The sequence below is a fragment of the Aplidium turbinatum genome, chromosome 18 (assembly GCF_918807975.1).
Source record: "Aplidium turbinatum chromosome 18, kaAplTurb1.1, whole genome shotgun sequence".
NCBI lineage: Eukaryota > Metazoa > Chordata > Ascidiacea > Aplousobranchia > Polyclinidae > Aplidium > Aplidium turbinatum.
The window spans coordinates 17,360,620-17,432,708 of record NC_137489.1 but is presented as its reverse complement, the minus strand read 5'-3'; the positions used below and the strand labels follow the sequence as shown (position 1 = coordinate 17,432,708).

The window sequence follows — 72,089 nt, the reverse complement described above, 5'->3', positions numbered from 1 at the left end:
AAATCAATTTATAATAAATTGGTAAAATATTATATATAAATTTGAAGACTTTTTCTGTTTGTATTATGAAAATATTTAGCTTAGTGCTGCAAAATGTTGTTAATCAACAATTTTTGCCATGCTGTTAGGCACCGCAAGTGACAGTTGTCTATAATCAAAGAAAGACGGTTTTATAGACGCTTACAAAAAGGATGAAAAACTAACTCATTGCTTTTTTAGAGGGAAGACTGTTAATGAATTACGATAAAAACGTTTTTTCCGTGATTTCCACAAGCGTTTGTTTCATGGTATAGGCCGACTTGGTTTATTTTTCCTGTTATTGGAGCCTATTTTTCGCTGATATGTTTGCAGGTCACTATCGTTGCCTGTATTGCGATGTGTCAAACATTTCCTTCTACACTGAAACTGTTAATTGCAAGATATCTTTTGTAAAGCGAAATGACAACACCACTCTTGCTTGGCGATGAATATTCTGATGAAACCGCTCGCCTCGCTATAAGTGCGCAAAACAAGTGGCCTCGTTTATCAGACATTGTTAAAGAAGTCAAAAATGTAGTTAAAAGAGCTTTGGCCTGGCAGTAGCATTGTTCGACTAATTTTGTTACTGCGGTATTCTAAGATAAATATGAACAACATGTAACGCTGGATACTGGGTACGAAATGCGTTCATTTTTAGCATAAGAGTCAACCTACTTAAAATCTTATTTAGTGCGGCCCGCCACAGCTCTCCTAAGTGCCAAAGTGGCCCGCATGAAAAAAGGGTTGGTGACCCCTGGTGTATACGCATAACTTTTAAAAAGAAAGTGAAATGATTTATGGAGCTGTTTAAAATATATACAGTAGTCCCAGCTTAATAAGCCCACTTCGGGACTGGATGATTTTAGGCTTATCAAGCGGGTGGGCCTATTAAGTGGAAGACGAGTTTTTTTTCCATTTTTACACGCATAGTTGACTACGGATGATAAAATTATGGCCAAAAGTTGTTACATCTGTTAACTGTAGGCTACACTACAGTACACAGCTATCGGTTCTTCTCGAAAATTGCGTTTTCTGCAAGTTGTGTCAGCAACGAGCGGTGTTTTGTACAATCCAGTGAAATGAGATCCAGGACGGTTTGTGACGAAATAGTTAAATTAAGAACTGAGTTTGCAGCGTAATGAAGAGTGAAATCGTCGAAAGCAAGACGAAATATAATAAAATATGACGCCTTTTTACACAAATTCAAGCAAATGTATTCGAAAAATGGGCTTATTAAGTGGGACTTGGGCTTATAAAGCCTTTTTTTTTTATCACAGGAATTTAACCAAATTAAGCGGGTAAGCCCATTAACCGTGGGCTTACAATAAGCGGAGATTACTGTGTTTCAAAATATTGATTTTGCTACGCTTCGATATTTTGTTATTTTGAATTAATTTTTTTTGTGATGAATTTCCTTTTGTTTCATTTCGACCAAACAAATTGCTGCACACATCCATTATTGATTTATTGCATAGTACCGTAGCCTACAGCGTTACTGTTGTTGTGTAGAAGCAAGCTAGTTCTTGAAAAATCACAAAACCTTATACATAATTATCACTTCGATTATAAGATTAGCTACCATCACTTACCATTTTCCATGACAATCAAGATACAATGGCCGGTTGAAAAAGAAAGGAAGGAAAAGTGTTGTGTGTGCAGTGGCGTACGCAGGATTTTCTTAAACAGGGGGCCATTCGAAGCTTTTTCGAACCAAAACGAATTGAAAATTTGTTCATTTGCCAATAATAACCAGTACCGGTAGTCTAGGCTAAGTCATATTGTGTAAGATTAGCCTATCATAGGGCTACCAAACGTCCTCTTTTAAGAGGATTTGTCCTATTTTTTTAAGAAAAATTAGTTGTCTTCCGAGGACACTAAAAAATGCTCAAATGTCAGCTTTTTTGACAGTTTGGATTTTCACGCTTATATTTTCAACGGAATTATATTGCTTTATTGACGTATCAGCGACGGCTTGTAGGCTATTTGTTTTCTAAACATTTTGTATACCAATGTAACATGCTGATTTAGCCTTGTGTTGCAAGGAAAGGAACAGCTTTTTAGTTCACGCCGTTTTTAGCATCTTAACGGTTATGTGCAGCCTACTGTTTTAATCATATTTCTTGCAAACAATTTAACAATTTCGTTAAGGCTGACCATTCCTTGTTGAAAAAAGTTAAGGCTTGGCTACCTGGAGGTCATGCCTGATTTGTCACATTTTGCAGATTTTTACGATCATTGCTGTCTGATCTGACTGAAACTGTTTTAAAATTAGCTCTTTTTTTCACTTTTTACTGACTTTTAAAAATATAAAATCATTAGTTGTCTCAAGGAAGCACTAGAAATTAGAAAAAATAAGTTAAACGTTCAGTTCTGTTTCCTTGCTTTTTTTGGTAACTTTTGCTGCGTAAGCCTATATTGTAATGATCTAATTCTAAAAGCATGTAAAAGATTCTTCAAGCATAAAATTCTACTTGCTGGCAAAATGCGTCTTCTTTTTAGGCGATGAAAATATGGCAGGCCTAGTCTATCATGCTTAGCTTGCATTAACTATAACTTTTTATTTTGCAGCAACTAGTTTACTCATTTGGATAGATTTTGTTTTGAAAACAAAAAAATGTGATATAACACGCTTGACATCACATAATATAATGCTTTACATAGATGACGCAGTTGACTTACTCAACCCAATGAACCACGCGTATGGGTACGTCCAGTGGCGTCCACAGGGTTTTTCTTACTGGGAGAGAGGAACGTTCGATATAACGTGACATATTTTTATCAAGAGTAGACTATGCTACTTTACAGTCTGATCAAAGTTTAAAGTAGCCGAGGCTTTCTGTTGGTAAAATATAAACTCTCAAGTCTCACGGTCTTTGCGCATGTCACTGTACTTTTGGATTGAATTATTAGATATGTGAATACCGGCAGGGCTAGATTTCAGCCGGAACGGTCCGGAGCGCCACTCCGGAAGCTCGATCAAATAGTTGACTTGTCCGGAACGGCGTTCCGGAAGCTCAAATATTTTATAGCCTACTCTTATTGCCCTGTTCAGTAAAAGTATATCTATAATTGTTGATGAGTCGAACACGTTAAATCACGTATCCACTCTGATAATAATCATCGTACCAGTCTTGACGGAAGCGAACCTGTGAATGTATTTGTAGATTTTGTTGAGCTCGCTAGTCTTACGGCGAATGGCATCTTTGATTCCCTGAAGAGCTGCCTAAAATCACATGGCATCAGTGCTGTGTTAAGGGGAGGGCCAATGGGGGCCCGGCCCCCGGACCCACCATCTCAGGGGGCCTACAAATAACAGACAATTGCGTTTCAGTGAAGTTGTTTTTAATTTTCTAAAGTTTACTGCGTGTACTTGTCCATTATAAAGATGATTTAGGTCTTATTATACTAAAACATCTCAAATTTGGGCTCTTACTACACTGAAACATCTCTAAAAACGCCATTACTATCTTAAAAGAAAGTTAAAATGTAGTGATTACCCCCCCACCAATTGAAGTGGGGGGTAACTAATGCAAAATTACCCTCCCACTAATGTAGAGATAAAAATTTAATTTTTAATATTTTTTTCTACTATTGTGTTTTATTTTCATTTTTTATTTTGTTGCACAACTTTTTAGTTTTTTGCTTGGAAACTCCGAATGCAAGACAAAGCAAATATGCAATATAGACCTGCATAATGATGTAGGAATTGTTCAGGAGCTAAGTAGTTTGCAAAATCAGTCTGGCAAGTTCAAAATTGCCCTGCAGGAAGCATCCCACCATAGTTTGCACACTTTGTGCCAAACAAGGTGGCTGACACGTGTAGGCCTACTGGCCTCACCCACCGCTTCAATGGCGAAGAAATTAAAACTCACCAAAAGTTAGTATCTGGCACAGTCAGCGACAGTGCTGTTACAGCGTTGGAACGATATGGCTTCGACGTGAAAATTTTGGGCTAAGATTCAAGTCACTTCCATCAGAAATTTGGGCCGATTAAGTATGTGTGCGATGTTCGAAACAAGTTAATGGGACTTAATATTATTGTCAAAGAGTTTTATGCCAGTGTGGAAAAACTTGTAAAATTGCTATTGGTCAATGGCCCTTCTTCTGCAGAAGCTGAAAGATCGTTTAGCTCGCTACGCCGCTTAAAAACATGGCTCCGAAGCACAATGACTGCTTCAAGACTCAATTTCATTGCCATGTGCCATGCACATTATAAGTGTATTTGGATGAAATAGTGTTGATGAAATCTGCAAAGAATTTGTTTTACAAAGCACAAAGTTTTAAAGTCTTTGGCAACTTTTGAGTGTTCTGCTTAGAATAGAAGCAGAGTGCACTCAGTGTTTTGTTTGAGTTGAGGTGTTCGTTTTAATCGTTTATAATGTTATTTCTTTGTAGTTTTTGTGAAATTTTGGCACAAGGTATTACCTGGGTGTTATGGGATTTTTTGTTTAGTGCTATTTCTTAGACGGCGCAGATGGTAAGCCTTCCTGTAGTATGGATCAAGATGTCTCCTTATTTTCAATTCTTGTAAAAGTTAATGCATTTTAGCTTCTTTTTTTTCTGAGTTAAATGTAGGCCAAGACCCTAGATGCTGAAACGTTTCATTTCACTGTGGATGTTATGGCACCGGTTGTCGTGCTGTATTCATGTAATTGTAAATTAAGTTATAGATTATAGCTTTGACCTTAACGCTTTTGGCCTTTTAAAGCTAACCTTTTAGCGTCTGAAGTGCAAAATTTGGAGGACTTGAGCCAAGGAAGAATACAGAGAGGGATTTTGTGTACGTCCCCTCTTCCAGTCAAAATTGTCTCAAAACCTCAAAAACATGTAGCAAATGTTAAAAGGCTTTTGCTGGTGATTTCAGATTCGTTAAAAAAAGTTTTCGATTTTATATCGTGCTGAAAGGTAAAAATCTTGCGCCTTCGGCGCGAAACATGCAGCATAAGACGCTGTACAAGAAACTAAAGCTCTCAGTAATGCAAACGGGGTCTGGGGAGCGACCTTCCAGAAGTATATGTGATGCGATAATCCAATAAGCCTCTGTCGATGTCAAAACATCGTTCCCGCCCCTGCTTAAATTACCCCCCCCCCCCCCCCCCCACTCTCAGGAAGTGTCCGGAGCCCCTGGTGCAAACCATAGATTGGAACTATCGGTTCGAGATGTTGTAAAACCAGGCAGTAATGTGAATCGATTTCGATCTTTTATGGACAAGCGCTATATATAGCCTTTACCACGCTTCTCCTAACAATAGCAGAAAATTGGGTGAATGTGCAGCGGCTGTTGAAGTGCAGTTGTTAAAAATCGGAAGGGTATACTGGACGTGGACACACGTTGGGTAGTCTCGAGTTTCCGCACAGTTAATGCCGTCTGGAATGATTTTCCAGCACTTGTTGAACATTTCAAAAAGGGAGCTAGTAGCGACACACAAGACTTTCGGGAACATGTGAAATATCAAGGACTCTTGTCGAAGATAACATCCACGGATTTCTTGTTGGACTTGGCTTTGAAGTACGATTCCTTGCAAGAGTTATCCGAAGCAGCCTAAGCCTCGAACTGCAAAACAGAGCAGGTAGGCTACCACTTGGGATGTGGATAACAAAATTAATAATCTTGCAAAATTATTTGAAACACGTATAGGAACGAACCCGGGCGACATTATCGCATTGCCAAGGATGCTGAAGAAAACTTAGAGTTTAAAGGTGTGGAATTGCATTTAAACAATAGCAGAAATAGGCCGCCAATCAATCCTCGCATCTTCTATCATCACTTAGGAAATTCCATCCAAGATCGCTTGTTGAATTCAACAGACTTGTCATTTATTAACAGCTGTAAAATACTTGATTCAGCTACTCGGCCAAAGAACACAGTAATCACACACGGAGAAAACGAAAGCATTGAAGTGACAAAGAGATTGCGCTTAGATGAACGCGAAGCTGTGACAGGACTTCGTGAATATATGACTACGAAAAAAAGATCCCAGAGTCTTCAAATTTTGATAACGTCACTAAAATCCCTTCCAGTTTCATCGAGCGAGTGTGAACGCGGATTTTCACAAATGAACGTCATACTGACATCTGACCGTGCTTCTCTACACCCTATGTAACTTTTTAAGTTTACTTTTTATACGAATGGTCGGTCCTCCACTGAGAAAGTTTTAACCAACGATGTTGGATCCTGATTGCGCTAGGGACGTAACTAGGATTGAGACCCGAAGTCGCCAGAGGTTTTATGGTTTTGAATACGATAAATATCTTACAAATTGTAGACTATAACTTGTATTTTTTTTTGTGTTATTGTTTCATTAAAATACGAATATTTGCATTGAACAACACTATACCATCTATAGACCATGATACTTACTTTAGCCACGTTTTAAACACGTACATCAAGTGTGTTGTTTCAAAGTCTTATGAGGGCATATTTCTGAATCTCTTCTACGGCAATTTGCGCGTCACCATCGTAATAACAAAGCCAAGTCATCATCGTAATAAACTGGACCTTTGTTAAGATTAGTTGAGTAACCCTGGCATAACTGGTCTCTAGTGAAGTTAAAAAACAAGATACCTGCTGGTTGCTGATAAACCGCAGTGTATCCACTAGCTGTGACGTAGACATTTACGTCACAATAACGCAATTGGCCTTGTTATCTCGGAGTTGACGCTTAGCGCATTAGGGAAGTAAAAAATTAACGTTCCGGAAGCTAATCTTCTGGAAATCCACCACTGATACCGGTATGAAAAGCATGATAGGATAGGTCTAAACGGATAAGCAAAAACTGTAACACTTTGAATAACAGGCAATGTCCTTAGGTTAAAGCATAACTCGAATCTCTTTGTGAAGGTTTAAATATTGAACGCAAACTATTACGGTACAGTACTGTAGTCTGTACTATAAACAAAAAGCTCTTTATTTTTTGTGATTCATATGTATTTTATTTGGTTTTGCAAATGTTTATGCTGGTGTGGAAGAAGTCCGTGGTCTGAAGAGGTAGAGAACCGCTACAAGCAAAACTTCACAATTGCCGTCAACAAAGTCGTAAAAATCCTTTTATAGCCATGAAAACAGTGCTGTGAAAAGATAGCAGACAAAACCTATTAAGGCTGGTTCCTATAGAAATCTAGGTTTGGTTTGATTTAGTTAAATGCAAAGTCTGGGTCTCAAAAATACAAAATATTCTGTTGACCACAAGATGCACAAAGAACGACCAATACAAAGCAAAATTTGTCAATTTTTTTTTGGGAAAAGATTTTCTGCTTCCGAAACGCCTTCTAGACTATTTGCTAATTTAAATTTCAAAAAAAAATATTATAGAGCCGTTACTAATCGCTTTACAATGTTTTTCAGAACTTTAGTGCTTCCAGTCTTCATGGCACACAGCAATTCCAGAGCTTTCGACAAAAAAATGTCGCCGTTTCAGGTCATCGATGTCGACCGTTTGTGTCGGTTCGTTTCGTGTGTTTCGATTTCAACGATGAGAAAAAAGTGCAACGGTGCCTTCGACGTCGCTTTACAAGTAAGCAGGAGCTCCGAGAGGGGGGAAGTCGGTCAACTTTCTCCCCTAGCATAACATTGTAAATGAAAAACGAGTAATTTTTTGTGTTTTCACTTTTGAGAAGGCCCATTTTTACTACTGTACTAAAACAAAAATGTACCAACTTTCTAATGATGTAAATCAGGGGTCACCAACCGTTTTTGCATGCGGGTCCCTTTGGCACATAGGAGAGCTGTGGCGGGCCGCACTAATAAAATTTTAGGTAGGCTGACTCTTATGCTAGAAAAGAACGCATTTTGTACCCAGTATCCAGCGTTCATGTTGTTAATATTAGTCTTAGAATACCGCAGCAACACAATTAGTCGAACAAAGCTGCTGCCAGGCCAAGCTCCTTTTAATAACACTTTTGACTTCTTTGACAATGCCTAATAAACGAGGCCACTTGTTTTGCGCACTTATAGCGAGGCGAGCGGTTTCATCAGAATATTCATCGCCAAGCAAGAGTGGTGTTGTCACTTCGCTTCACAAAAGATATCTTGCAATTAACAGTTTCAGTAAACAAGGAAATGTTTGACACATCGCAATACAGGCAACAATAGTGACCTGCAAACATATCAATGAAAAATAGGCTACAATAACAGGGAGAAAAAAACCAGGCACCATGAAACAAACGCTTGTGGAAATCATCAAAAAAACGTTTTTATCGTAACTCATGAACAGTGTTCCCTATAAAAAAGCAATTAGTTGGTTTTTCATCCTTTTTGTGAGAGTCTATAAGGCCGTCTTTCCTTGATTATTAGACAAATGTCACTTGTGGTGCTTATAAGCATGGCAAGAATTGTTGTTTAACAACATTTTGCAGTCTACTAAGCTAAATATTTTCACAATACAACCTGAAAAAGTCGTAAAATTTACATAATAATATTATTCCAATTTATTATAAATTGGGTTGGCACACCGACCTATTTTGCCAACAAAAACTTGCATAAAGGGAACACTCCTCGTGATGTCGTGAAGCCCAATAACGGTGAAACGCACACTAGTGTTTACATGACATTTACAAACTTAAAATAAGCAACCCTATGCTCACAGACATTTTCGAAATTCGAAAACAGACGTTTTAGGTTTTAATCAACCACCGGAACAGTGTGGCTGGACATTGCATTGGAATAACTTTAAACGACCCCTACATGGAACGGTTATAGATGAATTGTTCGTAAACTGTTGTTCGTAAAACAATTGTTCCTAAACAGTTGTTCGTAAAATTAATTCTTCGTAAAACAATTCTTCGTAAATCATTTCTTCGTATACATCAAGTGTTCGTATAGTGAATTGTTCGTAAACAGGTGATAAGTCCATTGTTTGTAAACAGTTTTTCAGTTGTTACTCAGGGGCGCCGGAAGCGGGGGGTAGGGGGGCATCATGGAGGAACAGGGGGCAATGGTGCTCTTTTAAAGTCATGTAAGCCACTGCACATTTTGCAATATAACAATTTCTGCTATTCGCTTTTAGCTTAATTACAACACAGGCCAACAAAAACATTTTGACACAAATAAAGGTGAGAGTCATTTTAACGTATTTCAAGGCCCCTGATTCCGAAAATGCATTTAGTTTTATCGAATTGACTCTAGTTTTCGTTTTCGTGATTCAATTCAATTCAATTTATTTTTCTTTGTCAGAACGCAAAAAGAAATGATATTGTAAAAAAGAAATACAGTAACAAAACCAACAAAAGGAAAAGGTGGCAAAATCTTAATGGTTTAAGACGTGCATAAAAAGATCTAATATTGCGGTATTTGCATCGATAAGTATAGTTAAGCACGGCCACCAAACTTGATACTGTAAAACAAGTAGCCTAAATGAATTAGTTAAGAATCAGTCGCATCCTCGTTGCTGAAACAATTGAAGCGCCAATTCTTAAAGCAATGAGAACACGACTGAATCTAACAACATCACAAAAACAAACTAACACACACATATTGTAATTAGGTAATGGACTATCAAAACATGGATTATTTACAGATTTTATACAGAAATAAAGTGTTCGCAGCAACGATATTAAGTAGCCTATAGATTGCAAAACAAATACATAATATGGCAGCTCATTATCAAGATAAAATAGTTAAAAAAGCTTTGTTTTTTAAAGTAATTTCTTGCACATGTAAAAGCATAAGAAGCATGATGGTATATATAGCAGCGTGTTTTTGGTATTGCCAATAAGAGTTGAATCATCTTTTATAGCATCAGTGAGGGATGGAGTGTTTTTGGTATCGCTAATGAGAGGTGGAGACTCTTTGGTAGTGCCGATGAAGGATGTAGTAGTGTCTGAGTTGTTTCAAGTATCTTTTCCAACCAACCTAAACAATAATCTTACAAAAAGTCAATCAAAGTCAATTGACTCTAGTATTTTTGCCCATGTGCGTTAAGTGCACTATAATCTTTGTAATAAAGCTGGCCACCATACAAAAGTTTTGGCTTTCCCTTTTCGCTGCCATTCTGAATCAAGGACTCTACAGTACACTCTGTCTGCTCGTCTACAGCACATCACATCTAGCACATCTCTAGCATATACGCTACCCTAATTAACTGTTCGTAAAGAATTGTAACTGTTTTACGAACAATTAGTAGCCTATTACGGTCAATTGCATGCACGAAGAAATGATTTACGAAGAATTGTGTTACGAAGAATTAATTTTACGAACAATTGTTTACGAACAATTGTTTTACGAACAACTGTTTACGAAAAAAACGTCGGACACCACCTAGAATTACAATCTGATTGGTTAGTCGGTGGAATCGTATGCAAAGCAAAAATATGCTTCCCGGAAAGTATTTTTTGCCTTCATGTTGTTTAACTCCTCAAAAAAAGTATTTTTGGTTATACTTGTACGCTGATACCTTCCGCGGGCCGCACACAACAGCGTGGTGGGCCGCATGCGGCCCGCGGGCCGCCAGTTGGTGACCTCTGATGTAAATAAATAAAATAAATGCTCTTTCATTTTCTCCTAATATAGGCTACCGTACAGTAGATTGTACATAAATATGATATTTTTTAACTTACCCAATTGTAGGCTAAATAAACTAGCAGTTGCCAACAATTAGTGGAGAACGTGGTTTTAGCACATTCAAACTCATGAAAAATTGTTTGCGCTTCACCATGACTCAAAACCGATTGAACAGCATGTGCATGTCTGGCGTTAAAAATCTATATTATTTGATGCTATGATCCGTAACTTTAGGCCAACATTGCAAAAGATCCGGAAAAGAATAAATTGCATGCATGCTTTGTTGAGCTATTTTCGTTGCCTGTAGCCTAGGCCTGTGGTTCTCAACTGCTGGTCCACCATCCGCTTTTCGCTTCGTCATTTTCCTTACGCATGCATAATTTTATGCCATTTTTAATGTAATGTTCTTCTGTGAAGCTAGACTTTTATCTGTAGCAGTCGTGTCGTTCAACTGATCGTACACTCAGTAGCAAATCTAGGGAGGGCACTTGATCACGTGCCCCACCCAAAATCGAGACAAAATAATGCAATTTTTTCCTATTTAAAAAAAAATAAATTTCGCTTGCTTTGTCGTTCAATCATTTTATTGACCTTACCAGAGGCATAGCAATCGCCTGTTTTCAGCAGTAGCCTAGAAATAAAAGGTGTGAATTTTTGTGCCTCTCCAAAACTGAAAACGTTATACAAAATTCAAAGTAGAACACATTTCTCACCGAAGTACAGTAGTCAACAGTTTAATTAACCTATTCCAATGTTTATAGAAGTATGAAGTAAAATACGCCATGTGCAGGCCAACCAACTAGACCTATGTGGTAAAGTGGTGACACCGCAGAGGGATGTAGGCTACAAAACTTTCCAGAATAATTATATAAGACCAGGCATGACTTTCGTCAATGGTGTATACTATTAAAATCATGTGCCATAAAAAATTGATTTGAAATTTAATTTCATGTGTAAACCAAACTTTGTGACATAGCTTTTACAGAAATCTAGATTTTAATTGGATGCATTAAGTCAAATAGGAAGTGTGAATCTTATGCGAAAAGACAGAATATTGGTGTAAATATAGCCTACACAAAAAGCGACCTAAACAAAGCAAAATTTGGATTTTGAAAATTTACATTGTTTATTTTGCTAAGAATTTTTGTGTCATTTAAATTGTGGTGCCCTACATGTTTTTTTTCTGGACCCGCTATTATCATTATCATTTATTTCAATCTTAGTAGCCTAGTAGGCTATTTTTATAGATATTTACACCACCTATTTTATACAAGCAACTTTAAAATAAATTTTGTCCCAGCACACACTAAAATATTTGCCTAGGCCACACTGAATATTTGAGTATAGTTTTGCCAGTCTATAAGTTTTGCATAAGTTGTCATTTTATTTCCTAGCGCTCTCCTTATAAAATTAACGTGCCTTCAATACTGTGGTTACCGGTCTGCAAAAAGATTTTTAAATTTTTACTGTCCGGCAGTGTCAAAGGTTAAGAACCACTGGCCTAGGCTATTGTGTTTTTTTACAATTTTTTCTAGACAAAATAGTTAGCAACAATGGTATTTCTGCTGCAAGTAGGTTATCTCTCTACCAAAGCTATAGTCTACTAAGTAGGTTGTCATCGAGTAAATTATGAAGATATTCATATCGAGAGAAGTGTTTTATCCATGTCAATACGTTGTTTGTTTGTTTGTCGTATCCAGGCTTTCACCCGGTGGTTGAAGATTTAGATTAAGTGGACGGGAAGGCAAGGAAGCCAATCTTCGTGTCCACCTTCAGGCATGCCTTAAAGTGTCCTGCCACAGACACAGCCGCATGCTCTTGAGCGGTGTCGAACCGGCGCCTTCTCGATTGCCGTTCCAGTGTTTTCACCACTCGGCTATGCAGCCGACACTTAACAATACGTTGTTAAGATGTTGAAAGGAAATCAATTTTACGCCAATAAAACTAGGCTAAGTTAATTCATACGAACATGCAACGCATAATAATCTTTTATTTTTGCTAAAAAATATTTTGTTCGGGCCCATTTTTCGTATTGATTCCCGACCAGTCCTGATTTTTCTCGGAGGCCCTGCAAGTAAGTGAACATTAATCTGTAAACGTGACACAGCCTACATTTTATATCAAACAAAAAATACTTTGATACTTTTGCTCAATTGTTTTCATAATTACCACTTTCTATATAACCAACAATGCGCAATAAGTAGGCTACTTGCAGTCGAGGATCCAAGGAGGCACTTGGTCGAGTGCCTTTTCAAAACCGAAAAAAAATCGCATTTTTTTCTAGAGTTTACAAAATGTTGCTGCTCGATAAATCGCATTTCCTTGCTATGACCGACGGCATGGGGTATTTACGTTTCCAAAAGTGGATCTAAAGAGTTGACATTATTCGTGTTTCTTGTAGCGGACAGCAGGTAAATGAACTTGTCCGCCCATACCTAGCTGTAATACTAGTCTACAGCGACATTTCAGGCGCAACAATGCGGCAGAAATGATCCGAAAACCAGGTCTGGGCTTTATTTCATATATGATTTTATCGTGACCACATAACTTAAAAGATTGCTATTGTCTTTCTACAACAGAACATAATTCAAATCATAAGTTCAACCCAGGAAACTGCACACTGAACGTTGACTGACGGAGCCAGAAGTAGTATCACTAGTGTAACAAAATCATATTGTAGTGAGCTGCACCAACATTTTGCCATACTGGGCGCGGCAAAAACAGACCGTGCTCTGATAGCGGCAAAAAATCCTTTTACTGATTGCACCAAAATCACATCGTACTCTGTCATGGTCTACTTTCTACATCAAAAATAATACTCTCTGTGTTGAATTGAAGGCCAGAAAGCGATATACATAGTCGCTGAGGCATCCAGCATCTGTAGCCTATAATGTTGAAAAGATGAAAAACTGCTTATATGTGATAGAAACTGCCGGTTGCAAGAATGCGTTTAGCCCATGGGCAAAACGCCCGTTTAGCCCAGAATCCTGAAGCACAACTGCACAATTACTTGAATACCTAAGTAGCGTTACATATATGCAAAAAAACGACAAATTCACACGGTAACAAACGTTGAAAAGACCTAAGCAGAAACGCAGGGCGCCACATTTCTCTTAAACATTAAGAAAATAGCACAATTCAAAGTAAACAAATTGCTCACTCAACTAGTTAGCAATTAAATTAAACAATGAATTAATTAATTTGCAATAGAAATGCTTGCGTTGCTTTGAGAAAAAAAGTCTTCTAAAATTTGATTACAAAATTTTGTCGTTTCATTTTCAGTGCCTGTGTAAGGTATCTTTTGTAGAGTTGTGGCCAGGAAAATCCCAAGATCTTAGCCATGTTTTCCAAACTTGGTCTTGGGATATTTGCTTGGAAATCACAAAAATTCTGAACTAAAGTTTTGACGGCCACAAGTTTTCCTCTTCCTTTGCCAACGCCTTGATTTTAGGGATGTTTTGATTAAAAGGGTCATATTTCTCGTTGATGCAACGTCAAAATAATCTTTTCACGTTATGCATACCCTGTTATGTTCTTGCAATTTATGGGACCTCTTGGGTAACAATGGCTAAACATTCGGTTCTACTGTATTTCAAACGCTTGGCCTTGTAGTTGTAGGCATACATCTGAGAATCCAGATGTAGCTAAATGATTTACTTGCTGCTGTTTTGAGTCTGAATAACTTTGGAGCCGCTTACAGTTGTTCAATCGATTAAATACAAAAAACAGTTATTGATAGTTTAGAGCGCATTTTTACATTGATAATAAATTGTAAAACACAGTTGTTGTTATTTCTTATTCATTTCAGGCAATGAAGTCGGATTTGGGAGATATACAAAGATTCCAAAGCGATACTGGAATGGAAATATTTAATATCAAGAAAAATTTAATTCCAATCAAAGGTGCGAGGGAGTTACAGATTAACGGCAAAAGAAAATCAAATATTCCAACCCTTCCAAATGCTAATTATGCAATTAGATATGGGGCTTGGTTGTCATCAGACACTTCAACTATTCGAAAGGTGTACGGTACATATGCTCGTTGCGCCATTCACGCTTCTATATTTTACGCAATTCGTGTAGGATTGACAAACAACTTGGCTTTACCTTTGGAAAAGTCTGTTACCAACATTTCAAACATTGCAGACAATGTGCTTCATTCTGGAGTAACTGCAGCTGTGCAACATTCTCCTTGTATAGTTGAAGCTGCAAGAGCTTACATAAAACACGTCTTGAAGAATGAAGAATACATAGGAGTGCACTGGAGATTCGACTGGGACTGGAAATCACGTTGTACGACTGGAAAACCTTCAGATGACGTAAAAAAATTCTGCAAAGCTTTTCCTCAAATAAAACCTTTGGATTTAGCGAATGGATTAAATAATAGTCTCGGAGATGAAGAACAGTTTTTAAAACAACTTGGAAGAAATGTCTTTGTTTATATTGCAGCACCACCTTCAATTAACAATTTCAAAGAAAGCACATATGAAGTATTAAAAACTGTTAATGAACGTTTGAGGAAACCTTCCCACAGTTGAGAATCTTTCATTAACAAAAACTACAAAATCTGTTGGGAACAAGAAGGTTGGAAGCAGCCCAGCGAGATATTGTCAATGATAGAAAAGAGAATTATGATGCAAAGCACTTGGTTTTTTTATTCTTTCTTTTCAAGTTGGTCAAGTAATTTAATGCTACATCGCTTCGAAAAGCTCAATAATGGTGAGATTAGAAAGAAATATTCTGCTTCTGTTCATGATGTTACACTTGATGCAATGAAGAAGCGAACAACTAAACCAAACTATCGAAAACTTCCATAAACCAATAAAATAAAAAGTGGTGAGACATGGCGACGGAACTATTTCAAAGGGTGAAGCGTCCTGCAGGAGAGCAATTAGATTTTAAATTGAAGGACTAGCCTACTGTTTCCTTACGATGTGTGCACAGTTACGTCTTGTTTTAGGAAGCTTGCAATGGAGTTTTCCTATCACCATCATCGTTTGTTTCCAACATTGCTTGTGATTTAAATAAAAGTCCATTGTGACTAGACCGAAATTAAACGTCGTTTTCCAGTTTAACTTACAAACAAATAATGTTAGTTACCTTAAGTGCCGTCCAAACGACATCTGACACTGAATAAAAATTAAGAGGCTTGGCCTTTCCTTATCAAAGGAAAGTTATTCTCTTGCTGGTCATTTTCTCACTTTACTTTGTAGCTTATGGGCCTATAGCAAAGCTCTCAAACACGCGGACCGTATGCGGCCCACGATGCATGTTTGAACTTTCAAATACGTAATTAGCAATTAGCCTATAGTAACTGTACAAGTGCCACATAACTTTTCTTTACATTTAGAAACATCAATATCATTCTAAAATTCTCAAAAAATGTGAAACTGCTTTTCAAAGTTCATACGACTCTAAACACTACTGTCGAGCAATTTTATTGAGTGCTGGTGCGAAAAACTTATAGCCTACTGCTACAGTTCAAGGATATATTTTTTCGCATCGTTAAAAATCGGTTGCAAAAGTTTTGCTCTCCAGGTCAAAGCACTATCTTGTCCCCCCTCTGAAATCGATTAGCGGGCCCCTATGCTTAGTGATGGCTTTTAATAATAGGCCAAGAAATCTTTTGGTTAAGGCTGCAAATTCTATCAATGTAGGAAAAAATCACATTTATCATTTTAGCAAAGAATAAACAACTCTAAGATTTTTTATAAATACAACAGTAGCTATATTTGCCGACAATGCAGTAGCGCAGTGCCTTTCAACTCGTGGGATGGTATACATTTGTGGGGATGACAAAAATGTAATGCGGATGACAAACGTGGTGCGGATGAAACTTGTTCATGATTTCTACTTTGCGTTATGTGCAATGATTCAGATAATTCGACGATTGAGATAGGCTAAGCAAATAAGCCAAATAGTTGAAAACAACAGCCGTGTGTGTGATTCCATCGTGCCAATTCAGTCTTTTCATCTGATTGACTTCGTTAATCGTTTTGGGATTGGCAGTTCCACGATTTGGGCTAGTTTTCGTTCAAAAACGGGCAAAAAATTCAGCAGTGGCGGGTATTTGGGCTAGTTTTGCTTTTTGATTGCGATTTTATGGTTTATAACTTAGAAGTGTGCTACTCGGTCAAGCTTACGCACGAGCGTTTGGCAGATTTGCAACACGTTTACGTGGCGAATGGGGTTTTTAACCGTGGAAAACACGCTGAATTTTGGGTTGGAGCTCTTGATGCATTTTAAATAGACCTAGCGATATAAGCTCCCGTGCAAATTCTCAGTGGTGTATTGTGTATAGATGTGGTCATTTTGTGGGCACATTTTTCTGCATATTTGAACCCTCGCATTTTGTGGCACATTTTTTTTTGTATATTTGAACCCTCGCATTTTGTGGGCACATTTTTTCTGTATATTTGAGCGGGAGATTTTACGTTGTTTTCAGAACTAAAAGTAGTGTTAATTTGATGTTGCTTTTACGTTTCATTTAAATCAGGAAGTTTCAACTAAGATATTGAACAGCTCAAACCTATTCACTTTTCTGCAGGAAATGCGCAAGTAATGTTTAAAATACGCAAGTAATGTAATGTAAATTCTATTCTTAAAAATTTTGTTTGGTTGTCCGTTCCAGCCTTACAAAATTCAACTTCGAGTGTTTTACTTTGGTAATTTTACAGCTATAAACACAAAAAGTCGTTTATCTAGAATTGTCACAGTTTCTTTCTGTCTCTTACCAGGAAAGAGACTTGGAAAGGTTCAATGACGTAGTTTAATGGGATATTACCGAAAAGCAGTCAATTAAATGTCGAATAGTTCTACTATTGAAATTCCTTCTTCGTTTGAACCTTCTTCGCCACTCCACTGTTAAAAGATTGAGAACCACTGCTATAGCGCACTAAGTGTAGTCTTCTCTCGTATTGTCGCTATATGTCAGGGCATCCGTTGGTTAGCCACTGCCTGGTGTCGTCATCGATGGAAATTAGGCCTTCCATACCATGGGGTGGTCTATATAGCCGGCAATCCTTGATAATGTGGGCTGCCGTCTGCATTTCGCCACACTCACAAGCAGCACTCTCTGCCAAGCCCCAACGCAACATGTCTGCACCATAGCGTCCAACACCAGTGAGCAAACGGTTACGCCTTGTTGAGGCAAGTCTAGAGAGGCCATGTCCCAACTGGTTTTCGGACGGGGATCTGAATACTTGGCGAAGTGGAGACGTGCTGCTTGACCATTGTTCACACCACGCCGCGTGGCACCACTGTTTGCTAGGGCTTCCACCAAAGGCTGCCAGAAGGTCTTGTGCAGCGCGTACAAGTGGCTTTCTTGATTTTAACCGCTGCTTTGGTGGATATCTCAACGTGGTTGCGTGTAGCAGATGGCCGGGGTTTAGGGCTTTACGGCTCAGGGAAAGAACAGCACGTTGGCGCCGTAGTGCAGCTGGCTCAATGTTTGCAAGGACAGGCAAACAGTCAGTTGGAGTTGGGCGGAGGCAACCTGTGACAGTTCGCAGGGAGTTGTTGATTGGCACATCGACAAGGTCAGTATGGGCACTTCTGCACCAAGTAGCAGCACAGTATTAAGCAGAGGCGTAGAGTAAGGCTAAACCACTTGTTCTCAGCACTGAGGGGCTAGCACCCCACCTTGTACCAGCAAGACGTTTCATGAAAGCAGTACGAGCTGTCACTTTTCCGCGTAAGTGTTCTAGGTGTTTGCGGTATGTAAGGGACCGATCAAGTCGAACTCGAAGGTATGTGGGTGTGGCTTCGAAAGGAAGTGTTCGGCCGTTATTTTGGATGTTAATTTTCCTGTTTGAGTCTCTATTACATAGGTGGAAGACAGAAGTCACCGTCTTCGTTTCACTCAACTTGAGGCGCCATTGGTGCAGATAGGAAGATAGAATGTCCATATCCTTAGTCAAGGTGTTCTGCACTGTTTCCCATTTGCGGTGAGAATAAAGAATAGCCAGGTCATCTGCGTATGCGTATTTATTAGAGGAAGTATTTGGAAGGTCATAAATGTAGATGTTGAACCGGGCGCGGACATTTTGCCGAAAGACATTTTGCCGAAACCCATTTTGCCGAAAGGGCAAATTGCCGAAAGGACTAATTGCCGAACGGACTAATTGCCGAAAGGACTAATTGCCGAACGGACTAATTGCCGAAAGGACTAATTGCCGAATGGACAAATTGCCGAACGGACTAATTGCCGAAAGGACTAATTGCCGAACGGACTAATTGCCGAAAGGACTAATTGCCGAATGGACAAATTGCCGAAACAATTTGGAAAAAAATTACTTTGAAGTGACACAAAGTCTCGTTACTATGCAAGCAGTGCTTTTGAAATAGAATTATTTTGCTGCTGTTGTTTGCTTAAAAATTACTTTGAAGCAACACCAAGTCTAGTTACTATGCAAGCAGTGCCTTTGAGCTGGTAATTATTTTGAAGTGACACCAAGTCGCAAGTCTCATTGTTATGCAAGCAGTGCCTTTGAACTGGTAATTAGTTTGAAGTGACACCAAGTCTCGTTACCATGCAAGCAGTGGCTTTGAAGTAGTAATTACTTTGCTACTGTTGTTTGCCTAAAAATTGCTTTATATACAGTCCCCACAGTTTTGGAAATCAGTATTAGTTTAAGTGACACCAAGTCCCATCTATAAGTATATATGCAGTCTCCACAGGTTTTGGAGATCAGTATAAGACGTTTGCTTATATAACACTTCTATCGGATACTTACGCGCTGTCGCACATAATTTGTGAGTGAAATCTGTTTGTGAATGACATTTATGTGTCATTAGGTTATGATAATACATTATAATGCATTTGTATAATTTCGGCAATTTGTCCATTCGGCATTTAGTCCTTTCGGCAATTAGTCCTTTCGGCAAAATGAGTTTCGGCAAAATGTCCGGGTACCATGTTGAACAACATTGGGAACAGAACAGATCCCTGCGAAACTCCATTTCTTAAACGTCTCTGTCGGCTTTTCTTTCCGTCGCTGGTTTTAAGAATGAAGCTGCGGTTGGAGATGAGTTTTACAATAAACTTAACCATGTGTCTATCTGGGATTATCTGCAGCAGTTTGTAAGTGAGACCCCTGTGCCAAACAGTATCATATGCCGCAGTAAGGTCGAGGAAGACCGCTCCCGACTTCAAGTTGGCCTCAAACCCATCTTCGATGTTTTGTGTCAGCAAGGTTACTTGGTCGACTGTTGATCTTCCTTTCCTAAATCCCGCCTGTTCTTGTGGGAGTTTGGGGTCAATAACGGGTTCCATTCGTCGGTGTAAGACGCGCTCCAGTAGTTTGAATGGCACGCACAATAGGGAGATGGGGCGATAGCTCTTTGGGTCAGTTACCGGTTTGTTTGGTTTTGGGACTGCAACAATCAATGCTTTCCGCCAGAGTTTAGGGATCTTTAGGATTCGCATGCAATGAGAATAAAAATTTCGTAGCCAATTAATCGTTTCCTTTCCTAAGTTTTGTATGAATTCTGTTAATCTAGAATTGTCGTTTATCTAGAATTGTCACAGTTTCTTTCTGTCTCTTACCAGGAAAGAGACTTGGGAAGGTTCAATGACGTATTTTAATGGGATATTACCGAAAAGCAGTCAATTAAATGTCGAATAGTTCTACTATTGAAATTCCTCCTTCGTTTGAACCTTCTTCGCCACTCCACTGTTAAAAGGTTGAGAACCACTGCTATAGCGCACTAAGTGTAGTGATTCTAGTGAAGGAGAGGGCAAGAAGAAAAGTACCACTTCTGTTTTTTTTTGGAAAACTAAGTATTCATTGGAAGGTTATAGGTTTGAATCCCGCTGGAGATACCAATTTTTCTTTGCTTGTTTCTTAATCTTGCAGCAGTCATTCACAAGAGCACTGGTAGCGCTTTTATCTCCACGATTTCTTGTCTGTATATTATGCTGTTAGCAGCTAATTTACCTAAGTCCGGTGATTGTTTAATAAACTTAATACCAGTATCACTAAATTTGTGTATAAAAGTAGGCTATGCATCCCCCCCAATGTTCAAAATTGTCTAAAATTTGATAAAATTTTGATTTAATCCTCCCAATCCTCAACTAACTTCGGCACCACTGGCCATAAAAAATTGATTTGAAATTTAATTTCATGTGTAAACCAAACTTTGTGACATAGCTTTTACAGAAATCTAGATTTTAATCGGATGCATTAAGTCAAATACAAAGTGCGAATCTTATGCGAAAAGACAGAATATTGGTGTAAATATAGCCTACACAAAAAGCGACCTAAACAAAGCAAAATTTGGATTTCGGAAATTTACATTGTTTATTTCGCTAAGAATTTTTGTGTCATTTAAATTGTGGTGCCCTACATGTTTTTTTTTCTGGACCCGCTATTATCATTATCATTTATTTCAATCTTAGTAGCCTAGTAGGCTATTTTTATAGATATTTACACCACCTATTTTATACAAGCAACTTTAAAATAAATTTTGTCCCAGCACACACTAAAATATTTGCCTAGGCCACACTGAATATTTGAGTATAGTTTTGCCAGTCTATAAGTTTTGCATAAGTTGTCATTTTATTTCCCAGCGCTCCCCTTATAAAATTAACGTGCCTTCAATACTGCGTTACCGGTCTGCAAAAAGATTTTTAAATTTTTACTGTCCGGCAGTGTCAAAGGTTAAGAACCACTGGCCTAGGCTATTGTGTTTTTTTACAATTTTTTCTTGACAAAATAGTTAGCAACAATGGTATTTCTGCTGCAAGTAGGTTATCTCTCTACCAAAGCTATAGCCTACTAAGTAGGTTGTCATCGAGTAAATTATGAAGATATTCATATCGAGAGAAGTGTTTTATCCATGTCAATACGTTGTTTGTTTGTTTGTCGTATCCAGGCTTTCACCCGGTGGTTGAAGATTTAGATTAAGTGGACGGGAAGGCAAGGAAGCCAATCTTCGTGTCCACCTTCAGGCATGCCTTAAAGTGTCCTGCCACAGACACAGCCGCATGCTCTTGAGCGGTGTCGAACCGGTGCCTTCTCAATTGCCGTTCCAGTGTTCTCACCACTCGGCTATGCAGCCGATACTTAACAATACGTTGTTAAGATGTTGAAAGGAAATCAATTTTACGCCAATAAAACTAGGCTAAGTTAATTCATACGAACATGCAACGCATAATAATCTTTTATTTTAGCTAAAAAATATTTTGTTCGGGCCCATTTTTTGTATTGATTCCCGACCAGTCCTGATTTCTCTCGGAGGCCCTGCAAGTAAGTGAACATTAATCTGTAAACGTGACACAGCCTACATTTTATATCAAACAAAAATACTTTGGTACTTTTGCTCAATTGTGTTCATTATTACCACTTTCTATATAACCAACAATGCGCAATAAGTAGGCTACTTGCAGTCGAGGATCCAGAGAGGCACTTGGTCGAGTGCCTTTTCAAAACCGAAAGAAAATCGCATTTTTTTTCTAGAGTTTACAAAATGTTGCTGCTCGATAAATCGCATTTCCTTGCTATGACCGACGGCATGGGGTATTTACGTTTCCAAAAGTGGATCTAAAGAGTTGACATTGTTCATGTTTCTTGTAGCGGACAGCAAGTAAATGAACTTGTCCGCCCATACCTAGCTGTAATACTAGTCTACAGCGACATTTCAGGCGCAACAATGCGGCAGAAATGATCCGAAAACCAGGTCTGGGCTTTATTTCATATATGATTTTATCGTGACCACATAACTTAAAAGATTGCTATCGTCTTTCCACAACAGAACATAATTCAAATCATAAGTTCAACCCAGGAAACTGCACACTGAACGTTGACTGACGGAGCCAGAAGTAGTATCACTAGTGTACCAAAATCATATTGTAGTGAGCTGCACCAACATTTTGCCATACTGGGCGCGGCAAAAACAGACTGTGCTCTGATAGCGGCAAAAAATCCTTTTACTGATTGCACCAAAATCACATCGTACTCTGTCATGGCCTACTTTCTACATCAAAAATAATACTCTCTGTGTTGAATTGAAGGCCAGAAAGCGATATACATAGTCGCTGAGGCATCCAGCATCTGTAGGCTATAACGTTGAAGAGATGAAAAACTGCTTATATGTGATAGAAACTGCCTGTTGCAAGAATGCGTTTAGCTCATGGGCAATGGGCATGCAAATTCTGGAGAGACACGCAAATTCCAAATCACGCCTCAGAATCCTGAAGCACAACTGCACAATTACTTGAATACCTAAGTAGCGTTACATATATGCAAAAAAACGACAAATTCACACGGTAACAAACGTTGAAAAGACCTAAGCAGAAACGCAGGGCGCTACATTTCTCTTAAACATTAAGAAAATAGCACAATTCAAAGTAAAAAAATTGCTCACTCAACTAGTTAGCAATTAAATTAAATAGCAAGTAGCATAGCAAATAGCATAGCAATTAAATAGCATGCGAAACAATGAATTAATTAATTTGCAATAGAAATGCTTGCGTTGCTTTGAGAAAAAAAGTCTTCTAAAATTTGATTACAAAATTTTGTCGTTTCATTTTCAGTGCCTGTGTAAGGTATCTTTTGTAGAGTTGTGGCCAGGAAAATCCCAAGATCTTAGCCATGTTTTCCAAACTTGGTCTTGGGATATTTGCTTGGAAATCACAAAAATTCTGAACTAAAGTTTTGACGGCCACAAGTTTTCCTCTTCCTTTGCCAACGCCTTGTTTTTAGGGATGTTTTGATTAAAAGGGTCATATTTCTCGTTGATGCAACGTCAATATAATCTTTTCACGTAATGCATACCCTGTTATGGTCTTGCAATTTATGGGACCTCTTGGGTAACAATAGCTAAACATTCGGTTCTACTGTATTTTACACGCTTGGCCTTGTAGGCATACATCTGAGAATTCAGATTTAGCCAAATGATTTACTTGCTGCTGCTTTGAGTCTGAATAACTTTGGAACCGCTTACAGTTGTTCAATCGATTAAATACAAAAAACAGTTATTGATAGTTTAGAGCGCATTTTGACATTGATAATAAATTGTAAAACACAGTTGTTGTTATTTCTTATTCATTTCAGGCAATGAAGTCGGATTTGGGAGATATACAAAGATTTCAAAGCGATACTGGAATGGAAATATTTAATATCAAGAAAAATTTAATTCCAATCAAAGGTGCGAGGGAGTTACAGATTAACGGCAAAAGAAAATCAAATATTCCAACGCTTCCAAATGCTAATTATTTTATTGGATATGCAGCATGGTTGTCTTCTGACACTTCAACTATTCGAAAGGTGTACGACACGTCTGCTCGTTGCGCCCTTCACGCTTCTATATTTTACACAATTCGAGTGGGATTGAAAGACAGGCTAGCAGTGCCTTTGAAAAAGTCTGTTACCAACATTCCAAACATTGCAGACAATGTGCTTCATTCTGGAGTAACTGCAGCTGTGCAACATTCTCCTTGTATAGTTGAAGCTGCAAGAGCTTACATAAAACACGTCTTGAAGGATGAAGAATACATAGGAGTGCACTGGAGATTCGACTGGGACTGGAAATCACGTTGTACGACTGGAAAACCTTCAGATGACATAAAAAAATTCTGCAAAGCTTTTCCTCAAATAAAACCTTTGGATTTAGCGAATGGATTAAATAATAGTCTCGGAGATGAAGAACAGTTTTTAAAACAGCTTGGAAGGAATGTCTTTGTTTATATTGCAGCACCACCTTCAATTAACAATTTCAAAGAAAGCACATATGAAGTATTAAAAACTGTTAACGAACATTTGAAGAAACCTTCCCCCAGTTTAGAATCTTTCATTAACAAAAACTACAAAATCTGTTGGGAACAAGAAGGTTGGAAGCAGCCCAGAGAGATACTCTCCATGATAGAAAAGAGAATTATGGTGCAAAGCACTTGGTTTTTTTATTCTTTCTATTCAAGTTGGTCAAGCAATTTAATGCTACATCGCTTCGAAAAGCACGATAATGGTGAGATTCGAAAGAAATATTCTGCTTCTGTTATTGATGTTACATTTGATGCAATGAAGAAGCGAACAACTAAACCAAACTTTGAAAAACTAAAGAAGACTTCTATAAACGAATAAAACCAAGTGGTGAGACATGGCGACGGAACTGTTTCAAAGGGTGAAGCGTCCTGCAAGAGAGCAATTGGATTTTAAATTGAAGGACTTTTTTTCCTTACGATGTGTGCACAGCTACGTCTTGTATTAGGAAGCTTGTAATTGGGTTTTCCTATCACCATCATCTTTTGTTTACAACATTGCTTGTGATTCAAATAAAAGTGAGTTAACTTAAGTGCCTTCCAAACGACATACGACACTGAATAAAAATTAAGAGGCTTGGCCTTTCCTTATCAAAGGAAAGTTATTCTCTTGCTGGTCATTTTCTACTTTACTCTGTAGCTGATAGGCCAATAGAAAAGCTCTCAAACACGCAGGTCGTATGCGGCCCTTGATGCATGTTTGAACTTTCAAATATTTAGCAATTAGCTTACAGTAACTGTACCAGTGCCGTATAATTTTTCTTTACCTTTAGAAACATCAATATCATTCTAAAATTCTCAAAAAATGTGAAACTGCTTTGCAAGCTTCATACGACTTTAAACACTACTGTCGAGCGATTATATTGCGTATTAGTGCGAGAAACTCATACTGCTACAGTTCAAGGATATATTTTTCGCATCGTTTCAAAATCGGTTGCAAAACTTTTGCTCTCCAGGTCAAAGCATTATTTTGACCCCCTTCCGAAATCGTCTAGTGGGCTCCTATGTTTAGTGAAGGCTTTCAATAATAGGACAAGAAATCTTTTGGAGTCTGCAAACTCTATCAATGTAGGAAAAAAATCACATTTATCATGTTAGCAAAGAATAAACAACTCTAAGATTTTTTATAAAAAAAATAGTAGCTATATTTGCTGACAATGCAGTAGCGCAGTGCTTTTCAACCCGTGGGATGGTATACACTTGTGCGGATGAAAAAACTGTAGCCCTAATGTGGATGACAAACGTGGTGCGGATGAAACTTGTCCATGATTTTTACTTTGCGTTATGTGCAATGATTCAGGTAATTCGATGATTGAGATAAGCAAATAATTGAAAACAACAGCCATGTGTCTGATTCCATCGTGCCAATTCAGTCTTTTCATGTGAATGCCTTCGTTAATCGTTGTAGGATTGGCAGTTCCACATTTGGGCTGTTTGTCATTCAAAAACGGGCGAAAAGTTCACCAGGATCGGGTATTTGAACTCATTTTACTTTTTGGTTACGGTTTTATGGTTAATAACTTAGAAGTGTGCTACTCGGTCGAGCTTACATTAGAAAAGAGCGTTTGGCAGATTTGCAGCACGTTAACGTTGGCGAATGGTGTCCGCCCCGATAGCTCAGTTGGTTAGCGCGTCACTTCTGAAACGAAAAAGCTTCAACATCAAGCGCCGCTGGTTCGAATCTCGGGGCGTGCGCTTAAGCAACGCACGTTAAAGGCATACTAAAGGAAAATTTCAAACCGGAATTAAGCATTAAAATGAGTAAACTGAACATTCAAGAATACATTTCAAAAACAATTACCCAAAAAAATTTGTTTTCAATGGCGCTGGCAAGGCCCAAAGTCCAGTGTTTCATTTATTTTCATTTTTTTCAAAATGACCAAAACGTGCAAACACAGCTCAAGAATACGTCATAAAGTCCAGCAATAACAAAAGCCACGTTACCAATCTGATGTTTTGAGCAAACTGTCTGCTGTTTTGATGTTAAAATGTGCTGTTTTGATGTAAATACATACATAGCCTACAGTCAAATCGCCCGCAGTAACAATTATTGCGTGATCGGTTGATTGCTAGACTTTATGACGTAGACTTTATGACGTTCTTTACAGTCGCACGCTTCGTTGCTCAGGCCAATCTCGTTTTGAAAGCTCTGACAAAAGCACGCCCACAATGGTGGTCAGACCGCAATGGGGCAAAATTTTATTGAAAATTGTTTTATGGTAGCATGTTAAACACAAAGAACGTGGAAAATCGCCAAGTCAGGTTTTTCCTTTAATACCCCTTTAAAGTCATACTAAAGGAAAAACCTGACTTGGCGATTTTCCACGTTCTTTGTGTTCAACATGCTACCATAAAACGATTATGTAAAAAACTTGGCCCCATTGCGATCTGATCACCATTTCGCGCGTGCTTTTGTCTTCGATCCAAAACGGGAATGGGCTTGAGCTTGAGCAGCGAAGCGTGCGATTGCACAGTCTACGTCACCAGCGACTAGCAATCAGCTGATCGGGCAAGAGTTTTTACAGCGTGAGTTTCAAATGGCAGATCTTGTTCTTCAAACAGTGAATCAACCTCTTTTACATAGATTCAACGTATTCAGGCCTTCAATCAATGTAAAATGAAAATGTAAAAAAAAAATAAGTTTTTGAAGGCAAATTCCACGAAGGCATGTGAAACGATTTCAGCTAGGCAATTCAGAAGGCGCGGAGTAATCAGCATTTTTTACATGGATTCAACGTGTCCAGGCCTTGAATCAATGTGAAAATTCTTGGAACGCAACACGTCTGAACTTTCCAACCCAACGCGCGAAAAGACTTTTGATAATGCTACTGCTAGTCGCTGGTGACGTAATTCTCGAGCAGTTTTTCCACTTCTTGGTCATTTTGCAAAAAATAAATGAAACACTGGACTTTGCGCCTTGCCAGGGTAGACACTTTTACGTATTGCACTGCCCGAAAAGGTAACCGCAACCATGCGTGACATACGACATCGTTGACGTTGGTAGCGCTATCATGCGTGACATGACTCAACACGTGATTAACTGGTCGTCTTTATCGAAAGATTTTGATACAAAGAAATTTAACTGCATGCAGTGGCGGCTCGTGCCATGGGGCTGCAGGGCTGCAGCCCCCCCTGAAAGAAAGAGAAAAAAGGGAAGATATGTTTTCCTCTGTGTTTGTCCGACCCGATTACTTTTTTCACTTATGGATTGCGGATTGAAAATTAAAATATTTAAAAATTTGTTTGGAAACATGGCTTTGGGACAACATTCTTTGCAGCCCCAGATTTTGGATTTCAAGTGCTCTGATTGGCTAAAAAATATCCTTGAAGCTCCACCTCTTTTGGTATTTTACAGAATACATAACAGCAATTTTTGAATCTGTTGGGGCTGCATGGAAAACAGCCCCCCCCCCCCTAACCGAATAATTCTACAGACTTTTTAAAGTTAAGTTTTGTTTCGCAGAGTAGCGATGAGACATGACTGCAAATGTGATAGCTGTAGGATTAGGGTATTCAACAGGTTATAGGATGTACCGGTACTAGGGCAAGAAAACAACAGTGCTAGGACAAGAAACAATAGTGCTAGGACAAGAAACAATAACTTACACTGGATCTCGAACCTCAATCGTCTTAGGCTACTGTGTGACTGTGATGTGCAGTCTGACCATAAAAAGAGCTCAACACCTGCTCTCCTGGGCCACATCGAAACCTGCTTTTGCCTGAGGATGGGTTTGTTTGTTTTTTGTTTGTTTGTGTTTATCCTGCATTGCGGGAAAGCGGACTTGAGCGCTATGCATCGGTGTACGCCTTCCGACATACACCTGACCCACGCTGCAGCCGACGGCAATGTCTGTTTTCCGGTTGTCTACTTTACTTATGACTTAAATTTGGTACTACCCATTACTCGAAATCGATCACTAGGTAGAGGCAATTATCGTTAAGTTTCTTGCCCAGAGAAACAACAGCAAGTGCGGGTGGCCGGAGTCGAACATGCAGGCTCTCGACTGCGAGCCCAACGCGCTAACCACTCGGCCACGGCTGTGGCAGTGGCAGTGGCTATTGGCTATTTGGCTATTGGCAGTGGCTATTTGACCGGCTCCGGTCTTTGAATCTGAAACACTATTTGACCGGTCATGACGTCACTACATAAGCGCTTTTTCTTTTTCTCTTTCAAAGCAACAGATGGGAAGCGCCGATATAAGTTCTAACTTCAACACGTATTCTTTAACTCAGTCCGTGGCGCGTGCGATACGTCTCCGGCTGCCAATCTAAAGGGGATGAGTTCGATACTATACGGAAGCACTCTTTTTTTCATTTTTTTTTTTTATCTAAATTTTGACCCAAAGCGCATTTTTGTGGTCAATTTTTAATTTGAGTAGCCTACAGCCCATTTTTTATGTCTTTTTAAATGTGAGTAATAATGTTAGAGTTTTTTTAATTTGCTGGAATTTGAGAATTTCTCTTGGTAATTTTCCGATCGTCATAAGTGAACGTGTGTTGCCGAACGACCCTACATTTTTCTCTCAAGTTAGTTATATACAATACTTCTTTAAAAAATGGTTTTACCATTATCATTTCTTTTAAAAGAAGTATTGTATATAACTAACTTGAGAACTATACTTGAGAACTATTAACTAACTTGGACTGTAGGCTACTCAAATTAAAATTTGACCACATAAATGCGCTTCGGGTCAAAATTTAGATGAAAAAAAATGAAAAAAAAGAGTGCTTCCGGATAGTATTGTACTCATCCGCTCTAGATTGGCAGCCGGAGACGTATCGCACGCGCCACGGACTGAGTTGAAGAATACGTGTTGAAGTTAGAACTTATATCGGCGCATCTCGTCTGTTGCTTTGAAAGAGAAAAAGAAAAAAGCGCTTATGTAGTGACGTCATGACCGGTCAAATAGTGTTTCAGATTCAAAGACCGGAGCCGGTCAAATAGCCACTGCCTTTCTTTTATGTCCGGTTTTCTTTATCCATTCTATTATTGTTATTACAAAGTGGCTATTTTTACACACTTGTTGCCATAGTTACAATCAGGTGTTGCCAGAGTTAGGATTAAAGTTAGGTAGGGTTAATTAAGGTAAGGATTAGAGTTAGGAATAAGGTTAGGGTTTTGATCTTTGCCCAGTTTTGATCTTTGCATGTGACTCCATGCTGCTGAGGGTTGGTATAGTATTTTCTAGGGCAAGGAACGATAATTGTTTCCACTCAGTGATCCGTCAGGAGTGATAGATAGTTAAGTTAGGTGCTTCACTAGTGTCTGCCCTCTAGGTCTAGTACCGGTATGCTGCAGAAGTGCATCTACATGAATGATTTATCTTCTGAATTAAACGGTCTTTCTGTTGGCTGCTGCATTGGCAACTCCTGTCTTCAATCATTTAATGTATGCTGAAGGCTTGTGTTGTTTTGCATCAAGTGTCAAGGGACTCCAGAAACTCATCAATGTTTGTCAAATGTATGTAGTTTCTCATGACATTATATTTAATTGCAACAAAACTGTTGGTGTTTTATATAAAGCCTAGATGTTGAAATTTGGCTATAATCCGATCATATATGATACGGTATTTAAATAAAAATCGTATCTGCTTTGAGACCCTTGAAATATATTGGAGTAATAATTAACGCTTCTACCTGATGATAAAGACATGAAACGACAATTACGGTCATTGTATTGTTCTGAAAACATGTTAAAAGCAAGGTTTTCCAAACGTTTGATTGCTGTTAAAAATGTGTTGTTTCGTTCCTATTGTATGCCTTTATATGCCTGTCAACTATGGTGTAACTATCTTCTATCCAGTAGTAATCGCTTACGTGTTGGATACAATAATTGTTACAGAATGTTGTTTAATCTGCAGAGACGATGCAGCATCACCTCTGCATTCGTTGATAACAATATCACCATTTTTCAAGCTTTCATTTGTAAAAAATTATATCAGTTTGTAACCCGCTGTAACTTGTCTTCCAACCAATGGATATATGAACTAATGCGAACAGACTGTTACACTCAATCTTTGTATTTGGTACATTATGACTCAGCTCTTCGGAGTTGAGTATCTGCTTTGTTTCTACTTTCATCTTGAGTCTGATGCAAATAAATAAAAAAAAAATATCATATATATATGGATACTCTTATTTTGACTCTGAATGTACCTTCATTTAAAAAAATTGACAATGATTTCATTTGTCTTAACAGGTTTATGCTATAATAATTTACACTTTAATTGGAACATTTTGCAATTTATATACAATGGATAATTCTGTAATGTCATTGAAAAAAATTAGGTTTTCCCAGTTGTCTCTGCAAGAAAAACTTAGCATCAAAGCACAAGGAAGACCCACTCCAAACCTTGACATTTCCCAATCATCCACCAGTAGAGGTAACCCTTATGCAAGGAAGTTTAACAAAAATGTGTATGATAATCATGACTGGCTGTGTGGCTGCAACAGTGAAAATGCTTTCTTTTGCTTTCCCTGTTTACTGTTTGGTGGAGATCAAGAACATTCCTGGACCAAAGTAGGTGTGAAAGACCTGAAACATCTCAGTAGAAAGACAGAGAAGCATAGTAGATCAACTTTCCACATGAACAATACTTTGAGTCTTTCAGTGCTTGGCAGAGTTAATATTGCTACACTTATAGATTCTGGATATCAACTCTCCATTACTAAACATAATGAAGAAGTAACGAAGAACAGAACAGTATTGTCAAAGATTATAGATTGTATAAAATTTTGTGGCAGATTTGAATTGCCATTAAGGGGACATGATGAAAGTCAAGACTCAAAAAATCCTGGTGTGTTCATGGGGTTAATTGATTTTGCTTCCAATCTTGACTCACGCTTCCAAAATCATTTTAATTCTGCAAAGGTATTCAAAGGTACATCCAAAACTATTCAAAATGAGCTTTTGGAAACGATTCTTGAGCTTTGCAAAAGCAAAATTAAAGAAGAAATATCACAGTCTGAATTTGTAGCAATCATGTGTGATGAAACTACTGACATCTCAGAGAAGACACAGATGGTGATTGTACTACGGTATGAAAGTCATGGGAAGCCTGTTGAAAGATTTTGGGTTTTTTTTGATCCTGCTAACCAGACAGCAGAAGCTCTGTCTTCAATCCTATTTCAGGAACTTAAAGTTTTGCTTGGGAGCAATACATCCAAACTTGTAGCACAAACTTATGATGGTGCTGCTGCTATGAGTGGTGCAAGAAATGGTGTGCAATCAAGAATCAAGCAAGTATATAGCAATGCACACTTTGTCCATTGTTATGCACACCAGCTAAACTTGGTTATACAAAAAGCCACTTCGCAGAATACCAGTGTCAGAGTCTTTTTTAACAGTCTTTCGGGAATCCCAAGTTTTTTCTCCAAATCTCCTCAAAGAATGGCTGCTTTGGACCAAGTTGCTCAAAGGCGTATTCCTCGCCCATCAGCAACACGATGGAATTTTAAAAGCAGGACGGTGAATGCTGTATCGGAGGTAAAAGACGCACTTATAGAATGCTGCTCAACTTTGGAACAAAGCAACTCTTCGGTGACTGGCTTTGCTGCTGCTGGTATAAAACGAATGCTCATAGATCCAAAATTTGTGTTTTGGTTAGATTTCTTTTCGAAAATCATGCCTCATGTTGACATACTGTTTGCTCAGCTGCAGTCTGTGGAGCTTGAGTCATTCAAAGTGCAGTGCTCTCTGGATAATTTTCTGTCAGCAATACAAAGAATAAGGGAAGGCATTGCTGCAGACAATGAGTCACCTTCACCCACACGGAGAATGCCTGAATCCCAAATCATTGATGCTAAAGAAGCATGTGATGTTGTCTTAATGCAGTGTCAAGAAAGGTTCAAGTTCACCAATCATCTTGAAGCAAGCACTTTATTTAATTTGAAAAATGCTTCACAATATGCAAGACAGTTTCCAGAAAAAGCTGTAGAAAAATGTTGTGAAGCATACCCTATGTTAATCAAAGACAAGCTCAAACCGGAGCTGTCTGTTCTCTATTCTAGAAATGACATGCATTCAGTGAGTGGACTTGTGCAGCTGCTTTCGTTGCTAAACCTGGAAGGAATGCAATTAACTTTTTCTGAAGTAATAAAGCTAGCTAAAATTCTACTTACCACTCCAATGTCAACAGCAGAACCAGAACGTTGCTTTTCATCACTGAAAAGGATTAAAACCTTTTCCCGCAGCACCATGTGTACTGAAAGACTTTCTGCATTAGCCATGGTGTCAATAGAAAATCGCTTAATAACTGAAACCAAAGATTTCAACGAGAGGGTAATTGACCATTTTGCCATGGCAAAAAGTCGCCGAATGGAATTCATCTATAAATAAAGGTCCGCTGTCCTTTATATGTGATGCTCAGTAATGTGTAGCAAAGAGTAAATGTGGCACCTATGGCTTGAGCGAGATCAATGGTTATAATTACAATATGTGTGTGTGTATTTGTTTGTTTTTGTAATGTTAGGTTCAGTCGTGTTCTCATTGCTTTAAGAATTGGCGCTCCAATTGTTTCTGGAATGAGGAGGCGACTGATTCTTAACTAATTCATCTACTTGTTTTAAAGTGTCAGGTTTGGTGGCCGTGCTTAACTATATTTATCGATGCATATACCGCAATATTAGATCCTTTCATGCACGTCTTAAACCATTAAGGTTTTGCCACCTTTTCCTTTTGTTGGTTTTGTTACTGTATTTCTTTTTTACAATATCATTTCTTTTGCATTCTGTCAAAGAAAAATAATTTGAATTGAACTGAATTATACTTGCCATCCAGTGGGCATTTATACTTGTGATAGAATTTGAGATTTTGTCTTTGTCCTTCTGTATTGTGATACATGCAGGGTTGCTAGCTGGCTTCAGCTGGCAAAAGATAATTTTTGTAGGAAAGAATAAAAAATGTTAACTTCCAAGCATTTTTAGTTCTGGAACAGTGGGTGCATACATGCAGGGTGCTCCAAAAAAGATGTAGCTACGGTTATACTACATGTATACTGCAATATACTGTGTGTGTGCGACTGTGTGTGTGCGAAGATTATGTACTTTGTAATGAGATCGTTTTTAACTGCAAAAAGTCGTTTGCTATGTATTTTCTAACTAATCACTTAAAGTTAAATTTAAATCCAATTTCACGGCTCAACGGAAGTCAAATCAAATCTGTAGATAGCGTCAGATACTTGGGTGTATTTCTTGACACGGCAATGTGTGATGACAAGGATATAAACCGACAAGTACGATCATTATACTGTTTTACCAATAAATTAAAATTTTACAAGAGCTCCAGTGAAGTTAAAAATGTTCTCTTCCGTTCATATTGTACCCCAATGTATGCATGTCACCATGGGAAAATTATCACCAACGTGAATTAATCGCTTGCGTGTTGCATTCAATAATGCATTTAGAATTATTCACCATTTGCCCAAACATTATAGCGTAGGCTACGTGAACATCAAGTCTTGTGTAACATTGTATGTCCTATAACATTTGATGCATTACAACGGAAAAGGGCCTTTTTTTTGTTGGGTAATGTGAATCATCGTCAAACTCTATTGTTGATTCCCTGATAAGGTATGACTGCTATCGTAACTCAAACTACCTCCTTCATTATAATACCACTATGTAGGCTATGCCGTTACCTAGCCTTGATGGCTGCTATGGCACAGCAGTGATATCAACATTCATCGATTGATAAAGTTTAAATTTCTTTTTATAGTTGGGTGTTTGAACAGATTAAGTATGATATTTCATTTTGAATATTGATTTTTGTTTCGCATGTTTAATTTGTGTGATATGGATCGCATGATCTGAAATGGACGATTGATTAATAAATTTATTGCTTACTTCAGCGTCATTCCTGTGAATGTACTTCTGTTTGTCTTTTGTTTCTGTGTATTTTTTTGTGTGGATCGTATGTGGACAATCGTGTCCGATGCCGGCGATCGACAATAAATATTTGCAGACAACAAACTGAGCGAACTATTGAGAAAACGACGAAGTGCATAGAACATAGTTTGATTTGTATTTAGCACTGATTTTGAATATAAAAATTTGAAATATTAGTATTTTTCAAGCTCTACAGCAGCATTTTTGACTGTTATTCCACTCCCAAATTTCTTTTGAAAATGCTCTCAAAATGCACCAAATTAAATGTAATTGTAAAAAATTTTCTGGGGGAGGCCCCCCAGACCCCCCGCCGTGGGTGTCGCCTTCGGCGACACGCCCGCAAGGTTCGCCTGATATCGCCCTCCAACAATTTTTGGATATGCTGCCTTGCAGCCCCCCCAATTCAGGAGGCCACCAGCCGCCACTGACTGCATGCATCGCCACAACCAACGTTGCCTAATGGTTAGGGCAGAGGAGTAATAATTTCGATTGCATGGGTTCGATTCCCACCCTCTGCTAATACTATTTTTTCTTCTTCAACTGAACTGAGTGCAAGAAGAATCGTAGTGACCGCAAACAATGGTGTTTATGAGAAAAGTTGTGACTAAAACACCAGTAATGTCATTTACGATACGCATGGTTGCGGTTGCCTTTTCGGGCAGTGCAATACGTAAAAGTGCCTACCCCTTGCCAGGGTAGGCACTTTAACATGCAGATATCCAATCCAGCACGAACCAATCAGAAGCTACGCTTTTCATGACGTCATTAAGATTGCGTTTGGGAAGAATAAAGGAAAAACGCAAATTCTAGCTAAATTAAATCATCGCTTTGCTATCGGTTGGCTTGGCGCATTGGGTTAGGGTGGTAGTAGTCGTTACAATGACGTGGGTTTGATTCCCACCTCTGCTATAGCTCTTTTTTCTTCTGTAATTACCAAACGAAGTTCAAAGTATAGTAATAATTAATTCTCTGGCTGAATGCTGGAATGGTCACAATTGGACAGCTAACGTAGCATCTCATTGGTTCGTGGTTGAATTGGACAGAAGTCCATGGATTAGATATCTGCATGTTAAAGTGCCTTCCCCTTGCCAGCGCCATTGAAAACAATTTTTTTTCATTAATTTTTTATGAAATGTATTCTTGAGTGTTCAGTTTACGCATTTTAATGCTTAATTCCCGTTTGAAAATTTCATTTAGTATGCCTTTAAGGACTGCTCTCCATTCTGCGGCATCCAATGGATGGAATAATTCCCCAGCAACATGACTTCAATAAGTCAATCTCGGTGACGGAACCCTGCGTCAGTGATTCAAAGCCTCTACAAGTAGCCTATGCAAAACTGCTGGGATTAAGCTCTTCAAGCGCTGACTTTTGGGTCGAAGCTCTTGATGCATTTTAAATAGACCTAAAGATCTAAGTTCCTGTGCAAAATCTCAGTAGCCTAGTGTATTGCGTATAACTTAGATGTGATCATTGTGTGAGCACATTTTTTTGTACATTTGACCCCTCGCATATTGTGAACACATTTTTCTGTATATTTGAGTGGGAGATTTTATGTTGTTTTCTGAACTAAAAGTAGTGTTGATTTTACGTTTCCTTTAAATCAGAAAATTTCAAATAAGATATTGAACAGCTCAAACCTATCCATTTTTCTGCAGGAAATGCGCAAGTAATGTAAACTTTACTCTTAAAACTTTTGTTTGGTTGTCCGACTGTCCGTTCCAGCCTTACAAAAGTCAACTTCGAGTGTTTTTCCTTGGTAATTTTACAGTTATAAACACAAAAAGTCGTTTATCTAGAAAACGGCGGATAACTTATTAGGTTCAGCCAAACACGGCAGAGCTGACTTGATGACTAACATTATAGTCTTTCGCTGCTTCCTGTCTGTTGTTAAATATAGTTGTTCTGGTTTATATTTGTAGGCTACTATTTTTCGCAAGACAAAATAAACGGTTTCTCTCTCTCTCTATATACCAAATAAATGTCAATAACTCAATCATGGCTTTGGGGTGAGAGATGAAAGAATGACGCATTTGCCATCATTTAGTAGCCTACAACTAGTAAGCTACACTTTTGCAAGCTATGACTGATCAATATATCCTTCATGGCAGTCATGTAATTTCTCTAACCTATTAGCTTTGCAAGCAGTTAGCTCAGAAAACTGAGTTCTGTGCATTCACAGAAACCAAGCGTTTTGAATCTACTGTATGTCTTGGCAAATTAGATCTTAACTGCTCATCTACAACACCCTAGGATCCTGATGGATTAAACGTAACTTTCCCACTGCAACCCAGTCTTGACAGCGCGGCTGATGACATCTAAATAACTGCATAGACTTTGTTCAGTTATGACACGCAAGTATAACAGTGATTGATGTTAGAAGTAGCACACGCACATCAAGCGTACGATGAACACCAAATGTTTGCAATCGTCACTGTACACCAGAGATGTTCACAGGATCAGAATTCAGATCCTGTACAATCAGGGCCGGATGTTGATTTTAGCAGAAAAACAAGATCAGGACAGGATTCAAAAGTTCTTACACCAGATGAAAGGCTGAAAACAGCGAATAAAATTATTGACAAACTTCCAACAATATATTCTTCACATATCTCCACGACATGATGTCGGCTGCATAGCCGAGTGGTGAGAGCGGTGGAACGGCAATCGAAAGGCCGCCGGTTCGACACCGCTCAAGAGCATGCGGCTGTGTCTTTGGCAGGACACTTAAAGGCATGCCTGAAGGTGGACATGTACGACAAACAAAAAAACAAGTAAGCTATAGTGTTGGTGAGCACCGGAGTTTTAAACTCCTAAATGACATTGACATGAATTCTATATCACATTACCATGTAATTTAAAATTTAGTCACTTTTTGTTTTTCAAAGGATTAAGAATTGTGTATTAGGGTTGCCAGGTAGCCTAATATTCTGACAAAAAAACGATACATTGTCACAATAAATTGGATCTTTCAAACTTTCAAAACCATCGGATCAGAACGATCAAGATCTTGGAAAAGATAAATCTGAGCATCTCTGCTGTTCATCTGCTTCATCCAAACGCCTTCAAGGTCAACACAAACCGGCTAGAAATTTGATCCTTTTTACATTGAGTCAACGTCTGCGGACGTTTTGAATTGCTTTTGTCAGGTCTGCAAGCTATGCAGCAACAAGAAAATCGCAAACAGATATTGTGCAAAACCACGAATCTACGCAGTTCGACCATCGCACTTGCCAGCAACGAAAGTTCACTATTCTCTCCGCCTGTGACGTCACATATGATAACATCCTTCCAGTAATCCGTGCCTGTAGGATAAATACTTAAGTACTGTTTATACTAAACTGATATTGCCAAGATACCCAGACAGCATAATCCATCGTTTTTACATTACATGTCTGAAAACGTTAAATCAATGTAAAAATTACGGATTTTGCTGTCTGGGTACTTTAGCAAAACATGAAGATGTATTATTGCTAGGCACAAGAAGCAAAAGTGTTTGCGCCCGTACCCAATTTCAACTGAGCACGTCATAAGGTTTGCGTTTTGTCACTTCTACCTTATTCTAGACCTCTGCAATGTATGGCATAATTTGTTTCTTGCTGTGACAGTCAGAAATAAAAACAAACTGAACTACATAGGATCAGTTGCAATATTTTGCGCCTTTTCAATGTCAACAAATGTGGACTCAACGACAATAACTATAGAGAACTTGTATGTAATGAAGAAACACAAAAAATTAATATCGACTGAAAGCAAGATACCGGTAAGGCATTTCTCACATTATCTTTGTGTTCGTTGTTGTAGACTTGTGTATAACTTGGGGATTTGAACTTTGTGGACATTTTATGGTTTTCATGTTAACTGCCCTACCCAATCCAATGCTAGTTTTAGCCATGCATGTCGGTTCCATCTAAATCAGGGTCGAACATCTTACTGCAGGTGCATCAAGCAAAATACACCATATACCGCACTTTAAACTATTGATATTCCGTATCATAAATGGCGAAAAAACTAAACAAAACTCTGTACAAACAAATTTCTATACCTGGAAGAGCAAGTGTGGACCTGTCATGACGGGATCAAACCCATTGCCTGCAGAGCAGCAGTAGCAGCCTGGCACTTGGCTTGCTTTTTGTTTATGGAGGAAGTGTCGGGTTGGTAACTCGCGTCGTTTATAGTCACCTGGAAATGCAACATCTATTGAAAGGGGAAAGCATGCGGAGAGCCAAGTGCTTTCGTGTTGGAAAACCTTTTGTAATTGCTGCAGAACAATCTTCATAATTAGCAATATCCGTCCTTTTTGCATTGATTTAACGTCTGCAGACGTCTCAACGTAAAAAAAGATGGATTTTTCACCTTGGGTTACTATTTGCGTCACACCAAGGTGTGCGACCAGCAGCCTGCGTAAAGTTACAACACTCAACATACAAGAGACTCTCATGTCTTTTGTATTCACGCAGCCTTCAGATTGCGTAAGTGAGCGTAAGTAAGTGCGCGGAGACCAAGCTTAACTTAAACAAAAAAATTAAGAGTTCTGTTAATATTAACTTTCAGAATCAGATGGTTCAGGTTTGTTTAAGTTAAAAAGTCTGAAACAAAAGAAAGCAGTCGAAAATAATATTTGAAGATATAAACAACTTAGGAGCTAACACTAAACAAATTCTTACCATTGTAGAAAGAAAACAAATGAACCTAGTGAGTACTCAGCCTGGGCTGACTGGCTGAAAAAAAGCTTTGGCTGACTGCCTGGAAGAACGCTCCTTTCTACATAGCTCAGTGCATGCCATACGCTACAATCTGCCTAAACGACGTTTGGCTTGATACCGAAGTACTTACCTTGAACAGGAAGCTTCTGCTGTGGTCAGGTCCATCATGCTGGACCAGGGTGAAGTCGGGTGGTTTCCACCTGCGCTTGCTGCAGATTTCCATCAGGGCACTCACTGGGTGCTTCCCCGATAGGTCCCGGAGTACCACGTGACCACCAGTTTTCCGGGCTGGCGGTGCTGGAGCAGCTGGCATCTCCATTATGCTGCTGAGGCCTAAACAAAGGAAGGTGTGATCAGTTGGAAGGACAGCTTAATAGTCATCATTACTCTTCATCAAACGTACAAGCAATGACAGACACGTATCCACAAAAGACACCGAAACTTCGTCACTACACCAACGTCTTGTGCGCCATGTTGGTGTGCAATTGCATCTTTTTAGGAAAAATATACATAAAAATATAGAAAAATATGCAGGCATCAGTACACGGCGTGCAACTGTCTGCAGTAGTCAGTATCTTAAACACAACAGTAGAGGCAACAACAAAAAATGGCTTCAACAAGCAAATGGCAGTCTTTAGAATAAATCACTAAACAATAAACATGGGATGCTTAAGGACCAGGGTGTTGTCTATGTTGCTTCGGTTGTTTCATTTTAGAAGTGTTGCTCAGAGCGACAAAAACATTTTGTATATCGTTTAGCACACATGTGGGCATCGTCACCTTTTCTATCTGTCTTCACTTGAACTCTGAGCGGCTCCAGCATCCCAGCGTTTGTCTTTCCAAGTGACTCCCCCTCTTTCCATCCCATCTTCTTGAGGAGACTCTTCCCGATCCCCACCACCTGCTTCTCGGAGTTGAAAGAATTCTGAGCAATAATTAACGGAAATGATCAAAATAAAAGTCATGAACTGAAATGATTTGGATGGCGACTACTCACTGATGGGTGTGGAACAACAATAATAAAGATTTTCACCATTTTGAAGCAGCTAACCCTTCAATAGCAAACCAATGCGACGGCATCAACAAAAACACAATTAACATCTAATCTAGCGTTGCATTGTTGTAACGTTTGAAAGTAACTTAAATGACAGAGATTTCGTCACCGGTTAAGTTAGGTTTATACAAATGCAGCGCAATTGTATGTTGAAAGGATCGGTCGTGGCTCCATTATGTGTTTACGTTGTTTGCAGACAAGATCATATGACAAGAGAAATGAATAAGCTTTCAAATAAGAAGTGATGCTGAAGGGGTGTACACTATCACGCCTTACAAAATGAAAGTCTAGCAAAGACATCTTCAGCCAAGTTTATCGTGTATTTTTCTGCTTATTCTTTCTCTTTTCGCATTGTTTTGACAAAAAACAATCGGGCAAAATTGTGGGTCGTATAATAAAATCATACATAAAGTACTAGAGAGAAGACAAGTGCTAGCCAAGTGGTGGTTGGTATGCAGGTCCCTGCAAAAGAATTAACTTGGGCAACATTGGTTTGGACTTTTGTGCTTTAATGGGGAAGTAGTCAAGATGACTCAGCATAAAAGTGGAGTAAATGAATGCTGAGTTATCATCATACTAAACAAAATATTGGAAACCTTTGTCAGAATTAAGGTGAAAATTTATGACTATTTCACGTCCATTAAAACAACCAGGCTCATCTAAAATTTATATTTTGTAAATTAAACCATCTGTAGATCAAGTTCAGACAAAATAATGAAATGATGATGAATTAATTTCACGGTCTTCCCCATGAAGCACAAGAGGAAAACCAATGTTACCAGGAAGAAGATGACGTTTCTTCATACGACGACAATTCTTCTTGGATGCTGCAAAAAATATGGATTGCCACAAGAGAAGGAGACCTAGGTAGGAAACATGATTTGCATTGCAATGGAGATCGCCTGCTTGGTTTTCGGCGGCTCCTCCAGGAGAAAACAATAAGGAACGCCCAAAACCAAGCAGTGACTCCATCAAAGGGCTGGCCACAACGCCTTCCCACAGCTGAAAAAAAAAACACTTATTTTGTAGTCTTCATTTTTCTCAAATCGATTTCACGTTTGGCGACATCGATGTAAGAAAAATCAATTCTACAAATATTAACGTATGGAATATGTCACATAGTACTTTCAAACAGCATTTTATTACTTTCGGGTCGATAAAATATATTTAAATTTCCGTTGAGCTATTAAAAAAAATCAACTGTACACAATATTTGTTAACGACTGAAACATTTAGAAGCAAATAGTTGTAAAAAAGCTTAGAACTAAACCGAAGCAATGTCACTCAAAAGGCGACACAAAGTAACTTTAACTAAATGATCCACCAAACCTTCTCTGTGAAGAAATGCTTTTCTAAGACGTGTAGCGCAAACTAATCCGTAAACAAGTTTGGCTTGGCCACTGATTGATAAAATTTGAGTACCATCATTATTTGGAAAACAAGATTTGACAAATAACTGAAAAGATCTGATCGCTGTTATAAAACATTAAGAGTTATTTTCAGAAAATTGGAATTAAAATGCGAAATTCAAGATAAATCTGTTGTCTAACAGTTACGTCACAGTAAAATTTAATTTCACAAGTTTCCGAGAGTGTCTTGACTGAAAGGAAAACAAGACGAACTTACATTGGAAGCCCATGGTTGATGTCCTCTCTCCAGCTCACTCCTCTTTAGGGGCTGGAGACCCGTCGAGCCAGTGAAACGACCCGGGATCTGCTTCGCGCAAGTCCACGAATCCAACTGAGCGACAATGTATGCGACATATTGAAAGATTCTTTATACAAAAGTATATCAAAAGCAGTATGTTGTTATAAAACATCGGTGTTCAACAGCAAAAAAAGATGTTTTTGCAAAATGATGTTTGGAAATACTGATATCAAAAAGACAAGCTTTGTCGTTTAGGAAGTTATCAACTAACAGCGGTGTGTGTCTAAATCCACGTGTTTACTGTTTATCACAACACTTTTCCAACGTCCGTTATTGTCCAATGCACGACTGTACGTACAATTGTACGTACATCCACAGCCGTCTTCACAAAACCAAGGTCAGAGTAAAACTAGCAACTTTAGGTGAGAAATTAAAACAAACACCACAAGCCGGCACCTTCTGTTGGGTTTCAAACATGTTTTTGATCGCTTTCACGTCACTCGGGTTGCTTTGAAGCTCCCTAGCGGCGGTCACTCGCTGGGCAATCACCTCCTTGATGGTGAGTGTGTTGTCTTCTTGAGGAGGATCAGGAAAGACCTGGAAAGCAGCGAAGATGCAATCACTGGGCTCATCTCAATCTGAGAAGTCGGAAGATAGCGATCACTAGGGCAAGTTTTTTATGACCTAAAAAATCGAAAAATACGACTTATTTTTTGAAATACATGACAACATATGACTTTACTTTTTTTTAGCATCGAATTCACGCTGATCTCCGTAATTAACAACTCACACACAAGTTTTTACATGTATTGTAAACAACACATATTCAAACAACGAACAAAACACTTATTTCACTTCAAAATCACTGTAAGAGTTCAAGTGTCTAACTGTCTAATGCATCTAACTAATAAGCAATTAACTACAAATTCATTTAGCATACAATTTTTACGTCTGGAATATTTATATTAGGACAAAGCATTAATTTGATGATAGATTTCAAAGGGGGAAATGATGTGTCAACTGTCAAGATGATGTCACAATGCAAATTAACATGAAGCAGTAAGCGCTATTAGGGTACAGGAAACAATAAAATTGTTGCTTCCAGTGCCTCGTAAAATTCCACATGCGAACTCTCACTGCCTCCCTCATCCACAAATTATTAAATTTCTATGGCTATGGGAGTTGCTTGAATTAAATCATATTTTATGACCCTACACAAAAAATATGACTTTTATGACTTTATTACTTCCTAAATAGAGCTCATAACAACGTAGTTCTTTCACTGCTATTAGTTTCACACCTTTCTGTACCACAAAAAGAAATCTTCACAAGTAGTGGAAGAAGCTATTTCCCATTGGTGCATGGTTGAGCAGTTGAGCTCTACTTGTGAATGTGGTGCTGAGCAACAAACCACAGACCACATCATCAACCACTGCACCACCTTCAAGCCACCTAATGAAGTGGAAGGTCTGCGCGTCTTGGATGATGAAACAAAAGACTGGCTGCTCTCTAGTAGCCTTCCAGCTTAGTACGGGAACATCGTGAATCTGGTATGGTAAAATAATAGACCCTAGGTCTCAGGGGCTCACACGACGACGACGACGAAAGGAAATATGTTTAATGACTATTACTGGCCCTTGTGATTACTCAGCTTACAAAGCTTAACAAACTACGACGGGCACCACCAATACCAACGCTCAACTTACACTGTCCATCATCGTTGATCGTATTTTTCGTAATTCAACTGATCGCAATTAGCATGACAACACTGATAGCTTCAACATTGCAATTTTTCAACGCAATATGGAGAAGTAAAAAATCTTTTGATGAAAAATTGTGAAATATTTTGTTTTGTTTATTTATCATCAATAAGATAAACAATAAAAAAGTTACCTTTTCATCGATGATTGCTTTCATTTCGGATTTCGTCTCTTTATCTTTAACGATGGGCTCCCATTTCCCATACACTTCCTCCAGGACTTCCTTACGTTGATGCTGTGATCCACAGGAGACGGGAAACTCCTTGGTTAACTCATTGATGGGCTTGGAAGGAGGAGGAGGCATAATAGCCATACGACTCTGAGTTGGATATCAACTTAAGTTGTCATCAAACAAGCTCAGGAACTACGTTCACTGCAACGTTCAATTTATCGTTGCAGAAAACATCTTTACGCCTGGTGTCGAAAGATGAAGATTAGGTCAGTGTTTGTAAATCGAGAGTGATAAATGACGCGACTTGCACAAAGCAAGCTTTCTCATTCAATGTAACGAATTAAAACTGACTTCCCCTGCCCGGCCAGGAACTCACCGATATATTGATGGAGATGGAAGGTGTATCTTTGACTTGAAATGGGTGGTGGACTTTACTTGATGCTGGTCCGGACTGTAGTCCGACATTTGACGAATGAGCCAAGATCTCCCGTTTTCCCTGGGCAATGTCTTGGCACACCCCAGTCAGTTGCTGCAGCGTGACGCCCCCGGACCGTAACAGAGCCTGATTGGATAAAGTAGGTTGTTATAATGCTCAATACACTGGTCAAATACACTCATATTTTTTTCTTTAACAGATGGGGTCATGCTTGATCAGTTGTGGCTTCCCTTCATTGGGTTCTATCATCTGTTTATATTAATAATACTGGCGTGTTTTTCAGTCCTGTAAATGGCATGAAATTGCCAAAATATTTCATTTTTGTCTTTTTGTTTCTTTGCTTCCTACAGGGATTTATAGAAGTAGGGGATCACCAATTCATCCCGTAATTCTATGAATCCCTGGCCACGTACCACCCCATAAACAGCTGTAAAGGCTGGTTTTGAAATCAAAACACGTCTATCAACTCAAAAACTTAACACTAGCAATCACGTATAACAGTTAATAACATTGTCATTTTCAAAATTCTGAACAACGTTGCCCATTAAATCGTTCAGATTTTAGAATACTAATGCAAAACCACTAAAAAAATGACTTGACGTTTCATTTATTTGGTTAGAAATAATCTTACTTTGCTTTCATGAGATAGAGTTGAAACGGTAATATCAGCTTTGTGCTGAGCCAACACATTAGCTTTCGCAATCTCAAGCAACTTGACTTTGTCACCAGCGCTGATCAACGGGATGGGAGACCTGTGTTCAAATAGAACTCGAGTTGATGATTTTTTTAACTTCTCTTCCGAAAAAGCACCCCTCAGACTGTGCAACGTTTATCCGCAGTTTTAGAAAAGTTCCTGTCGGTTCTAATGTTACCAACAGTATCAGTTTTATCTTTGGACACGTGAGCCACTAAAATCAAGCATTAGAACTGGTTATAAAATAAGGTGTCAAAGTTTGCGTGGATACGTGAAAGTTTTGCAGCGCCTTAGGTTTGATCTAACTGATATATATATGTGTAAGTGACTCAGTAATGTTGCTTTAAACTGCTTGGTCATGTCATTTAACCAGCAGAGTAATCAGAAGAGAAGCTGCCAATATAGAAAATACGGCTGAATTTAGCAACCGATTAAAAGTTGATATTATAGATGGAAATAAGATTTGAATGGTGTAGTAACACGTAACAATTTAGGCCTAGAAAAAATTGAATAATATTATCATCCGCACATCGATCTAATCTCGTATGCATTTTACGAAAACGTTCAAACACATTCAACAACATGCCGTACATCAGCAATAAGCAACTCTGCACTGACCATTTTGCAACATGATTAAAACAAAATGTGGAAACATCGATCTCCATGGCGTTTAGCTCTGTACTTAAGTGACTCATCAAGTCAAGGCCTACAAACTAAGAATTAATATCTTTCTACTTTTCACTACCTTTTATGTCTTGAACTCCTGTGCCGTGAAGATTTGTGGCTTTCTCCAGACCTGGACGACAATTATTGCAATGATGTGTTAATGGTAGTAGATGAAATACACTATACTCACACCAAGTTCATTCGTTAGAGACGTGTCAATTAATTATCAACTCCAATGAACTTGTGTTGGCGAAAATATAAATAGTGAACTGCCGTATGACGTGTGTAAAATAAGTATTTTGGAAAAAGTGTAGAAATAGTAGAAACTTAAAATTTTCAACCATAATACAAAAAACTTTTTTTTTCTTTAACAGGATGACTTTCCTGAAACAGGTGATGCTCTCCAGAGCAGCAGAAAGGTTATCATATTCATATGAGGTTACGGTCACCTTGATCCCTTTAAAGGTATATCCTCTAATCCAAAACTGGACTCATACAGCAGTGGGTGTAGTTTGAAAATGATTAAATTAATACCGAAAGACAATAAAAAGGGTGGGGGATTATTCAAATCAGATTATCCAAAACAACCGGGGCGTAATGACAGTTCACAACCTTGAACGCACTTAACAGACAGTTGCAGCTTGGCTATCTCAGGCGGCGACCATTATTACTTACGGTATCCACAATAACAATTGATTCACTGCTGATTGTCGCCAAACAGTTAACTGGAGGCAGCATGAGATAGCCAATCCACAAGTGCCGCTTAAAAGCGTTGAGCTCTAAAGTTCCACACTATAGTTTGTTGTGGAGTAGCCACTGACCTGTGGTGATGATGATGTTTGTGTCGACGCGGCGACCTGCAATATGACATCACAAAGCATGAGCTACTCAGTCGGCTAATTGAAGCATTCCGTACTACATGAGGATAATCTCAAACGTAAAAAACGAACAACCATCAATTAAAGCTCGGAATTTAACTGACAGTTTCGCACAGGTACAAAAAGCATTGAACCAGTGGTAACAAAGACAGTGAACCGCAGTTAATTGTGCTTATAGTTGCAGTGATGCTGGATGTAATTGGGAAGGACGAGACCCCTTCGCATGGAGAAGTGAATTGTCCAACCTGACACTGTGAAGCATGAACCACCACCCCCTCATTTGTGCGTCTCTACTGAAAGGTTTTACGAATAGCACCTACTACAGAAAGATCGGAGCAAAACAGTACCTGGACCTTGACTTGTTGCGGCTGCTTGATCTTCTACTTCGTTTCTTTGATCTTGATCTAAGTGATATTAGGGAGAATTAGACGGGTCTGCTACTATTCGGTGAGTTCCTAACCTCTAACCCCTAACCCTAAAACGGCAATGATAATTAGGCTACGGTACCCGATAATTTAAAAAAAAAAATTGAAAAAATCACCGAATAGGGATCGGACTCACCGAATCGGACTCAGCGATAACGGGCCATTCCGGCATTAGACAGTAATCAAGATCAAAAAACCCCATGAAGTTTTATCAGTTGTTTCGTTTGTAAGGTGAAGATCGTCCCACAGTTGATGCCAAGCGTTTGGGAATGACAAGGTTCTCACAATACCAAAACCTTCGGCACTAGCGAGAGTAGAGTGGTCAGCTTATTTCTCTCGACCGATTTTCATTCAGCAACTATGAATGTCAATTGTCATATGTCCAATTGTCCATCCAATATATCACATCGTGGGCAAAAATGAGCACCTTTTTCAACCACCCACAACAGTTTGTAAGCAAACCAACATTTTCAAATAGATTTAAGGTTTGAAAGCCTTGCTTTGCAACCTAAAGTTTTGCACTAAAGATAAAAAAGACGATAGCTCTCACCTGGATCTCCGGCGACTGTGTGAACGTTTGCTTCTTTTCTTGGACCGTGACCTGCAACAACGACGAGATGCAATCACTGAAGTGAGTCAGGAGTATCGTAAAGAAAACAATAGAAACTTGATTGGTAACATCTCGAAGAATGTTCACAATTAAGAACCAAGAAAAAAAATATTATTCTTAATGACAAATAAAACAATTGTAAAAGATACTTTTGAATCAGACCATCTGTTCAAAACCTTAATCTATGCTTTATAACTAAAACTGTTTGTCATTTTTGCTACAGCGATAAAGCGATCTTCAGTGCCGAGTCTCACCTTGACCTGTGACGGCTACTTGAGCGCTTGGAGCGTTTCTTTGAGCGTGACCTGCATAACGGCAGTGAATAGACAATATTATACTAATAATTTATTTCGCACCAGTTGGCTACAAACTAGCGTCAATAAAAAGTCTCTATAATTGGGATTTTCAGCCAACTGTTGTAAAAACAGTTGTTAAATATTAAGATACTAGTTAAAGATTTGTTGCTAATGTAGCACATGCTTCGCATTTTTATGCAACTAACACGTTGATCAATAACAAATCAAATAAAATGTGAGCAGCATACAAACGCAGTTTCCATATATGCCACCATTTTCTAGTAAAAAGCTCTTGTAATGCACGTTGAAAACCAGTGTAAATACTGTACTTCTGAGGTTATGGTTTTGAATTATTGATACAGCTCTAAGTGGGACATACTGTAGAACAGACTACCGAAGCTCTGTAATGTATGCCTGCAGTATGATGTAGAATCAGCTAGAAGCAGGAAAACGTTCAACCGAAAAGACACGTCGCATAACACTATTCGATTATTTCATGACTCTCATTAACTTTCTAATTATATATGTATGTAATATTCATCATCCATTTGTCCATTTCTTTGGTACATGAGACCTCGCGTTTGTCCCCTCTAGCAAGGGTCTGCCAGTTTTTGGGTTCCTTTTGCCATGCTTCCCAGCTGTTGGAGTTGATTCTATCCAAACTTCCTATACCGATGTCTTCTCCGACCAACCCTAGCCATTTCTTTTTGGTCTTCCAATTTTCTTCCCCTTTTCATAATTATGCAATGTAGTGAAAAAAGCAGTTACAAGCCTCTGATTTTGATGGTATGAATTTAGTGTGAGAAACTGCCAAGATTAAGCTACCTTGCAGCTAAGTCTAAGAATAAAAATTCTCACAATAAATCAATCAATCATAAATCAAGCATGGTCAATAACTCACAATAAATCATTTTAATAACGTACCTTGACCTCCGATGACTTCTGGAGCTTTTGCTGCGCTTTTTAGAGCGCGATCTCGATCTAGAAAATTACCATTTTGTAAAGTTAGTTTTCACACCCGGGACGGTTTCACACTTGACTGCAAAATGTTTCGGAGCCAAATGTATGTACAATGGTATATTGAAATCTCACTACGATAGTGCAGTAGCTTTAGTTTCAGTAGGACAACTGGATATAAAGGTATTAACCAATCATCGACAATCAACATTGATGTATCGAAGATCTTGCTTACCATACTTCTCTTTATTTGAAATTGAATTTAAAGAAATTCCTTCTGCAGGTGCATTGTGCAAGCTTATTCAACCGCCTTAATCCGGCGGCCTGTGTTATCACGAAAAGCCTACTTAACACTTAAATAAGAAGACCTTAATGGTTTAAAAGCCAGCCGTTTCTCTGATACAGGCTGACTGAACACAACACACTTGTACAAATGCACAACTTAAAATCACAGTGGAAAATTCCAAGTAATTCATAAAGAAGTAGCTCCCTGCTTTCGCTAGGATAAATCAATTGTCAACCAACTAACCTTGACCTTTTAGAAGAGCTAGTTTCTCCTTCCTTTGCATCTTTTTCAACGATAGCAGTGCTGTTAGTTGCATGGACGGAATTCGTTAGATCCGGTGTTTGATCAGGTATCTCACCAGGTTCGAGACCACTCTCTGAACCACAAATCACTTCGGGATTGTTTGATGGGTCAACTTTCGAGTTAGAAGTCAAGTTTGTGTTTGGTCTTGAAGGTGATGTATTAGTTTCAATAACACTGGCATCAATACCATTGGCAGATTTCTCTTCAGCTGTGGTAGCTGTAGACATGGTTGTGGCATCAGTGCTGCTGCTGGTTGCTTTCGCATCACAGGACTCAGCAGAATGTTTGCAGTCTTTGTCTTTAACGCTTTTAATCTCAGTTACATTGGATTCAATTTTTCTTGCATCTTTTAATTCTTTTTTAATTGAACTTTTACTTTTTACATCAATAACACTTGGGTCATGGTGTTTATTTTTGGAGTCTTTTTTATTGTTTGATTTGTGTTTTTCTACGGAATTGAGATGATAGTTCTTCTTTACCTGTGCAGCGTTGGATAGCCTTGGAACGGATATTGATAAAAATGCATTTGCTTCAGATGAATTGTCCATATTTTGTGGGCCTTCTTGCTTAAAACTATCATCCTTATTATATGCAGTTTGTTCAAAACTCAACGGTAGCTTTTCAATTTCTTTCAACTTACTAACTGTATCAAAATAACCACGAATCTCCTTATTTTCAATCACAACCTCAGCTTCTTCTTCCAGAAGTTTCTTCTTCAAAATTACTTTCTTGTTACCATGATTGTGGTTATTATCACTGCTATTGAAAACCAAAACAGGTTCTGTTTTTGAAGGTTTTTGATTGTTGGAAGTTGAAATGTTAACAAGTTCAGCACTTTCTTTCTTTCTATCTTTTTTCTTTTCCTTCTTTTTCTTCTTCTTTTTCTCTTTTTTGTGTTTTTTGCTTTTCTTTTCCTTGTGTTTTTCTTTAGTATCCACCTTGCTGTGCAGATTGTTGGACAACTTTGCTTCCATTTTATCTGATTAAGAAAATAGTAAAATTGAAATAGAAATTAAAACACCTTCAGCCTTCAAACTCAAGTTAACCACCATTACTTTTATAGTGAGTTGGGACTATGCTCCACGTAAAAGTTGAGTAAAAATAAACTTAAAACGGTGAGATGGAAATGCAATGTAATCATAAAAGTGTTTCAAAAGCAATGCATTGAAAATATCACATGACAGGGTTAACAGAACATGTTGAAGGTCTGATATATATGTAAACAGTGGTAGTTTGAAATTTGAACACATGACAACGACTTGATCATTATATCGCAGCCAACATGAATACTGAAAAGTTTGGGTGTTCATCAGGACAATTATCGTTTCTAGCACTAGTTGCTACGTTTATCTGATGAAATTGAAAGTAAAATTAACAACAAACAAGATGGTTTATTGCTTCACTGACGTTTCGCGCACCATGACAATGCGCATCCTCAGAGCGAATAACATACAAAATAAAATTTCACCAGGTTATATACTACTGTAGTGCGATTGAAGGCAAGAAAAAATAAAACACACAATATTTAAAAAAATTGGCCAATGATGTGTGAGCGGTTACTTTCCACGTTAAAATTACCGGTACGTAAAAACTTCCAACAAAAACATAAAAATTCGAAGCAGTGACGACCAACAGAAAAAAGTGCGATTGAAGGCAAGAGAAATAGAACACAATGTTTTAAAGATTGGCTAATGATGTGCGGTTACTTTCGACGTTAAATTACGTAAAAAACTTCCAACAATAAACATAAATTCGAAGCACTGAAGACCACTAGAAATTCGAGACAAAATTAGATTGCAATAACGTTTCCAATTGTGTTTAAGTAGGCTTGAAGCCTGCACGCGAGACAATAATGATTTATAAGGTTTTGGTAAAAAGTTTCCGTCGTTCCGGTTGAGTACATTGCAATGTTTGGATGTAATGTTGATGAAGCAACTTTCTGCGGTGGTGCGTTGATAATAATTACTTTCATTTTTCAAAATTTTTGTTTTTGACCACTTAATTTTGTGATCTTCTTCTAGCATATGTGAACAAAGGGCTGATTTTTCATGTTCCATATTTTTGACAACTCTGCGATGTTCTTTGACCCGGGAATTTATACTACGTTCAGTTTGGCCAATATAAACTGCGTCACAATCATTACATGGAATTTCATAAACAACACCACATTTATTGTGAAAAGGGGTAGGGTCTTTTGGTAGTGATAAAATGTTGCCGATGGTTCGAAATGGTTTCATAGCGACTTTAACTCCGGCGCGATTCAATGCTCGTCTTATCGACTCAGACACTCCCTGTATGGATAGAATGGTGGTGAAACTGTTATAAGTTTTGCTGTTGCTTTGTTTGACTTGACGTTTGGTCGAGAAATGAGTGTGCCGCTCTGCCATTTTCTTGGGAAATCCATTAAGTTTTAAAGTGTTATAAATTTGTTTGCTTTCGTTTTTCTTGTTCTTTGCATAGGTGACCAAGTTGTTGGCGCGGTTGTAAAGAGTTTTGGGAATAGATAATTTGTGTTGAAGTGGGTGGTGTGATGTGTATTGCATGTACCTGTTGGTGTGTGTCGGTTTTTTGGAAATCTCTGTGAAAAACCCAGTGGTTCTCAACTGGGGGTCCGCGGACCCCTTGGGGTCCGCGAAGCGATTTCAGCGGGTCCGTGAAAGCTTGCGAGTTTGCAGCATGATTGATAAATTACGAAATGTAAAAATTGGTTGGTTGTGCTTTATTTGTGTATTAGGCTACCGTGATTTTCAAACTGTACTTCCCAACGAACCGGTGCGATGTCCTTTGAAAGTTCAAAGGTTTGGTTTCTAACTAAAAAAATATCATATAAATGAATTAATTTTTTAATAAGGCTATGTTCAACTTAATTTTTTCGAGACAGTAGTCTATTGGTCAATGCTTAACTTAAAAATACAAACGTTGGTCAGCAGTCTATCACCACTCACAGTTTTGCGATGACAAGATTATAACGAATTAATATTGATTAGAAACGAAAAAAGGAAGAAATTGTTTGTAACGGTCGCAAAATTCTATTGGTTTTTGATAAAATTTATAGAAAAACATCAAATCAACATAATTATAGATTATATAGCCTACTGATTTTTGATGTGCCAACATAAAGCTCATAACATAATTTCTCTAATGTCATCAATAGTCATAAGTGTGTCGCGAGTTCACCAAATTTTTTTAAGTGTGTCGTTTCGAAACTCATAAAACATTTGATTCCATTATAATTACAGGAAAAGCGATATACCAAAATTTCAGATAAAATTTTTTTGGGGGTCCGCGACCGCTTCGAAGGTACCAAAAGGGGTCCGCCAAAACAAAAAGGTTGAGAACCACTGCCCTAACCCTTTTCACAATAAATGTGGTGTTGTTTATGAAATTCCATGTAATGATTGTGACGCAGTTTATATTGGCCAAACTGAACGTAGTATAAATTCCCGGGTCAAAGAACATCGCAGAGTTGTCAAAAATATGGAACATGAAAAGTCAGCCCTTTGTTCACATATGCTAGAAGAGGATCACAAAATTAAGTGGTCAAAAACAAAAATTTTGAAAAATGAAAGTAATTATTATCAATGCACCACCGCAGAAAGTTGCTTCATCAACATTACATCCAAACATTGCAATGTACTCAACCGGAACGACGGAAACTTTTTACCAAAACCTTATAAATCATTATTGTCTCGCGTGCAGGCTTCAAGCCTACTTAAACACAATTGGAAACGTTATTGCAATCTAATTTTGTCTCGAATGTCTAGTGGTCTTCAGTGCTTCGAATTTATGTTTATTGTTGGAAGTTTTTTACGTAATTTAACGTCGAAAGTAACCGCACATCATTAGCCAATCTTTAAAACATTGTGTTCTATTTCTCTTGCCTTCAATCGCACTTTTTTCTGTTGGTCGTCACTGCTTCGAATTTTTATGTTTTTGTTGGAAGTTTTTACGTACCGGTAATTTTAACGTGGAAAGTAATCGCTCACACATCATTGGCCAATTTTTTTAACCTATTGTGTGTTTTATTTTTTCTTGCCTTCAATCGCACTACAGTAGTATATAACCTGGTGAAATTTTATTTTGTATGTTATTCGCTTTGAGGATGCGCATTGTCATGGTGCGCGAAACGTCAGTGAAGCAATAAACCATCTTGTTTGTTGTTAATTTTACTTTCAATTTCATCAGATGAACGTAGCAACTAGTGCTAGAAACAGCCAACATGTGATAAAATGAAATATAATTACGTAAATATGACAAATCAAAAACTATATACATGAACTTTGAAAAATAACTTTCAAGCTACTTCCATAGAAGTGCAGCATTCTCAGAAAGAATGTGATGAGAACAGAGTTGTCAAGGCTATTTTCTACAGATTAAACAAACTCTAGTAATACGTACGGTACTGTATAACTGTGTATAGCATTTACATAGACAAGATGCAGGCTTCTAGTTTTAAAACATGCAACTTGAGTACAAGTATTTCAATATAGACAAGACATGGTACATACCCAAAGCAGATTGCTGAAGCGACTTTTCTAATTCTACAGTTGATTCCCTGCAGAAGACAACATAGTAATATTAAGGAGTAGATTGGTGGTACAAACCTTGAAAATTGAGAGCAGAAGGTTGCACATAACTCCACCCCTATAGCTCAGTTGGTTAGCGCATGACTTCTGGGATGAAGAAGCTTCAAGATCAAGCGGTGCTGGTTTGACTCTCGGGGTGTGCGCTTGAGCAACGCACGTTGAGGACTGCTCTCCATTCAGCGGAATCTAATGGATGGAATAATTCTCCGGCAACTACACTTCAACAATCGGAAACTTCACTCTGTCAATCTCGGTGACCGGGCCTGCGTCAGTGAATTAGCATCTACAAGTGTGCGAAGCTGCGAGGATTAAGCTCTACAAGAAGCTTTCCCAGTCCGAGGATGAAGATTCAATCAATCAATCAAAGCTGCAGGTTTTTATCTGACAAAAACATGCAGCTTCGAGCTATGTGCAACTTGTACATAAGTGTAAATGTAAATATTCACTCACCCATTCATACCCAGCTGCTTCAACTTTTTATTCACAAAAGACTTGAAAATATCATCCATTTTAGCATCCATATTGATTTAGTCTAACTACACAATGGTGTTCCTAAAATCATCAAATCTTTAAGATTATAAGTTAAATTGCACACAAGCATACAGGGGTGCAACCTAGTTCGTACCTTGAACAGTTCGTACCCTCAGTTTGTACCCTGAAAAGATCGAGCGAAAAAATTAATAAAAGCCTAAGTCGCTGATCGCAGTTTCCGCAAATTTTTGAAATTTTCCCCCTGAAAAGATCAAGAGAAAAAAATAGAACAAAGCCAAAATCGCTGATCGGAGTTTCCGTTTTTTCGCAAACATTTCAAAATTTCCGGTAATGATCCTAATAGTTTGCCGAAGTCCTGATCACAGTTTCAGCAAACATTTTAAAAGGGTTAGGGTTTAGGGTTAGGAAGAGATCAAGAAGAAAAAATTAAAAATAACCGAAGTCGCTGATCGACAAACAAACAAACTGAAAAGATCAAGAGAAAAAATAGAACAAAGCCGAAGTCGCTAATTGCAGTTTCAGTTTTTCCGCAATTCCGAAGTCGCTGATTGCAGTTTCCGCAAACATTTTAAAAGGGGTTAGGGTTAGAAAACAATCAAGAGAAAAAAATTAAAAAAAGCCGAAATTGCTTATCGGAGTTTTCGCAAATAAACAAACTGAAAAGATCGAGAGAAAAAATAGAACTGTTTTTCCGCAGTTTTCGCAAACATTTTAAAAGAATTAGGGTTGATCGGAGTTTCCGCAAACATTTTAAAATTTCCAGTAATAATCATAAGAGTTTTTGTTTGTTTGCGGAAACTGCAATCAGCGACTTCGGCTTTTTTTAATTTTTTCTCTCTATCTTTTCAGGGTACGAACTGTGGGTACAAACTGTTCAGGGTACGAACTAGGTTGCATCGAGCATACAGAACGTATTCCAATGCATGATTAGTTGATTACCCAAGGACAGGGGAGAAGTCCTCTCTGTTTATGGTTACAATTTGAAAAAGCATTAACAACTTTGGCAAAACACTGCCGATTTCAACACCTGCAACAGGCTAGGGTGGCATCTGACATAAATGACCTTACAGGTCTTTCTTTGCCATCCTGTTGTGCTGATAGACACTCAATTTGTATGTACTTCTTGTTTGTTTATCGCCAACAAAACAATAAACTGAACCGAAAAAAATGTATATTATTATAATATACATATATATACAATAAAAACTGCAATTTTACCATTTCCTAAGCAGAACATGTGTTGCCATTCGAAAAAATTGTTATAAATTATTTTAAGCTAAATACAATAACACATGTGATTCAACCTGATTCAACAACTTGAACTTAATTTTATATTTTGATTAATTGAAAAAAACTCTTCATGTCTATAAATTAATTAATTTTGCACGACAATAAATTTTGTACTGTTCGAAAAGTGATGATGTTATTTTATATGGCAAAACTGCATGAAAATATTTGTAATCACTAAGTGATCATCTTCAAGGGGGTATAAATGACGGTCCAGAAGCATAAATTTGGGCTTGTTAAAAATGTCATATCATAGTCCACATTTTCATCATTCAAGAGCAAAATTTTTGCCAAAAACCCTTCTAAGTTCTCCCCCCCTAACAAAACGTCCGCGCAATTAGAAAAACAACCCAATTTGAATGCAAAAAATTTACACCATAGCCTAGCCCACTTGGTGCAGCTTTTGTTTTGTGTAGTAACCTATAGTTTTTCTGTTTATTTCATGTAGGCTTACTGGCCTAGTAATTGTTTCATTTGAAAATATATTTTGTTTTTACTAGTAGCCTCAGCCTATTTTCGCTTCCAGCATGTTTTTTATTCACGTAATTAGCTTGATATTATCAAAATAATTCTATTTTTGTTTTCCCTTTGCTAGTATGTCTTGCATCATCCCAGTCAACATTAAATTTGCCAACGAGTTTTCAGGGGATAGGGCATGTAAAAAATCTAGATTATGGTTTATGATTCACGTTCAGAAATGGAGTGGAGCGTAGAGTCAATATCCCTAAATAATTTTCAGCAGGAGTGGGGTTTGAAGTCATAGACTTTGAATTCGGAGTAGAGCAGCAGCCCAGAAAAACTGAATCCGTACACTGATGGTGTCAATGCAACAACATTTTTGTCTTCACCGTTGTCAATTGGAAAAAAGAATTATAATATTTTGAGAGAAACTCTGACCAGCTAAGTTGGTAATTTAGTTTTAGCCTTGCCAACTTTACGGTTGTGACAGCAAGTTTGGACTTGTAATTGTAATTTTTGAGTTTACGTGTGGTCACAGCGGTAAACCATAATCTCTTCGTGGGAAAATTGTAACGTAAGATTCCCGAATCCGTTCGTCTGTATGTAATGACCGAAAAACAAACACTCTTTTGAAACGTCTTTTCAAAAAGTGTATTCCTGTAAAATTAGCCCGCGGCTATCGAAAATGGGACGCAACACCGTCCGCCTCTAAAAACTGTCACTACAATACAAACTACTTAGATAAAGACGGAATTTTTGTCCAGCTAGCAAGCACTAAGCAAACAGTTAAATGTGCGACTAACTCTCAAGCAACCATTTCACGAATGACCAGAATAGATAGCAATATCTCAAACTCACGGACGCAGTACTGTGACGCAATAATCCATATGCATTGTGAAGTAATTCTCAACAGGTGTGATACAAGTCTTACGAACGATGGTGCAATCTCTGCTCATGTTTTAGGAATTTCCATGACGTAAGATTCAGTAGACCTGAACGGTTTTATATGACGTTTGATTTGTACAGAGATTGGCCGTAACAACGTGTTCTTTTTCGATCAATGGGGTGCTTGTTTTTGACTTGTTTTTTTTTACAACTCTTTGAAAACAAAAAAAAATAATAACAAGGTAGAGTGTAGGGAAGAACGACACAAACGGCGAGAACCAGCAGTTTCTTGATTTGTGTGATTATCTAGCAGAAGTTAATATTCGTAAAAACCACTCTGGTAAGGGGTGGAAACTTTTTTCACTTGTAACTTAGCAAAAGAACACTATTTTCTGTTGGACCTAGCAGAAAACCACCATTTTCTGTTGACTGTTTACCTTGTTTTTTAGATTTACTTGGTAACTTGGTAGATTTAGACCTTACCTACAGCCAACCAATGAGGCGTGACGTGGAAAACAAACCACTTTACAAACTAAGATTATCGTAGTCAGGGTTGGAAGTCGTTAGTCAAAAAGCAATGACTATTTCACTATTCGATAGTGCCCAAAAAAGCAATGACTTCCGGCTATCAATACTTAAAAAAAAGCAATGAATAACAATTACTAAAAATTGACTGGCCAAAAAACAAGCCCAAAAACAAGCAACCCGCAAACTCAAAAAAAAAACGAAAATTCGAAAAAAACAAGCCCAAATTTGCTAGAAAACCGCAAGGTTGGCAACACTGTTAACTGTGTTTCCGCAAAATTTTCCTTAATCTTTTAAAGTTCGAAAACCGGAAGAAGTTAGGTCGGATAGTAATTCGAAAACTAAATCTCGTAAATTTGTTTTGACGACAAAGTAAGTCAGCAACAAAAAATGATTCAGCAGTTCTCCTAAATATCGATTAGTGAAAAACGAATAATGATTTCGTTGCTTGCATAAAAAAGCAGTGAATAACGCGCATTCGATATTTATTTTTAAAAGGAATGGGTATAAGCATTCGATATTCAGAAAGCAACGAATAACGCTATCAAATAGTGACAACTAGTCGTTACTTCCAACCCTGATCGTAGTAGAGCACACTTTTTGAACGTTTTGGTTGTTGTTTTGATTAAACAATTGCTCTTTAGTCTTACATTTTGTAATATCAAATTTTTAAAGAAAAAGTTTTATTTCATGAGTTTGGGCAAATGTGAAGTGTATAGCCGTAATGCCTACATCTTGATCAACAGGTTAACCCGTTGGACTATCGATCTAAAATAGCGGCTAAAACATGGTAGGCCTATATGGTAACAATAAATGTTTGTCGGCAGCCGATTGTAGTAAACATTGATGGCGATAGACAGCGGTGTTTTGTGGTAGGCTAATAATAATATGCACAGAAAAAATGGGGTCTCCATAATCGCATCCGGGCCTAACTGAAGAAGTTGGGCTGCAGCCCTGATAGAACGGCAGTCCAGCTCAATAAAACCATAGAAAATGCTTCCTCTACAGTTGTGATAGGAATAGCTTACCTCAAATAGAATTTTATAGCCATTGTCTAATGTCTATAGCTGGGCCTATTGTTATTCTAAGTTTCTTTAATTTAGCTAAATAAGCGAGCTTGGTGAATAGCATTCTTAAAATCATGTACGTTAAGGCTTATTAACCTATACTAAATAGATCTCATGTGGGTTCAGCGTGGGCAGCCCATTTGCACAACAACATTTTACAAAATTTAGTCTTGAGTTGAATTTCCAACGATGGTTCAGAATATTAGCAATTAATGAACCATTTGTTATAATGGTAACATAAATATTTTATACATTTTTTTTCCTTTCACCTACCATTGAACCACGAAGAAAGTTGCTTTCCTTACCTCTAAACACGAATTTTATTGGCATGTGAGGTTTTCGTATCCGTCTATAGGATCTAGATCAGTGCTCTTCAACAGGGGTTCCGTGAGTTTTAAGGGTTCCGCAAGGGTTCCTCGTTTTATTTAGGGAAATTGATTTTTTGCTTCAGCATTCTGATGCGTCATTCCGATTTTTTACATCACTGCACCGCATTCACACTTCAAGTAGGCCAGTTTGTTAAACGAGGGGTTGACTGCAGTCACCAACCGAATAAAACATTGCTATAATTGTTGCGTCACTGGCTGTTCATTGTTATTCTATTAACAATAACGTTATTGTTGCATCACAGTCATAGGATGTAGCCGGTGTAAAGATCACAGAAGTACAAGCAGACTGAGTAAAGAGTTGAGCTGCTGTTGATCCTTTGTGAGAATAAAGTAAAAACAGTTTTTAACCAAATTTTTATTGTTTAGTCAAGCCAGATGAAACAAAATAGCATATTTTCTTATATGAAGCCAAAGAATAGCAACAGCGAAGGTGTGGGCGGAAATGAGCCTTGTAGTTCAGTTGTAACAGAGACATTTCCGCCGAAGCGGACCAAATGTAATTCAATTGTCAAGGTTAGAAAATGGTACGACGCATTGGGACAACGTTGAACCACGATTTAAAAAGATTATAAAAGATAAGCAACAACAGAGTCATTAAATGTCTGACTTTATAACTTTTGTAATAACTGTCTATGTTTTGAAATGTATCATTATTTTTTGAAGTGTAACAGTGTAATAACGAAATATTTAATTTTCTGACCAAGCAATTCGTAATTTGTAAATTTTTTTTAGTGGGGTTCCGTGACAAACGCGAAAGTACATGAGGGGTTCCGCGTTGACAAAAAGGTTGAAGAGCACTGATCTAGATTCCAAAGACATCAGTAGCCTACGTCACCGCTAGGAAGCGTTTTTTTTAACCGTATCTGTTACTGGCGTAGACCTTATGGTCTCGCCCTCTGCTAATTCAGCAATTTCACATAGAAGCAGTGACGCTAGAAACCTGAGATTTCTTGACTTTTACTTTTTTTTCTTGCCCCAACTTTTAATCCCGATTATGTTGGTATCGGATAATTGTGAAGTTCACAATAAACTTTTTGTCACAGCCAGTTATAAAATGCAAGAAATTTCCTGATATTCAATAGCTTGATTGACAGTTTACTATTAGCGTGCGGTTTCATTTTGTGTCTGTCAGTCATAACTCCACAGCGCTAACATTCCATTCTCTACCCAAGCAGCAAAATCCGTCATTTTTACATTGATTCAATGTCGATTTTGCTGTCTGGGTAGGGAGTTGGTCTTTGACGCGATATAAGTTATGCTTTGCTGGCAGACAATGATTAGGAAGGTAATTTATTATTTGTGCAAATTGCTTTGTAGTGCAAAAAGTGCATGAAATACTGTTTGCACAGAAACGGAAAAACAAAATTGATGAAATTCTGTGTTCTATGCAAGAAGACTTTCAAAATAAAATGTGAACTGAGAAATTTGACCAAGAAATGGCGAAAATAGGTCAAAAACCGAGTCTTTATCACCTTTTCTACCTAAAATACACAATCACGAATATATTTTGCAAAATAAATTGATTGAAGTGATAGATAAGGCTTTTGACCAACGGCATACTTTTTCCCGTTGTTATTTGATGTAAGCCGACGTAGTAATTAGCAATAAGAGAGACGTAGACCTAATGGTCTCGGCCAGTAACTCTTGCCGCCAAAAGGAAGCAGTGACAGATATGGATTTTCAAACTGGGCTTTCCGGTTGGGCTTTCAAACTACCCAATTGGGTAGGAACTTGAGCCGCAGACAAATATAATTGGGACCTAATTGGGAAGCCCAGTTGGGCCCAATATATTGCCCCTTTGGTACCTAGTTGTCATTGCTGGCTTGGACTCCAGTTGATTCATATTCAGTAGACTACAAATAAGACAATAATTCTGATTTACGATACTGATAAAGACACAATAATGCAGAATAGCATTTCAAGAATCAGAATTTCAGACCAACAGCATTTTGCTTTCACACCAACACACTACCAGCAGTTTTTTCAAGCGCCATAGTATATGCACAGTTACGAGAGCCCATTAATTAAGTGGTTTATCATCCCAGCCAGCAAGCCTATATGGGCCCCACATGGGGACCCATATGGGCTGATGTACGGGCCCCATGTGAGATGCCCATATGGGGCCCATACACATTGTGTCCGCGGGCATCACATTGCCCCCATATAGGCTGCCCATATTCATTGATGGGTTGCTCACACTCAACCCACAAATCTAATATGGGCTGCCCATATGTAACCCATAAATCTAATGCAGGCTGCCCATATGTATATCAGGTATATAACTGCAGACAGATGCCAAAGTGCCAAACTGCAAGCAGTGAACTTTGCGCAATGCATAGCAAGGTGCCCCTAGTAAAGTCTCAATCGGCGTAAGCCAAGAGCGTCAACTGCAGACAGTGCACACGATGATGAACTGTTTTATTTTGATCAACAACGCACGAGTAGGAATATAGCTCCATGTGACATTTTCCTACTTGTGGTACGTAAGCACAAAAAATAGTAGGCCTACTACTGCTAACCTTGCCAAAGTGCTCCAACTGCAAGCAGTGAGCTTTGCGCAATGCATAGCAAGGTGCCTCCAGTAATTTTGCTTGTTCAATTTCATTTTGTGTTTGTTTAAAAGATCAACAAAAGTCGTTTGAGACAACTAAAAAATCTCAAAGTCTAGACAAATGCTGATCGAGGTGTATATCATATTAGTATGGGTTGCCCACAAACCTTTGAATCACTGTGTGGGTAGCCCATGGTCTGCCCATAAAAAATGTGGGCAGCCCATGGCCTGCCCATCAAAAATGTGGGTAGCCCATCGTCTGCCCATAAAAAATGTGGGCAGCCCATGTTCTGCCCATAAAATATGTGGGCAGCCCATGGCCTGCCCATGAAAAATGTGGGTAGCCCATGATCTGCCCATAAAAAATGTGGGCTGCCCATGTTCTGCCCATAAAAAATGTGGGCAGCCGATGGTCTGCCCATAAACAAAGTGGGCAGCCCATGGTTTGCCCATAAACAAAGTGGGAAGCCCATCAATATTTCATGCTTAGCCCATGATCAATAATTTTATGTGGCTAAATTTCTTAAAATGCATTTATATGATCACGTATTTGAAGATTGGAAGTTTTATATTCCACCTTGTCATTTAGCAACACATTCTGCAAGAAAGCCCATATTGGGCGCATATGGCAAAAACAAAAAAACCCACATAAAACCGACATGCCCACAAGCCCATTAAAATAGTATATGGGGCCCATATGGGCTTGCTGGCTGGGATTGTATCACTTGGCCTATTTTTCCTCTAAATGCAACTTGAATACAATATATCAGTTAGTTCCTCGTTTTTTAACATTGATTCTACGTTTTGATGATTCTGCATTTTTGCTCAACAAGTTGTCAAGTATTCGCAAACAGTTCGGTGCTTGCCAATGAAGCAGCCAACGTGATTGTTTTCCACGTCACGCTTCTTTGCATATTATTATTATTATTTATTTGCGTCAGACAAAGCTGTCCATATCCACACCAAAACAACAAAGTAATACACAAACTGCAAATGCACAAAGGTCACAGAGAGCTACTTTGGATGTCATCAGTTTAAGAGCTCACCAAATATCTACTGTTACAAATTTACATACAATGAGCGTTGGAAGAGTTGAAAGTATTCAGAACGATAAAAACAATGAGACATCGGGTCTAATGTAAAGCGATTTGAGGAGTGTATGCAAACGGTTGATAAAGGAAAACATGTTTATGATAGTTCAATTAATATTCTGTTTGAATTGAGACATAGCAATGGTTTAATGAATTAAAACATTCTTAAAGTCTATGAATATTTATCAATGCATTCATCACACGGCGTAAGGTTTTTCGCACGTTTGTGTTTACGCTGACGGCGTCAATATTTTTTGTATACGCGCACATCACTGGCTGGAGGTTAGGTGTTATACATTGCACTTATAGACATTCGTTTCGATTTGTTTGAAATAACCAACGAACCAAACTGAGTTGGTAATCAACAACGTCTACAAGCGCTGTATCAATATAAAACGTATGTAGGTAAAAGAATATTTTTTCAGTTCCATAAAATGAGCCAGTTTCTTGTAGAATTTATAAATCAGCATGTTACATTGGTAGCCTATACATAATGTTTAGAAAACAAATAGCCTACATGCTGTCGCTGAAACTGTACCGACTGCTGTCTCACATTTTGTGCACCCGCCATATATGCAGTGCAGTTCTCTTAATTCAATTGTTTAGCCTACCGTACTTTCAAGTTTCAATTATTATTTAATTAGCATTGCGACTGGCAACACCAGGCGTAGGAATATTTCGTATATAAATAAGGAGACCAGCAGGCATGTAGATTTCTTTTCGACCTACGCACTCACGACAGGAAGTCAGTGACCTTTCTGAATCCGCTTTGATCGCTGCAACAATTGCCGCAATAAAAGATGTACTTCCTGAATTCTCAAATCTAGTGTTGCTTTCAAGTCCTCCAACCCAGCAACGTTAACATCTCAAGTTAGAAGCCTTACTTCTCCACGTCAGAAGCATTACAATGGTGCCTCCGAGTAAATTTTCTGAACTCACGACCTTCAACAAAGACATCAACCTGGTAATGTAGCACGTGTTTGCAAATTTTTCTTAACTGTTTGTTCTGATTGCCATACAAAAAAACGGCATGCAATTTTTTTTTTAATATTTGTAATCACCTAGCAGTGACAGTTTCTCGTGGAATAACCCCATACAACGGAATTCGTCATACTTACATTGGCTCAACGTTTGCTGACGTTGAATCAATGTAAGGGTGACGGATCCACCTCTGCGCCCGTACAATCAAGTTTATCGCCTTCATGAGGTAGCCTAACCACTGCAATGTCTCATTGCGCTCTGGTGAACTGCCAGCGCAAATATTTCTGTGTTTATATAAGCAAACGCCATCTTGTATGTCATACGCTACCTACACCTACTGTATTGCTTCATATGCCCAACGTATCGTAAGCTACTTTTTTTCATTCACTGACATTCTTTCACCACTAAGTCACTATGAACTCACATGTCAGCCTACCGATTTTATTTCGGTATGTAGACTACATCACAGCCTCGTACACTGCTTTAGCCTGCGCTTGTCGCTATTTTTTTTAATGAGTCCTTAGCCTACTCAGTACTTCTGGCAGATGCCACGACTTTAACAGGTCCTTGTGCCGCCTTGGCATCGCCATGCAACATAATGTCAACAACTTGTATGCCTGCATGCATCGCCTTTTGCTTTAAAGTGTCTGAACTGCTTATGTGTTACTTTTCAGCGGTCGCTACTCTGTATCAATTTTGTTTCCGGCACGCCCACCTACACGGCTATTGTGAGATGGGATGCGAGACCTCATGGGATTTCCATACAGCACCACGATGATGTCACGACAGACTCACTGATGAGAACACTCCAACATGGCACCATAGCACCCCATGTTCTTCACGACTTGCACTGAGCTGTACAGTCCCTCATCAGATGCCTCAACCACGAGATGCATCCACGGAGATGATTTACAGCCACCAATGCAACTTCAACATGGTAAACCCCATGTCTGCCGCTACTTCCTGCGACACAACCTTCGACATGCAATTGCTGCATTGTCCATCGTTTCAAGCCTTCTCTGCGTCAGAAGCACACCTCGACGTTTCAAGCCTTCTCCACGTCAGAAGCATTTCTCAACGTCAACCAAATCAGTGTCGCTACGTTTCGACATGCAATGGCTGCATGTCACACAGCTTGCAACTACACAAGCTGGCCTCTTTCTTGTCATATTCGTCCTATATCAACGGACTCACAACTCAACTGCTGTCGTGCTCATCATATACATCACTGAACTTCCAAATCAACTGCTGTTGTCTCGTCCTCCCTCATCAAAATACTCGAACTAATAGTATGACTTTCGGACATCCTTGTCTCGCACAACCGTGCGCGCGCACCGCTTAGTCTATGTACTTTTTACTTTTCTGGTTTGCTTCCATGGATGTCAAGTCCTATCTTTTCGGAGGCAGGGCATGGACAGCCATGGAAGCTTACCTGTTTGTGCAGCCTACTTAATTCTACCACACTTGTAATTTTGACTATCATTGGAGTTTACCGTTGCGCCCCAGCATTCAATTTCAGTCACTACATCATAACCTAATTATTCGTCATTCATGACGTTTCATCTACGTTTCAACGTCGTTTTGACTGGGGCCAACGTATGTACCGACTGCTGTCTCACATCTTGTGCACCCGCCATATATGCAGTGCAGTTCTCTAATTCAATTGTTTAGCCTACCGTACTTTCAAGTTTCAATTATTATTTAATTAGCATTGCGACTGGCAACACCAGGCGTAGGAATATTTCGTATATAAATAAGGAGACCAGGCATGTATATTTCTTTTCGACCTACGCACTCACGACGGGAAGTCAGTGACCTTTTTGAATCCGCTCTGAACGCTGCAACAATTGCCGCAATAAAAGATGTACTTCCTGAATTCTCAAATCTAGTGTTGCTTTCAAGTCCTCCAACCCAGCAACGTTAACATCTCAAGTCAGAAGCCTTACATATCAAATTAGAAGCCTTACTTCTCCACGTCAGAAGCGTTACAAAACGTCATCAAGCAATATAATCTCGTTGAAAATATGAGCAAGAAAACCTAAACTGTCAAAAAAAGGACATTTGAGCATTTTTTAGTGTCCTCGGAGGACAGTTTATTTTCCTTGAAAAAAGAGGACGCCTTTGGCACGCGTGTGATGTCACGATATTGAGAACGATGCTTTCAGTCTCTTTATTTCTCTAAAACAAAGTTTGTCTAATTTTAAACAAAACTGCACTAAAAGAGCGAGTTTTGCCAATACCAAACATTCAAATATCTCAGCCAGGAATTAACAACAAGAAAACATAGAGACATACCGTAGCTTTATTTCCGAAAAATGCCGAAGAAAACATGATCTTATCCTTTTGCTATGCCACCGGACAGCACCATTTTACGGGAATATTCATATCCTCATTTTTGTTTACAATGCTCTCAGAATGCACCAAATTCAAAGTAATTTTTCACAATTTTCTGGGGAAGGCCCCCAGGGCCCCAGACCCCTCGTCGCTGGGTGTCGTCTTAGGCGGACACGCCGTCGGGCTTCGCCGGCCGACCGTGAAAAACACCCCTTTTTAAATTCCTGGCTACGCCACTGACTGGAATGACGAGGCAAATTGTGCAATATTCTGAAAGAATCGTTGCAAGCAACACGTGATCGTTTTTTTACTGGAATATCTGTAATGCATCTTGATAGGCTTTAATAAAAGTCTATTTACTTGGAAACCAAACCATACTTGTAAAGTAAGATTAATAGACATTTCTTACTGCTCTATGTAAACAAGCATGACGTGAAAACAATCACATTGGCTACTTCATTGGCCAGCACCGAACTGTTTGAGAATACTTGTTTTTACAAATAATCTGGCAACTCTGTTTGGTTTTGTGCTGACTGCTGCTCTATTTTTTAATGGAACGTGTTTACGGTGTTTGTCCTTTCGGGACGAATTGGTAGATAGCTGTCTAATCTATTATCCAATCCACTTGGTCAGTTGGCTTTGAATCTTTATCCTCGGACTGACAAGACCTTGATAGGATATTCTTTGTAGTTTCGCATATTTGTAGAAGTTTTTGACGCAAGGCTGGTTACCGAGATTAACAATGACAGACAAGGCCTATGAGAGCGGGGTATGGAGAGTACGATGTACTCTTAAAGGCACAGGACTGTGATTGTTAGGGGGCCCGAAATTGTGATTTTTTAGTTTACGCGCAAAATTGTATGGTTAAAATCAACCTAAACGACTAAATTCAAGCTGTTGTTATTATTTAGTTCTTGTTATTGTTGTTATTTATTTTAGTTGTTATTATTTAGTTGTTATTATAAAAGTTGTTATTATTTAGTTCTGAGGGTGCCCCTAATGTAGAAAAAGGGCCCGGGAAGGTAATTGAATGCATTGTGCGCAAATTAGGGTCCCCATGTGGTGATTTAATGTTTTACGTGCAAAAATGTTTTGTTTGTTTGTCATATCTTTATCTTGCATTGCGGGAAAGCGTACTTAAGCGCTACTGTATGCATCAGTGTACGCTTTCCGTCGTACACCTGACCCACGCTGCAGCCGACGGCAATGTCTATTTCCGGTTGTCTACTCTACTTATGGCTTAAATTTAGTACTACCTATTACTCAAAATCGATCACTGGATAGAGGCAAGTATCGTACCGGTAAAGTTTCTTGCCCAGAGAAACAACAGCAAGTGCGTGTGGCTGGAGTCGAACATGCAGGCTCTCGACTGCGAGCCCAATGCGGTAACCACTCGGGCACTGCTGCCGAGTTTGTTAAAAGCACCCTAAATTAAATCATAAAAGTTGGTTATTCTTTTGTCCGGGGAGCATAATGTAGCAAAAGCATGGTTTAGAAAAACCTGGGCTTTTTTTAAAAAGCCCAACCCGGTTGGTTTTTATTAAAAAGCCCGGGTATTTTTGAGCTTTTGTGTTTTTTAAAAACTATTTGAAAACGGTAGTTTCACGCTTATTTCACTTCAAAATGAATTTCGGAGCAGGAGCCGGAGTGAATAGCCTACTGCAGGAGCACAGCCGAAGTAAAAAAGTGACTTCGTTCACCTCTGCTAGGCATGTGGTGAATGCAAAATTAATGCAGAAAGATTGCGCAAGACAAAGGGGGTCCGAAGTGAGAGGGGGGCCCGGAATGATTATTCGTACCCCTAGTAAAAATTTCTCTCAGAGGCCCTGATGACAGAGTGTAGTTTCTGATTGTTGCTGAGGAATTATTCTATCCATAAGGTGCCGCTGAACGGAGAGCATTTCTTATAATTCGTTGTTCAAGCGCACACTTAAATAATCAAACCAGCACTGCTTGATCTTGAAGCTTCTTTGTTCATATAGTCATGCGGGTCATTCCATGCCAAATGAGCAAATTTTTTGGAAAAATTACACCACATGTCATAGATTTAAAAAAAAAAAACTGTCATAAATAAATAAAAAAACTGTCACTGTCATAGATTTTATTAAAATTTGGCATTTTTGTAGATGTCAAAGAAATATTGAAGATTGCAAAAAAAAATTTTAAACATTGATGGAGTTATCTAAAACCTCAATTGCTAAGGTAACAGGGATCAGTTGTCAGTAGATGTTACAGAAAATATATTTCGCACTTATTCAGTGCATCTTCAGTTCTGATGAAGGGCAGTTAAAACCTACACGTAATGTTTTAAATTAACAACACAGTGACGCAATAATGCCAAAACATGAGCGTAAATAGTGAAAATAATTGTTGAATATAACCTAAACCAAGCGGCAGTAAAGTAAAGTACGTATCAAATATATAAACGGGAATTGATGAAAGAGCGGTGAGCAAAGCCTGCAAATGTAGCGTCGTGGTAAATTACAGCTAAGAAACAAATAAATTACATGCGAAAACACGGCAGTCGAAGGCAGTGATAAACAAACTAAGTAGAGCGATAACTAATTAAATGTAGCGTCATGGCAAACAAAAAATGTAGCGTTGTGGAAAAAAGAGTAGGCAAAGACGGCGGTGAATAACAAGGCAGTAAAATATTGAAAAAATACCACATGTTGTGGAGAGTCAAAAAATTAAACTTGCGGCAGAATTAATTTTTGGATACTCCATCACTAAAAGTAATCCTAGTGTGACGACATAATTACGTCATCCATCTGCGTGACATTTTGCTGAATTTACGTTGCTGCTGATAAAACACGCTTTCGTCCCCACGGCCAAAAAAATAGTTAGGCGCCTATGGGCAGTGGGCACATGTGGTATCTTAGTGAAGAACTTATATCCCTTACCCTTTTCGATAGCAGTGTGTCTGACGGGACAAAGCAAAAAATTGTTCAAAAGCTGACAAGCTTTGGAGATCCTGGACATTCCTTGAAAAGAGAAGGAAGTGATTTTAGCAAACCCTCCTTTCCTTCCGTTCCTACAAAACCAACAGATGACTTGAGCTCCTTTGTTGGAGAAGATTCTTGGAGCTTCTTCAGAATCTTGAGGATTGACACGACCTTTTTAAGTGTTGGTGTTGTCCATTGGTGCCAGAACGGCAGCTACTGTGAAGCAAAGAAACGGGTTTCAAATCTTTGTGTTGTTAATGATGCAGCAGAAAGGGGTGTCAAACTGTGCCAAGACTTTATTGACACTACCAAGACAGAAGTTTCATTTCAAAATATTCTTCAGTAGTTGAGAACAGCAGAAATTCTATGCCCAATCAGCGTAAACAAAACTTACATCCATCTCGGTGTTGGTTTCTTACATTGTGACTTTTATCATCGCTGTTCCTCGCTCTCAAATGTATTTTGTGATTTCGTTTAACATTATGTAAACATGTGAATTCATCATTTCATTGATTTTCCATGTGTTTTAACCCAAGAAGAAAAGGTGCTTTTTTCATTTTTTTCATTTTCAAAAAAACATTTTTCTCACGAATATGCAAAAAACGGGTTTTTCTCAAATAACTCAAAAACTACACATTTTAGACTGAACATTTGTTCACAAGTTTGATATAAACTTGCTTATTCTGCATCGATTAAGCTATGGCATGACCTTCTATCATGTCTACGAGCTGAGATATAGCAAAAACACCCCTAAAAATGCATCACGCACTCTCCAAAAACTTTAGTGGCCACGGGCCACCTCTAAACCTTGTCCAAATTTTTTGTAACTGTACAGGAATCTCATACAGGTAAAACCTCACCACCAAAAAAAAGGTAGGTTCTGTGAAACCAAGTTTCAAAAATCATGGGGCGGCTGTCACACCCTAATGGGTATATATATATAAAAATTAAGAACTGAAATTCACATGTTTTATACTTATACCAATACTCTTTCATGTCAAATAAAAAAATATGAATTAATTTTTATAACTACTATGATAAAGTAGCTAACTGCTCTAGGCTGCTGCTGAGCTGAGTCGGAGGCTGCCTCGCTTTCTGACCTAGTCTTGTTCTGACACGATCCCTGTTCCATATCTCCAAAGCTAAAACCTTAATTGCTAAGGTAACAGGGATCAGTAGTCAGTAGATGTAACAGAATATGGTAAAGGCTAAATTTACTATGATATAAATATTTTTATAAATTTTACTATGATATATAAAGGCTAAATTTTCTGACTTGCAAATTTTGTACTTTTTTACACTCATTGTTCAAGATTTTTGTCTATGACATCACAATTTACATTATTGCTTGTTGATGACATCACAATTTACATATTGTTTGTCATAACTTTAATTGTTATGTAGCTCATGAATGAAATGAATTCTGGTAATGCACTTAGGTTTAATGTTGTAGGCCATGCACCATAGTGATATTAGTGGTACCTTGTAGAGTTAATTACCATACTCTTTTAACTGATTTCAATTTTAGATTGTCCTATTAGTAATGTATTACTCCTAACATGCTCGACAGATCTTGCAACCAGGAAGTATACTTTTCCCACTGTTCAAGTGTTCAAACACCATCTATTTGCTTGAAGCAGAGAAATGTAAATGTTCATAATAAACATTTTCATCTGTTTCTGCAAGTCCACCAATGTCCACAAACTCACTGTTTCTAGCAAAGTAAATTTTATGGCACCATTTCTCCATTTTTTTCCAATGTTGCATTGCTGTGATGAATAATTGAGTTATTGTACAAGTAAAACTAATGTAATACTAATAGGACAACCTAAAATTGAACACTAAACCTAAGTGCATTACCGGGTCTGCTACTATTCGGTGAGTCCGATTCGGTGAGTTCCTAACCTCTAACCCCTAACCATAACTCCTAACCCCTAACCTTAAAACGGCAATGATAATTAGGCTACGGTACCCAATAATTTAAAAAAAAAATTGAAAAAATCCCCCGTTAAGGGATCGGACTCACTGAAACGGGCCATTCCGTGCATTACCAGTATTCAATTCATTCATGAGCTACATAATAGGATGTGACCGTGTTTGCCGAGCGACACATTACATATATACCATTACATTTTTTTAAAAGAAGCATTGTATAAATATAATATATATAACTAACTTGTTGAGAGCAAAAATGTAATGCGTCGCTCGGCAAACACGGTCACATCCTCTTATGACAAACGGAAAATTACTGCAACCAGAGAAAATCTCAAATTCCAGCAAATTAAAAAAACTCTAACTTTATTACTCACATTTGAAAAGACATAAAAAATAGGGTTGTAGGCAACTCAAATTAAAAATTGACTAAAAAAATGCACTTCGGGTCAAAATTTAGTTAAAAAAAAATAAAAAAAGGAACGCTTTCGGGTAGTGTCGAACTCATTCCCTCTGGAATAACAACCGGAGAAATATCATATGCGCCACGGATCGAGTTGAATAAAGTTGTCGAATTTAGAACTTATATAGCCACTTCTCGTCTTTTGCTTTGAAAGAGAAAAAGAAAAGAAGTGCCTATATAGTGACGTCATGACCGGTTAAATAGTGTTTCAGACTCAAAGACCGGCGCCGGTCAAATAGCCACTGCCAATTTGTAAATATTTTGCAATTGAAAATATTTTAACAGAAAAAAATGTTTATTTAACAATAATGTTATCACAACTTGTGTAAGTTTTATCTTTTTACGTTAACTATGTGACTTGTTTTTTGGTTTTCAAATTTTGTTTTTAGCAAAAGTTTGTTTTTTATAAAAACAGATTAAAAATGGCATCCTGACTTTCAAGCAACATAAAAATATATGTCAATGAAAAGTGCTTTTAACTAGACTGTGTGTTGTTGCTGTCATAGCACTATTTATCGCATGTTTGTTACGGATTGTTTTATTGGCGTATTGCGTAAAATTATTCTACTGTAATAAGAGGAGTGCAACCTAGTTCATACCCTGAACAGTTCGTACCCTCAGTTTGTACCCTGAAAAGATCGAGAGAAAAAATTAAAAAAAGCCGAAGTTGCTGATCGCAGTTTAATAGCACAAAGCCGAAGTCGCTGATCGGAGTTTCCGCAAACAACGTTAGGGTTAGCGGAAACTGCGGAAAAATGTTTGCGGAAACTGCGATCAGCGAGGGTTAGGGTTAGAACATAGATTACTCTAAGGCAGTGGTTCTCAACCTTTTAGTCTTGGTGGACCCCTTTTGGTACCTTCGAAGCGGTCGCGGACCCCTGAAAATTTATATTTGAAATTTTGGTAGGCTGATATATCGCGTCTCCTTATGGAATCATATGTTACATAAGTTTCAAAGCAACACACTTGGAAGGATTTGCTGGATTCGCAACGCACTTGATGATTGATGAGATTGACGAAATTATGTTATTTATTTATTTGCATCAGACAAGGTT

The 72,089-nt window shown here is 38.3% G+C and overlaps 2 protein-coding genes across 2 annotated transcripts; one reads left to right on the top strand and one right to left on the bottom strand.

Annotated features, from left to right (window-relative positions):
- The first annotated feature begins 7,489 nt into the window (after positions 1-7,489).
- On the top strand, positions 7,490-15,559 carry LOC145787909 (uncharacterized). The gene is made up of 2 exons (XM_082599746.1): positions 7,490-7,532; positions 14,325-15,559. The coding sequence occupies exons 1-2, from the start codon at positions 7,491-7,493 to the stop codon at positions 15,051-15,053; spliced, it is 771 nt and encodes a 256-aa protein (XP_082455872.1). The 5' UTR covers position 7,490; the 3' UTR covers positions 15,054-15,559.
- A 20,963-nt stretch (positions 15,560-36,522) lies between these two features.
- On the bottom strand, positions 36,523-54,203 carry LOC145787390 (uncharacterized). The gene is made up of 18 exons (XM_082599127.1): positions 54,084-54,203; positions 53,556-53,602; positions 48,988-50,026; positions 48,426-48,482; positions 47,460-47,510; positions 47,146-47,196; positions 46,518-46,574; positions 46,114-46,149; positions 45,372-45,422; positions 44,564-44,684; positions 43,873-44,058; positions 43,458-43,643; positions 42,021-42,161; positions 41,544-41,657; positions 39,644-39,788; positions 38,994-39,196; positions 38,203-38,339; positions 36,523-37,462 (listed from the first exon to the last, which is right to left on the bottom strand). Exons 1-17 carry the CDS (start codon positions 54,152-54,154, stop codon positions 38,226-38,228), a joined length of 2,670 nt encoding a protein of 889 aa, XP_082455253.1. The 5' UTR covers positions 54,155-54,203; the 3' UTR covers positions 36,523-37,462; positions 38,203-38,225.
- Between the last annotated feature and the right edge of the window lie 17,886 nt (positions 54,204-72,089).

Excerpts from the sequence above, each read along its gene's own strand:
- LOC145787909 (XM_082599746.1), top strand. The coding sequence starts at position 7,491 with ATGAGAAAAAAGTGCAACGGTGCCTTCGACGTCGCTTTACAA. Across the intron at positions 7,533-14,324 it reads CCTTCGACGTCGCTTTACAA|GCAATGAAGTCGGATTTGGG; the intron begins GTAAGCAGGAGC and ends TATTCATTTCAG.
- LOC145787390 (XM_082599127.1), bottom strand. The coding sequence starts at position 54,154 with ATGGATGCTAAAATGGATGATATTTTCAAGTCTTTTGTGAATAAAAAG. Across the intron at positions 46,575-47,145 it reads CACAGTCGCCGGAGATCCAG|ATCAAGATCAAAGAAACGAA; the intron begins GTGAGAGCTATC and ends AATATCACTTAG. Across the intron at positions 44,685-45,371 it reads AGGAGTTCAAGACATAAAAG|GTCTCCCATCCCGTTGATCA; the intron begins GTAGTGAAAAGT and ends ATTTGAACACAG.